Here is a 72,089-nt window from a genome sequence, read left to right on the forward strand (position 1 = left end):
TGTAGTGAGAAGGCGATTGTCTGTAAGCCAGGAAGAGAACTCTTACCAGAAACCGACCCTGCCAGACCTTGATCTTGGACTTCTACACTACAGCACTGTAAGATAATAAATTTCTGTTGTCTAAGCTACCCAGTCTGTGGTATTTTGTTATGGCAGCCCAAGCAGACTACTACAGTGTCTCTCTTTCTCTTAATACCTGTTTTTAATATGATGCTTTCGTGACTCATATGTTGCCTTGGCTATATCTGATGCTCTTGAATTTACTGTCTTATCTCTGCAAGACTACACCTTGAGTTTTCTACTAAGGAAAGGAAGGGGTACCATGCCTGGCTGTGCTGGGTGTGGGAATGGATGCGGAGGGTTAAGTGCCACATCTAAATACTTTCAACAAATTTTCCTGTTTTCATCCCCACCCTGCACCCTTCCCATCAGAGTGACAACTCCAGTTTATGCTTGTCTGAGGTTTTGCAGCTTGAATTATCTCATTTCTAGAGAAAATTTTTTGCTGTCTCTTTCTACTGGTGTTTCCTGTCTTGCTCCCTTTTTCTTGGAAATATATGTCTTTTTAAATTTTCTAATCGTTGTTTTCTAATTGTCATTTTCTAACAGTCATGTTAATGGAGTCCCTTGTAGGGACTGGACACCAAAAGATCATGGGCTTGATCAATTTTACCAGTTCCCCAATCCTACAGAGCCATTTACTGGGACTGAACAGCATGAGGTTGCATGATGAACAGTTTGCAGGAACTGGAGAAAGAGGTCAAATCCAGATCAGAACTTCTACTCCAGGGAAGGGAAGCAGGAAGCCTGTGTCCCATGATAAAGCTTATATTTAGACACTGGCATCTTACGGGAATCAGTTGGCCAGACAGCGCTAAGCAACAGTAATAAAGAACAAAAGAGGGCTGCCGTCTGGCTCTGAGATATCATATATGCCCTCCCCTAACTCTCCTCCTCCTCAACAACAGAGAAAAAAACTCAGAGAAGGTGAAGGGAGAAATGTGGGAAGAGCAGACTATACCTCTTCTTTAAGCTCCAAGAGAAATAGCCTGCAAAGGGGAAAAGGAAAATGGCATTAAATTAGGTAATGAAGCTGAATTTTAAGAATAATTGGTACTGACTCTTTAAATGTGAAAATGAGACTATTTAAACAATAAAAAGGGACTAAAAGATTATGGACTCTGGACAAAATATATTCAAGAGAGCCACTATCCACCCAGAAAGGGATGCCCACATGGCTCCAGTGGAGGCAATTATTTTTTAAATATTATGTTTATATACAAATAAATTGAGACTAATAAACAGTTTATATATATACTCTGGAGTTTACATGTACTCAGATCAAGAAAATGGAATAGATTTTCAAAGTGCTCTAAATTCCAGTTTCAAATACTTGAGACAAAATAGTTGGGTCAGGAATAGACTGGCTTAGGCCAGATATCTACCCATAATGCAATTAGGTGGGGTGGGAGGATGAGGAGAGAGGGCAAGTGCAGGGGCGTGAAATAGAAATATTACTCTGGGACCATTTTTATATATGGTTCTCAGAGTAGGTGAAACAGGGCCTGGGAAGACATCTTCAAAAGTACTGCTACAGCTAAGTGTCCATCAGCTTGTTGGCAATGATGGCATCAGAGTTAAAGAATCAAATCCACCAGAAGCCAACATACTTTCTTTCCCTGTGCAAAGTAACTGTGCGATCAAGCAAAAATAACTTAGCCATTTGCTCCAGGAAATTACTGTTACTGCAAGCTAAGATGGTGAACCAACTAAAAACTTGCTTATGAAGACTAATATTTTACTCATCAATACTTTTACATCCTCACATCACTATGCCTTCCAATCCAAGGCTTTCATGTTGTAAACTTTGCCCAAACCCAATCAGTCCTCCTCCTTGACAATATCCACCTAAACTCTCCCAGCCTAAGTCACAAAACCTTTCAAATATTTTCCACTGGCTTCTCTTTTCTAAGGACACTATTAAGTTTCTATCAAAGTGATATTCTCCCTCATTGCAGTAAATCTGATAGAATAAGCTTTGCTTTAGCAATTGGTTCTTCTGGGGGTCTCCTTGAAAGTCAACAGCTGACATTGAGAGCTCTGATTTCTGATATTTCTCCTGTTTCAAATTAATTTCCACATTTTATTACTATTTTCTTCCCTGAGAAGTTATACGTGGTTGATATTTGCAAAGCAAAAAACATAACTTTTGCAGAAAAACTTATTGAAAAGATTAATTGGTGACAAATTATATCCTGAAGAGAAATACATTTGTCTAAACCTAAACATCAGACAATAGTCAAGTCTACTCAAAATGTTAATCATCTTTTTAGTTGAAATGTAGGTCAAATAGTCATAAAAATAACAATTGGACAGAGTTGATGATTAAAGAATCACCCATGAGAATTTGTATAGCATTAATATCAGTAGTTAAAAAACAATAGTAATCAAGAGCATTGCTACTACTGCCAGTTTTGTCTAATTTCCCTTTTAAATAATTTTTGAGTACATTTTTTCCTGGTGTATTTTTCTGTTCCTCCTAATCATTGACTTCCCACCTGGTAAATATTAGTAAAGGGTAAAGTCTCTGCAATTTAAAAATTTTGATGGTGGCCCTTTTTGTTTTTTCATATTCCAATACTCCTACAGCAACACTGAATACAATGTTTAGTATTGTGTCACTGCCACCATTATAACATCATCTTTATTTTTACTAAACATAAAAGCATATTCATGACCATATATCAAAATCTGATGCCAAACGAGAAGAAATAGGGTTGGCTTCAGTTGGAGTTAAAATGGGGCAAAATTTCATGTGCAAGTTGTTCTTGTGCATATCCATCAGAGAGAGCTAATAGTATTGTTTCCCCTTCACGTAGGCCATTATCAGTAAGAAGAACACAGGAAACTGTGTGGAGGTTGGTTTTTAAAACATCTTTCCAAAGAATTAACTAAACCACAAAAGTTCACTCTTTCTTTCTAACCAGAGCTGTGTTGTAATAGCATCATACGTTATTGCATTAAGTATCACTGACACGCAGGGACCAGGAGATGTTTAGCAAAAACTTTTTTAAACCTCAATTTACACTCTCTGGTTGGGTGACCTTGGGCAAACAAGTGAAGTTATTTTTTCAGCTACAGTTACCTCAGTTGCTATATGTGAAGAATAATATCTGGTTGTTATGAAGATTAGAGAAAATGTCTTACAGCCATGCCTAGCTCTCAATAAATGGTAGTCGTTGATAATCTATTCAATACAAAAATGAAGCAAAATAAAATTCAATATATAAGCACACAAGACTAGAAGGGGTAACACATTTGCCAGTGAAGAATTTGAGAAATGTGTTTTAAACCTGGAAGAGCTGAGTTAACTTATCACAAAGGGAGCATCTGTAATGAAAAGGCAAAAAGCAAGATTTTAGCAGCTTGCTCAAGCCAGAGAAGAGGCTGGCCTGTCTCACATGTCTTGCATCATTCATTAGGAGATTCTGTGCTGGGAACTTTGTCAGATTTTGTATTGTGTAACAGAAAAGAAGATATCAAGTTTGAAACTGTTCTTTCTATTTTGATCTTTAAATATTACCATATAAATATTTGAATGGCTCGTTGGAACAAGATAAAGCAAATTCTAGAAATGTAATTTTTAAATTTTAGTCACATAGGACACATAGCAGAAACTTTGTGCAGAAAAACTTTTTCAAATCAAGAACTTTGTGGAATTAAAGGCCTTGAAGGGAACCAACTTGTCAGATCCTTCATGACTCACAAAATTGAATTTTTTTACTGAGATGGCAAGACCTCGACCACACTTGTCTTAAAACCTCAGGGAGGGCAAACAAGTCTGTTATTGATTTGCTCAAGGAGGTGGTAATTCAGATTCAAACTGATTATGTGTGCAGTTGGGCTGCCAGTTGGATCTGCAGCTGCGTGCACTGCTGGAGCTGAAACATGACTAGGCATGTCTGGAGGGCAAGTGGCACAACTTCACCGGGAGTCTATTTATATTAGGAATGAAGTGCCTCATAGGAGATAAATCATCCTAAGGGGAAGAGGAGTTGGAGGCGTGGGGCTGGTCCAATGGCAAAGACTTATCACCCGACTGACAGTTTTGTGTATAGCCTGGTTTATGTTACTTGGACTCTCAGCCTCCTTCCCAACCTTCCTCCAATTTCCTGGAATTCATATAAGTTTAAAGAACTATAAATCTTTCTTTTTTTTAAATCACAAATGTGTTTGTTTTAGCAGCTCTTTAAGTACAAGCAGTCTTTTCTGTTCACCCATGTGTCAAAGCGTAATAACACCAACAAGTGAGAAGAGGGGGCTCAAACCCCATCCACCACCTCTACTTCTGCATGAAACATGGACTGTCTTCACTCAGTGAGGACTCCAGGGAACCACGATCCCTTTGGCGTTTTCAGGGTTCTAGGCAGTGGTGGCATCCCTGTGAGGGTGAGAGCAGTGACCATCGAGCTGAGTCAGCTGTGAGCCTTGGCTGTTCTCAGATGTGAGTCCCTTTCACCTGACTACACAGATACAACACAGGCCCCAGAAGCGAGAGAGGAAGAAAATGGCTCATATTCATCATTTAACAAGTAATTGTTGACTAACTGACAAAATTCCTGGAATAGTTGGACAGTATAGGGTGGGACAACTTTGCAAGAGCCTGGAGGTCCTTCAGTAGGCAGTGGAAAGCCAGTGCCTACGAACTAGGGAATATATTTCTTAATGTCAACTGTCAGGAGGCAGGAGTCTTGTCTGTTTTAATTACTCCTGTATCCCCAGACCCTGCACTGGGAACAGATACATAATAAGAACTAACAAATATTTGTCAAATTTGTTGAATGACTAATATCTCATTTACTATCCTAGGCACATTGTTTGATAAGACATGGTGTAATTGTTAATTTTATGTGTCAACTTGACTGAGCCACCGGAGTGCCCAGATATCTGATGAAACAGTTTTCTGGGTGTGTCCCTGTATCGCAATAAGAATAACACTTGAATCAGTAGACTGAGTAAAGCAGATTGCCCTCCTCAATATGGGTTGGCCTTGTCCAATTTGGTGGAGGCATGAATATAATAAAAAGGACTGAGCGGGAGAGAATTTACTCTCTCTGCCTGATGGGCTGCAGGCTGGGACATTGGTCTTCCCCCGCCTTTGGACTTGGACTCAAACTGGAACTATGCCATTGGCTCTCCTGGGACTCCAGTTTGCCAACTGCAGGTGATGGAATTCTCACCTCCATAATTACATGAGCCAATTCCTTACAATAAAGCTCTTTGTATATGTAAAAAAATTGGTTCAGTTTCTCTGGAGAAACCACACTAATAGGCTTGGATTATATGTAGATTATGCATATAGCTACTGTAGAGAAACCCCATTTGGGTTCTAGGTATTTACAAGTAAGAATCTCTGCTGCAAGCAGTTTCCTGCAAACAATTTCTCTGCACAACTAATTGGTCATAAGACAATTTTGTCATGAAATATACAATAACAAAAATAAAATAAAAGAGGGACATTAAAAAGGACATAATGAAATATAAAAAATAATAAAATTTTTAAAAGACTTTACTGTGAAAAATGCAAAAATATTTCGATTTATTTAAAAAGTGTGTAGATTCAGAGTTACAGCTGTATTCAGGTACATCTTAGAGAAAACAATGATACTTTCTCATAGTCAATCATTAAGGATTCAGTATCTAAAATCAGAATAATTTTTTTATAATATTAAAAAATCTGCTGTAAGAGTCTTCAGATTTACCTGTAAATCTGAAGTAAAACAAACAGAGGAAGACGCTGCTATTTCTTATCAGTACATGTGATATATATAACTGTCAGTACATATCTGGACTACATTTAAATGTTCTCTCACAAGCCCAGTCCTTATATTTCACCAAATCATCTAAGCCAGAATCTGTGCCAAATACCTAAATTCTGTCTACATCAGAATCTAGATAGAGCTTGAGTCTTCGTTTGCCTCCGACTTATAATATTGCGTGATAAATTTGGTACAGGCAGCATTAGAGAGCAAGCTGTTGTTGAATGTTGTAGCTAAAGAATGGATAATTAACGCGTTTGAAGACTGTTGTGAATTATTAGTGGCATCTTTTATATTTGCCGTAGCTTGGTAAACTTTGGTTTTCAGGGGTAAGAGGGATGACTGTGCTCACCGAAGGATCTGCAAACTGATGTGTTATCATTTTCTGGTATAGTGTGCAGTCTGGGTTTACACTCTTATTTCACACTTCCAGTAAGTTTATTTATCACCGTATTTTTTTCAAGTCCATATACATAGTTGTTATCCACTATTTTAAGGCTGCCACGTCTCCCTTGTCACTGTATAGTCCATTATGAGGCCTAAGAGTTATATAACATAAAAATGGGAGTACTGCATCAATGGAGGAATGAAACTAGACTGTCAACCATTTGAAACCAAACTGTCAAACCAAACTGTCAAACCAAACTGTCAACCATTATTTTATCTTTAACGAGAGAATTGCCTTTCAGCCAGTTTGTTCCGCAGCAAAACTGCCTGTGGCAAAGATCTTTACTGCAAAAATACTGGACACATCTCATTTCCTATTGTAGAATTCTGTGAAGTCAAAGGAAACAGAATCCAAAAACTTACAGTGCAGTTTCACAGAAATAAACATTTTCAGAAGAGATTCACAGATTTTGAGGACTATGAACTAGTCTTTGAGATACGATAGCTGTTCTGGGGTACAAGTTGTATTGAGCATCACTCTGTTTCAAGAAGGAACCATTATGTGGTCAGAAATTATACCCACCCAGATGATACATTAATATCGCTGAAATTTGGGAGCACTTCACTCTGTGGAAGTGTATTTTCTTTCATGACACTGATGAGATCAAAAGGGAGAGGCATTTACCTCTCAAGTAGTGATGTAGTCCCTGGGTCAAAATTGAGATGTGTCCTGACTGAGCAGTCCCCACAGTGAGTAAAGTGTTTTTTCTTCCTCTATTTTCAGAAAGAGTTTGGGATGGATTGGCATTATTTCTCCTTAATATTTGATAGAGTTCACCAGTAAAGCCATCTGGGCCTGGGATTTTCTTTGTGAGAAAAATTTTAAATTACTATTTTAATTTCTTACTTGTTATAGACCTGTTCTGATACTCTATTTCTTCTTGAATATGTTTTGGTAATTTGTGTCTCTTTAAGGAATTTGCCCAGTTCATCTAAATTGTCTAATTTAGTGCATACGGTTGTTCATAATGTTTCCTTATACTATTTTTAATTTTTGTAGGTCTGCAGTGATGTTCTTTCTTTCATTCCTGATTTTGGTAATTTATGTCTTCTCACTTTTATTCTTGGTAAATATAGCTAAAGCTTTATCAATTTTGTTGAACATTTCAAAGAACCAACTTTTTGGTTTCTTTGTTTCTCTTTATGTTTTTCTATTTTCTATATCATTGATTTCTGCTTTGATCTTGATTGTTTCCTTTGTTCTATCTGCCTTGTGTTTAATTTAACCTCATTTTTCTAGCTTCTTGAGATGCTTAGGGTATTGATTTTAGATCTTTCTTCCTCTTTAATAAATGCACTTAATGCAATAAATTTCCCTTTAGCACTCCTTTAGCTGCCTCCAACACACAATTTGAGAAATCGTGTTGAGAAATACAATTAATGAAATTAAATACCTACACTTGTGTTTCTATTTACCAAAAGAGAGAAAAAAGGGGAAGAAAAATGCCAGATTTATTTAAATAACTTGCTCCGTTTGGTTAGTAACTTTACTGTTCAAATAAGAGAGGAGAAATTAGTGAGCAGTACTCTCATACATCAGTGGATACTAATAGCACTGCAACCTAGAGGTATGTTTCCTGCCAGGGCATTGCCGGAGTTGTCATTGTCCCATAGTAGCAGTTCTTTCAGAGCCAAGTCCTTGAAAAACCATTTAAAGAGTGTAAATATAGTTGCTTTTTAGGAAGCCTTCCCTCGTTCACTCCTGTCAACAATACAGATTATGGCTTTTGTGTCTGCTAATAATGACAGTATTGGTGGATCAGACTAGAAGGAGAACGAATTTAATACAACACAAAGGAAGAACAGGAATTAAATAGTGAAACTTCCTTTCATCATGTGATTACTTCACCTTGAATACTAATCCATGCAGCTGGATTCTGCTGGAAAAAAATCCTTTTTGCAGTCACCAGAATGACCCTTTAAAATGTATGTCAAATCACGTCACTCCTCCACGCAAATCCGTCCAATCACTCCCATCACACTCAGAGTGAAAGCCAGAATCTTTCCACTGGCTTACAAGACCCTGCACGATCTGGCCTTCCACTGCCTCTTGGGTTTCATCTTTGGTTTCTCTTGCCTTATTCACTCTGCTCCCGTCCCAGTGGCCTCTTCGCATTTCCTCCACCATGGCAAGCATCCCCCCAAATACGGGATTTCTGTGTGCTGTTCCCTGTGCCTGGATTACTTTCCCTCCACACATCCATATTGCTCGACTTCTTAACCTCCTTCAGGGCTTTGTTCAAATGTCTCCTTCTAAGAGACTCCTTTCCTGATTACCCCTTTAAAATTGAAACCTATACTTAACAATTCAGGTACCCCTTTAGTGCTTTATTTTTCTCCTGAGGACTTATGACTCTCTAAGGTACTACAGATTATGCTTATTTAGTTTATTGTCTAAATGGCTAAAGGGAAGTTCCATGGGGCACGGCAGCTGTTGTCTCTTTTGTTCCCAGCTATATCCATGGCCCCTAAAACAGTTCCTAATACATAAAAGAAATTCAATATACTTTGATGAATGAACAGATAATTGAATGAATACCATGAAGATCTGTCTAGGAGTTGAATGTGTTGAAATTGCTTCTCACAAAGCCAACAACATTAAAAAGCTTTTATAAATCTCCTGAATAAGAAATTTGTTTGCTAGCTGCCATTCTATAGAAATCCAAATGCGTGGTGGGTATTAATTTGCAAATTCTGTAGCTCTTTGTTTCTCGAAGTCACAATTCTGCTCTGAGCCCCTACCTGGCCAAAATAGTAGGAAATATCATTCATCACTGGCCTTCCCTCTCCTCTGCCAGGATGTGTAAAGGTCCTGGGAATCTAATGAGGTCCAGACAATTTGGCAAGGGATCTCTGATTTCTTCTCCTGATACACTTGCATGCTGCCTTGGAGACAATCTGCTGGGCTGGGTCTGTGCCACGCTCTGACAGCAGAGATTGCCAAATTTAGAGCCTTGATGTCTTGGATCTAGGCTCCCTGGGTTCGCTGTTGTATCCTGCAGTTTTGCTACCTTCCATGGTTATTGTGAGTGAGTGAGGTGTATGCTAATTTTCACAAAACCTCCAAATACCTTCCCCTTTGAAATCCAGGGCTGCCAGCACCTTTTCCTCTCCCCTCTGTAGGAGTCCTGTGTGATCTTTCTTCAAAAGCCTTTAAGAAGGTGATGTTGGTTTCTCTCATGTAGGATGAGAAAAGGAGATGCTGAAACAGTCAGATTTTCTATTTAAAAAACCATTTTGTAATAAATGATTTCCTTAGTTTTACTAAAAAAAGTTCTGAGGTGAGGTTAGGGGCTTTGCTAAGGGTTAGCTGAAAATCACACAAGGACACACTTCCTGAAATAAAAGAGAACATTAAGATTGAATGGCTAAAAAAAATCTGATTCATACAAAGATTTTTAATAAAACATATAATGAAAGGTGATAATACAAATTAGAGATTTAAAATAAGTCTTTCAATCTCTCTTTCTCCATAGATAGATAGATAATTAAGTGTCAAAGCGGGTTCTGCATTCAGTGCCAGTGTGCAAACTGTTAATTACTGGTTTGTAACAATATAATACAAAGAAAGTATAGAAAATGAGAGTAAGTATGTAGAAAACATTATAGCAGTTGGCATGCCATGGTATCCAAGTTCATGATCAGCAAACTCTTCTTGTTTAATAGGATGTAGATCAATATAGATGCTGTTGAAGTTGGGTGGTGATTTGCTTGTGGTTCAGCTGCATACTAGTCATGTGTAACATTTTAAAGATATTTTGTCAGCTATAACCCAAAAGTGTATAGAAATCTGAGAACAGCTATTAGATATTTACAACTTGTTATTTTTAGTTTTTATACATTTTAATTCAGAATTTTAAAATTTACAGTTTAACATTGTTAGCAAAATTTGATAATTAAAATTTATATTATTTACACTTAACCCTAATTTACAGATGACCTTTTTCTGAGCCTATTTCACTGAATTTTCTTTTTTCTGTCAAGAAAAAAGACATTTTTTTCTGAATGTGGCAATAAAATATGTGATTACTAACAAAAGAAGACCAAAAAACTTACACTTGTTTTAATTGGAAAAATGATGTTTTATGTATGGTGTTTAATTTTGTGGCCACTGTTGATGAAGAAGTACTAAAACCTCGAAGTGTTACTCATGAAGATGTACTGGCTAAGAAGTAATGAAATCATAAACATTTAAGCAAGATTTGCATTCGTGGCATAAAGAAATATGCTTAACTGTTTGAAAGAAAAAATATTGAAATGAAAAGCTGACAGAAGTATATGTTCACTATTTCACACATAAACATTGTATTTCGCATATGAATATTAGTGGTGTATGGGTTACCTATAATGTAGCACTACATACAATTGCTGAGGCTTAGGCAAAAGACTGTGGTCAAGATTTTTGCTTGGAAATTTCGGGTGTCTCTGCCACAAAGAAGGTAGCTGAAGTACTTTCTAATGACCCCACAGCCTATCCAGGAATGGGTGAAAGATATAGAAAACCAAGTCAGAACAAATAGAGCTAGCAAAGTATTTTTGACTACAAGTTGATAAATGAACAGATATTGCCACGTGGCAATTCTTTATATATATATACACACACACACATGTGTGTGTGTGTGATTTGAACATAATGGTGACTATTCTGTCAGCAAATGTGGTTCAGAATTTAATTTTAGTTTGGGAATAAATTCTGATGACATAGCTACAATGACAGGAAAATAATCGGAGTACTTGCCCAGATTAAGGAGTTTGTGCCAGAATGTAAATCAACTCACTGTTTCCAACATTAATGAAATCTTACCTGAAGGGAAAAAAAAAGTCAGCTGAACTAAACAGCCAGCTAATTAGTAAAAAATGTGAATAAACTAAAGGTATGTTAAATTCTGGACTATTTCCTTTATTATATGACAATTAGGAAGCTTATTGTAAACAACAACTATACATGCTCCGTGGTTATCTAGGGGGAAAGTTCTACCAAGAATGCTTGAGTTACGGAACAAACTCTTAACATTTCTACAGTGTAGGAAACCAGTTTGGTCTCAGCTTTTTACAGATCTTCAGCAAGATGCCAGGCTTGTTTCTTTGTCTGAGATCTGAGATATTTTAAATGATATTTAATTTTTCCATGCAAGGAATCAAATGCAACATGTTTTCCAATGGAAGATGAGAACAAAGCCCAAAATGGAAACTAGGAGCTTAGAAAAACAGTCTCAATAAATTGTTACAGCAGGTCATGTAATTGAGCAATTTTCCATGAAGTAGGCGATGAACTTGATGAAGCACATCAGCTAAATGAAATTTCCATAGGTTATTTTTAGAGGTGGAAAATGAGGAATGGGGCATGTTTGTTTTAGAATATGGATATACATCTATCACATAAGAAATTACTCTTGTTCTATTCACCTTTGCCTTTTGTTCTATCTTGCTTGGCTCCCCTCTGTTTAATTTCTAGAAAGATTAAAATAGCATAAGTAAAGAATGTGTCATTTAGTACTGATTACTTTTCTTTGCTAAGAGCATTCCCCTTTTGTCATTCTTTTTTTTGGTAAATCCAGTTTTTTTTCCTCTCTGCTGTATGTGCCTAGATAGTCCTTGTTGATGATGATGATGATTGTGATGGTGATGATGATGGTGGTGGTGGTGATGATACTGCTGTGGATGACTATAATTTAAAAATCTTAAATATGTGTCTCTTTTGTTCTCTTCCTGGAATAGCAAATTTTACATTCCAGGGCACCATTTGACTCTGTCACCGAAAGTGACGCATTTAGTCTTTTGAGATATCTTGGTATAGTGGCACAACAACTTTAAAAATGGCATTTTAGTGGAGAAAAATATTCTATCAAGAACTATAGCTATGTACAAATTACTGCCCCTTTTTACTTTTTTGTTCTCCAACAGTAAGTTTCTCTGTAGTTAAAAAAAAAGTCTGATTCATTTACTCATTTAACAAACTCTTGAATCCTGTGAAGGTTTATTCTGCCAACAGATGTGGTTCTCTCTAACCCTTACGCTCTTGAAAAAAGGAATACTCATGATATCCTGATGATTAGTGCAGGTATAGGGTGCCGGATCCTAGCTTAATGATCCATTAAGCAGAAATACTGGTATTTAGAGATTCTGAAACAAATGCTAGTTCTAATTTTTTGTTCTGTTCTGTAGATTAGAGAATAACAAGCCCTATTCCCCCACGTTTCATCTTGAGTCAATGCCAACCACACACTCATGCACCTTTCTCTCCTGCCTCCCTCTGGTCACCCTAATGTGAAATGCATCTCTCCAGATACTGCGCTTTTGTAGGTTTGAAAGACGTCTGCTACTGAGATGATATGCCCGTAGGGAATGGCAGTGTCCAGGCTTTACATATATTGGGATAAGGAGGATGAAATTTAGGTGTAGAACACAGGTGAAAGTAATCTTGCCTTCTAGGCAGCATGTGATCAGTTTTTTACTAGGCCTATTGTGAAGTCCATTGTGATTGATGAAAACACACACTGGGCTCCTGGAAAATGTCTATAAAATGGGGTAGATTTATAGTGAAAGCTATGAAGACTGGAGGTGATGTAGCAAGAGCATTGGTTTGTGGGTCCTAAGACCTGGGATTGAGGCAGCACCCACACTTACCAGCTGGGTGATCGCAAGAAAGTCACTCGAAGTGACCCTGAGTATCGGCTTCCTGAGCCATGTATTGGGAATAATATCACCTCATGGACCAGTTATGAAGATTGCATACAATGAGTTATGAAGAAATGTTTTACACAGTATACACAGATACATTGCTTCATAGTAATGGGTACTCAGTTTCTCTCATGAGTTCATTTTGCAGTTTACGCCTAAGGCTATGTCAATCAGTAGCTTTCAGTGAGAAATGGCCTTCCTTAAACATTGTATACTTTTCTAGACTTTTCTTGGCATTTCTAGTCCTTTTGAATCTTTCTTTGGGTTCCCCAAAAAGACTCTTTTCACTTTTCACTTTTCACCAATTTGAATGCCTTCTGGTGCGTCTGCCTTTCCTCTGCTCAGGCCTCTGCTCTTGCTGTGAGCTCCCGGCTGGCTGGCTCAGGCTTTGCTCAGGCCTCTCATCACAACCCTGCTCCCTGCTTGACCTCTGGTGCCTCTGGATAACCTGTCCTCTCCTCCATTTTCCCACCCAGTCTCAGAGTCTAACTTACCTTTCTTTCCAGTTGGTTAGATAATACGACACTGTTCACTCTCCTCTTTCAGAGAAGAGGGATAACATTGCCTAGTGGAGACGTTTAGGTCTCTACTGAGAGCCTTCTTACAGACTTTCCACACAGACCCACCTCCTGGCTACTCCACCCTTACTTTCGGTCTGCTGCAGTTTTCCCTGGTACAGACTGCACTGCCAAATCTGATCTACCAGGCCGGGGGATTATTCTTTCAGGGATTCCACTGGGGTTCTCTCCAGTCTAGGGTCTCTTGTCCCTCAGTAGAAACTAGGTTCAGGTTGTCTTCTATAAGCCTTCTGGGTTCTATGTAAATCAGATTATGTGGCTAGGTACTGGTGGGTATGCCAATAAGCTCCTTAGGCCAAAGTACCAGAACCTTACCTAAGACCCTCATTCTCTAAAAATAATTTGAATGAAAATAATGGACTTGTTTGGAGAGTAAACATTACATATATAACTAGATAGACAGTATCAGAATATGTAACTCCTCAAAAAAAAAAAAAAAAAACAAAACTCCTTTAGTATTAATACAGGTCCTGATGGATTGACTTTGTTGTTATTATAAAAAGTCATTCTATTCTTTGTCTCTGGGAGCAATTTTTGTCTTAAAGTCTATTTTTTCTGGTATTAGTGTAGCTATTCCAGTTCTCTTTGGGTTACTGCTTGCATATTACATCTATTACTGTACTTCTACTTTCCATCTACTTGTATCTTTGAATCTAAAGTGTATCTCATATAGACACATACAGTTGGACCCTTTAAAAAGATTATCTGCCTTTTGATTGGGTATTTAAGTCATTCATAATTAATGTAATTACTGATAAGGTAGAATAGTAAGACATGGCCAATCAACATCTGTTATTCAACCAATTGAAAAAAAGATGCTATCATCTCCACCTTTACGTGAAGACCCAGCCAATGAAAAAATAAAATATTTCAGTTCCCAAATAGCATAACCTTGGTAATTTTCTTTGTAATTTTTATTTGATCAGACAGTCCAATTGAGATCTGACTTTCATGCATCTTTTTCCAAATAAATTTTTCTCAATAATTTCATCTGAATCTTTGCATGACAGTGAAGTAAATTCTTCTTTACTTGTGTAAAAGAACTGTAAAAGGGAGCTTGATATCTATTTAAATAGAAATCCCCTGCATATATATAACATATTTTAGAGTGAAGCTACATTTATTACATATTAGCTAAATACTGTTACCTGCATGAAACTTTGAATCTGAAATTTACCACCTCTCTCTTAAAATATATTAGCAAATATTAGCTATGTAATAAAGATATCCTAACAGGGACAGCTGTTGGGAGATGGAAAGGGGAGGAAAGGTAAAGTGAAAGACAAAAGAGAAATTATATTCCTCTTTCAAACTGAGAAAGTAAAAGACACCGATTGAATATTAATTATAAGTTTGAATACAAAAAATGATATCCCAGCATAAACTAAGATTTTTTTCTTGACTAACCAAGAGAAATAAAACGGAATTAAAAAGAGAAAGAATCTACCATGCAGTTCAGTGTTATTTAATGCACCACTTGAAATTCCTTGTACACAGTCCACGTTTTCAAAATACGTGAGAGTGGGACAAGTTCTCCACTTTTTTTGAGGCACATACTTTCAACATAGAAAATATTTGAGGCTTATGCCGTTGAACTTAGCTGAGCAACAGAGGGTATGGAGCTGCATAAGGCAGTGCTTCTGAATTGATGTTGGTCCCTAAACAATCTGACAGTCTACAAGAGGGAAAGACCATTGTATTGAAAGGAGCATTGAGTTCTTTTAGTAGTAACATGTTACTTCAAAGCAAAGTAGAAACCTTATTTATGTGACTACACTAACCCTTTTTGCGATACTCTAATCACTCACTGAACAAGGTCACCCTTTTAGTTCTCACAATGATGGATTTATAGAATGTTAGTGTTGGACAGTTCATTGAAGACCTTGAAACTCAACTCCACATTTTGCATATGAGTAAACTGGACCCAGATAGATGAAGTGCATCCCTCCAGGTCTCAGAGCTAGTCCATGGCAAAACAGGCATTGGAGCCCAGTCCCATAGCCTTTCCTTGACACCAGCAGTTCCCACCCCTGGTTGCACATTAGAATCACCCAAGGAGCTTAGCAAAAATAGTGACACCTGAACTTCACATAGACCTGTTTGAAATCTCTGGGGGGATGGAGCTAGGGCATTAATAGTTTTGAAGGTCCCCAGATCATTCCAAAGTAAAGCCAAGACTGAGAATCACATTTATGCCACTCTCTTACAGAGTAAAAATATTTACAAATATTAGCTCATGGATCAAAAAATTTTTTCATGAATTATTTTGCTTTTGCTCTCTTAGCATAAATGATGAAGCATCCATTGCTTTAGGGTAGGCAGATAAAAACCAAGGACAAAAGAAATCAGTGTTCAGCCTTGATTTTCAAGATAAACTTTAAAAAGTATATAGAAAAGTAATAGTTTTAAGAACTAGACTTTCAATGGCAAGAACTAGGCAAAAGAGTTTTCTGAATTCCAAAATCTTTAAGTATCAAAAGTCAGATGTCGATGGACTCAGGCATGGCATATAAGGGAACCACAGGAGAGAAAGGATTAAGGATATGTTGAAGGAGTCATTTCCAACCACACAGAAATTAGAGTAAAAACAAAAATGATGACCACTTTCCTGGGCTGGTGGGTAGAAGGCTCAGAGAGAATTGGAAGCAAACAAGAGATACACATCATAGGCTGGTTACCTGGTATATTAGGGTTCTTCAGAGAAACAGAACCAATAGGGTGTGTGTGTGGGTGTGTGTGTGTGTGTGTGTGTATTTATTTATTTACTTATTTATTGATAATGTATTTATGTATTTATTATTAAGGAATTGGCTCATGCAATTATGGAGACTGGCAAGTCCAAAATCTGCAGGGTGAGCTGGCAGGCTGTAGACCCAGGGAACAGCCAATGTTGCAGCTCCAGTCTGAAGCCCACCTGCTGGCAGAATTTTGGGAGGTGAGTAGGTGGGGAGGGCGTGGGAGGGGGAGAGTAGAGGAGGTGGTCTTTTGTTCCATTCAAGCCTTCAACTGATTGGATGAGGCCCACCCACATTGTAGCCAGTAATCTGGTTTACTCAGAGTCCATTGATTTTAATATTAATTTCATCCAGAAAAAAAAAAAAAAAACCCTTCACAGAAACATCTAAAATAATGATTGGCCAAATATCTGGGCACCATGACCCAGTCAAGTTGACATAAAATTAACCATCACACCCAGTATATGTCCAATTGTGCTTATACCACACCTACTTTCTTCTCTCTCCTTTCCACTCTGCCCCAGTCAAGATTCAGGGGAGAAGAATATCTGCTCCCAGGTGGATCTGAAGGCCCAAATGCAAAAAAAAAAAAAAATCCTAAGAGACTTGGATTTGTAGGATTACAAATTTGTAGGATTACAAATCCTAATTTGTAGACTGAAGCGCCAATATGAGGATCCTCTAATCCCAAAATCTTATCTACTGCTAGAATTACATTTTTAAAATATGATGGGGTAAAAGTTATACATGTGGTAGCATGGGATCTAAAAATCCTGGCATAGAGTCTTGCATATTGTGGCTGCTAAATAAATGTTAGCTGCCCTAAGAATATTATAAAATATCGGATTATTATCTAGTGAACCGCTCACTGTTACAGCTTTTAAATCAGAGGTAGATTACATGTGCTCTTTTGTGTAGGTTAAAGGGCTGTGGAGAGTTAAGTGTGGGATATGCATAAACCTTCACCCAAAACTTAGAACAATAATGCATGATAAAATTCATTTGCTTTTTATAACTTTATTTCCTCTCACCAGTGGGCCATTTTCTATGTTTATCCATGATAATTTACTGAGAGAAAAAACACACAGCTTTTTAAAAATGTGTTTTAGACAGTTAATGGTTTTTAAAGCAAGGGAAATATATCTAGTCACTGAACAGGTGTGTGCTTGCAAAAGCAAAATAAATGACCCTTTTAAAACACAGTTTTTCATCAAAATGAGTTTTACTTCTAAAAAATGATGGTGATATACCCTGTGGATACTTAGTATAAATTCACTTGAAAGGCATCCTAGATCTTTTTACCCAGTGATCAATTGCTTTGTCTTTATTTTTATTTTAAAAAGCTAAAGAGAGAAGCCATAATTCTTCTGAATAATACAGACCAATATTCAGCTATTTGCTTGAATTTCACAGCTCTGAGATAAATGTACATTCATATTGGTTCCTTATTTTAATCCTTAATTTGCACAACAAAGCTTTGCTGTGTTATTAGCTTTCTGTGTTATACAATAGGTAGAGAGAATATCATTAACTGTCTCTGACCAGATTGGCAATAGATTGAGAATCTGTAAGAGTGGGATCTATAGAACTTAAGATATTGTTTTGATTGTTTATAGATTTTTACTTAGGTAAAATTCAATTTAATGTTTAATACGAAATCTATCAGCATATTTGTATGTATATATGCAAACACATACTCTAATATTGAGAGTAGAGTAAGATTGGCATGCTATTAAAATGGTGTTTTGGGGACTCCCCTGGTGGCACAGTGGATAAGAATCTGCCTGCCAATGCAGGGGACACAGATTCCATCCCTGGTCTGGGAAGATCCCATATGCCAAAGAGCAACTAAGCCTGTGAGCCACAACTACTGAACCTGCACTCTAGAGCCAGCATGCCACAACTACTGAGCCCATGCACCACAACTACTGAAGCCCGTGCGCCTAGACCCCGTGCTCTGCAACAAGAGAAGCCAATGCAAGGAGAAGCTCGCACACCACAATGAAGAGTAGTCCCCGCTCACCACAACCAGAGAAAGCCCATGCACAGCAACGAAGACCCAACGCAGTCAAAAATAAATAAGATTAAATCTTTTTAAAAGAAATGGTATTTTGGCCGTGGGACTCAGGAATGCCAGAATCCTTCCCCAGAAAAATACCTCCGACAATTTTCTGGAAGGTGATAAATGAAGAGAGCAATGACTAGTTAAACAAAATAACACTTTATTATAAATTAAGTCTCTGCCCCAAAAGCCATTGGCAAAGTCTAGTAAATTACACTGGGATTTAGTAGAACTTTCACCGCAGTTAGATATGTGAGTGGGAGTGGGTGCCATTCTACTGAGCCCAGATTTAATATTAGGAAATGACCATCTTTACAAAACAATAAGCTACACCTGCCAGCCCAGGAAAGCGTGGAGACAAGAAGCAGAAAAGAGCATTTGGTGTATTTGCCCAGCACTGAGTAGGCCTAGACCACCAGACAGGCACCCCTCCCAGACCAGGGCAGAGTCTCCTGCTGAGCAGGAGAGTGACAGAGGCAAAGTGTGTGTGTGTGTGTGTGTGTGTGTATGTGTGTGAGAGACAGAGAGAGACAGAGAGAAAGAGAAGGGGGAGGGGAGGGAAGGGAGGAGAGAAAGCTGGAGCCCTTACCACTTTCCAAGTGTAGAAGGAGGAAAATTAGGAAAAGGAAAATCAAAGCCCCCCTTGAAAGCTCCACCAATAAAAAAATGCAGTGGAGTCAGTAATCAGTGTCCAAGCAGTTCAGCCCTCTTTCCTTGGCCTGGAGAAAGAGGGAGAACAGAACTTCTAGCTTGAGGTCTGATTTGGTCAGGGAAAGGAGTGAGGAAATGGGCAGAAAAGAAGCTGGAGCAATCTCAAGGCTAACCTCTCTCCCACTGAAGAATTCTTGTCTCAGTGAGATTTTTGGTATTCATAAAATATTTTTTCAGCCCTATAATGTTGTTTCTTTAGATACAAGTTTTTTCCAGCCCTAGAGATTTAACATCAAGGAGGATATACTTGAATTTCACACTCGTCCACGTAATATTCATTGAGAACAAAGTTTTGTTTTTGAGGGGTATAAAGAAGAATGAAGATGAATCTTCATTGCTCCTGGAGAAACTTGCATTTTAGACATTGTCAAAAATAACTAGACTATAAGCTGTAGAATGAAAAGTACCTTAAAATATTTATAGCTCAAGGACACTGAGAGTTTGGAGAAAATATTTTAAAAATTTAGCAGTAGTAGATTTCACTATGATATTTGTAGAGTATTGTAATAAGTTTTGGAGTAACCTTTTAGAAATTCTGAACAGATCTCATAGAATACTTCTTTTGAAGAGAAAAGAAGCAGATAAGCAAATATACACCTGCACAATTCAAATACTGATGCATCTCTCCAGAGCACTAAAACTAATCAGAAATTTTGTTTCATGACTGCATTTAGCCTTTAAAAAGATAGGCATCTATTAACACAGTTTGGGAATATAGTGACAAGCAATTAGTTATAATTGTTCTGGAAAGAAATAATAACTGGAAGCAGATGACTTCTAAAGCAGATGACTTTCAATTCTAAAGGAATTGAAAAATAAGCTTGCTAACTTAATTCTTAAAATTTGATACAGGGAATTCATTTTAGGAATCTTCCTCTTTAGATGTATATAGAACTTGAAGAAAATAAAATTCTTTTCTTACTTTGGGCTTTCTCGTTAGCTTTTCTACCCTTCTTTCACCATCCTCACCCCACAGAATCTTCATTTAACTATTTACATTTCCCTTGTAATGTAAGAGAAAATATCAGGATACTTTTAAGAACCTGGAAGCTGAGAAAAATTCCCTACAAGATGGAATTAATTATACTTATTTGAAAGATTTGAACAATTAGTTGGAAACTGCAGAAGGCAGATAGCAGTTCAATACAGGGAAGAACTGCCTGAAGATTAGAATGGGTCAAAAATAGTTTTCTCAAATATTTCTAATCCCTCAATTTGTTCAAATGTGAACTGGAAAATCTTTTACTGGTTAACATAGAATTGATCCAAGCATTCATTGGATATTGGTGCGGAGCTGGACTAGTTGATATGTAAGGTTTCTTCATACACTGAATGAGCTTCTCTCCCTGAAATTATTTTCTAACAAAGGAGTTATTTGCACTGTGCCCTCTCTCAGAAAGTTGTAGGTGTAGGATCTACACAATTAACTCCTGCCACTGTTTTGAACTAAGCCATTCAGATAATCATGAACCTACACACATGCGCCATTCAGGGTAAGAATGAAATTGGGACACAAACTTAGATGTGAAATATTAAGTGGCATTAGGAAATCTTTTTATGCCAATCGCCCCATGTATTGAAGAAGAACTGAATATTTCAGAAGGATGGATGTACCTAAAATTTTTTAGACTGGGAGCTTGGTATGGTTCTATTGAGTTAAATAGAATATGGCCAGAAGTTACCCATCTTTGGCACCTATGCACAAAATTCCCACAAACATAGCTCTACTGCTGCTTAAATAAAAAAAAAAAATCCCTGCATATTTCCTAACAAAGTATGTCTGCTAGTATGTTTAGGCTGTGGGAGTGAGTGGCTCATATCTCTGGGGATTATAGAAGATGCAAGGAAGTATTTTACACAGGTCAAGTGAACAGATTTATTTGAAATAATAGCAATACCACTATTGGACCTGTCATTGTTGATAGCTATTAGAGCTGCTGGCACCACAATGAATAGGTAGACTCAATTTTGGGTTTCACTTTTATTCAGTCCGTTGGCCTCGGTCCAATCGGTTCCCTCTGGCGTAGGTAAGCATCACCAACTTAAGTCAACCCCCTCTGGCCACACTTCCCATAGAATCTGTACCTCTTAAGATCAGAAAATCAGATTGTAACTCAACACAAGCTATCTCTTAGAAATAGTGTGATATATATCTTGAGACCCTTGCTTGCAGTGCATTTAGCCATTATTCTTCATAGCTATCCACCCAGCGCCTCTTATGAAACCCATGATTTTCCTTGCAGTTAGAATGTTTTTGCCTGCAGGTAATAACTCAATTCAAACTAGTTTAAACAATAAAACACTTTATTGGCTGTCATAACTCCCCAGTTTTTCATGCTCTCATAACTTGTGTCTATTTTCTAATACTATTGCTCTAATTAAAAAATTTTAATACATTTCACCTAAAGTATTATAATTGTGTCCTACCTGGTAATTCTACTACCCCATTCATGGTTTCCTATAATAGGCATTTATCCATTTATTCAACATTTTGCATGCCTACTCTGCTATTTGGGGGGGAAAACACACCACTGAATAAGTTAAATTGCAGTCCCTAAATTTAAGGAGCTATATTAGCTGGGAAAGGCTAGGCTACGGTACAGCATCGAATGGAATCCTCTAGGTTGATGACATCAGTGTACTCTCTCTTGCTATACGTCCTTTGTAAGATGACTGTAGCTCTGCCCCACATCATATTCACCCCAGGACCTAGACTGATGGAGCAGCCTTTAAATGGAAATTTTCCTGCTGGTGTGGCCCAAGGAAAGAAAGTGTGACAAAGCACAAACTGGTTCTCAAAGTTTCTGCCTATAAGTGACATATGTCAGACTCACTTATATTTCACTAGCCAAATCAAGTTGCTTGACATATCTGACTTCAAGGAGTAGAGGAAGTATACACTTCTTCCAGGGAGGGCAGTGAATACTGATAACGAGTAAAGCAATCAACCACATGACCTTAAAATTTAGAGCAGGGGTCAGCAAACTAGAGCCTGCCACATACTTTCGTAAACAAAAGTTTTATTGGGACACAGTCACACCATTCATTTACATGTGGTTTATGGCTGCTTTTGCACTAAAAATGGCAGAGTTGAGTGGTTAGGACAGAGACCATATGGCCAAGAAAACCTACAATGTTTATTCTCTGGGCCTTTACTGAAAACATTTTCCCAGCCTGAGTTAGAGAGGCAGCAGGTTACATGTGTAAACATCTAAAATGAAATGTGTCCCACTTTCTTATTTGCTTCATGATTAAAGCCCCTGTTTTTCTGGAAGCAGGCAACGTCTAAAAATTGTTTTTTAATCAAGTTGAGGCATTAATGAGAAAACATACCATAAGACCAATATTTTTTAAAAAGTACTTTGGAACTGCAGAGGAAACAGGTCTGATTGAAAAGATGAGGGAAGATTTTTGGAGGAAATACAATCCAAAGCGAGCACTGAAAGGAGAAAATATGTTCTCAGGCGTGGCTTCAAGGGAAAAGTATTGCAGCAAGAAGCAAAAACTTGAAGAAGGAAAGTTTAAGGTATGTTCAAGGAATAGTGAATCCTTGATTATGATTAAATGCTAGGATTTGTGATGGATTATGGAAGATGAAGCTGTCCCTAGAAACACAAAAATACCATCTTGAATTTTAAAATTAGAACCAAATTATTAGAAGAGGCAGCAAGAGTGTTGAAAGGTGTTCAGGGTTTGAACCTTGGCTTTGTCATGTGATAGTTGTGTGACATACCTTTTGTGTCACCGACCTTGAGCAAATTACTTAACCTCTCTGAGCCTCAGATATTCCTGCCTAGGAAATAAGAATAACTAGAACCTCATAGTTTTTTGAGGATTTAAATAATGGATACATAGTATCTGTCCTATGCTTGATACATAGTAGATGTTCAAAAATTATAGCTATTTTTATTAATATTACTCTTTAAGCCATTGTCAATATGCTTCTCTGACTTTTGCAGCCAGCCCATTCCTAACTCACATACAATTTCTGGTCTTTGTGCCCCTTTTCCTGTTGTGTCACCTGTCTGGAAGAGTCTGCTATTACCTGCTACCTGTGAAAAGTCTACTCCTCTTCAATATCCATCTCAGATAGCTTTCCATAATTTAAAATTAAATCTCTTCCACTTATTCATAGAATAGATATTCATAACACATTTCATTGAATTTAAGGTCTTATGTGTGTGCTGTCTTCAATCATTCATAAGATTCTTGAGGAAAGGAACTGTGTCTTGGTCTTGTTAGAATCTTTGCTATATAATTTTACAAGCAGCATTCACTCTTGGCAGAATGATCCAGAAAATATTTTATTTATTTCATGCTAGGATCCCTAGTTAATCGATAAACCATCTTGGGAAAACCTTAGTTCTGCAACTAAGTTGATCTTTATAAATAAGGACAAATATAAGGTCATAAGTTGATCTGGGTGTTGACCTTTCTCTAAATTTTGAAAGCAATTAAATTGAATTGTGTTCTTTCTTATTAGCATGTAGGGAAGGCAATTTTAAAATCACACTCGTGAAATTCTCTGATCAAAAAGAAGCTTTATCATTATTGTTTACTTTCTAAGTATTTAATGAATAACATAAGGCTTAGGACCTCCCTAAATTTCTGTTGTGTGAAAATCACTAATAAATGACAGAATGTTTAAAATGAAGAATTCAGTGAATGTGGCTTAAAATTGTACAAGGTACTTCCAATTGTCCCTTTTCCTTTTGATAGGTTCAGATATTTAAAGCAGCACGCTCCAAGCACACTCAGGCTTATAGTCTTGAGAGTGGACCAGATGAGTCCCTGGAGCGTGGGAAAACCTTAGAGCCTTATTCATGTTAAATTTTTATCCCATCATTTAAAAATCTCTAATTTTATATTTTAAAATATATATTATATATTTATTTAGTATTTTATGTATATAATTTCTACATAAAAATTATTAATTAAATACTAAATTAACTAATAAAATAAAATAAATTAAATCATTTAAAATGTGTGTGCTCAAAATTTATTTATTGATAGAGTATAGAATTAAAAAAACTGGAGATAATTGGTTTAAAGGAAATCAGTATACATAAATACATAATGTGTATATATATGTTGCAATATTTAGTCATGCATTTCTTGTTTATTAATTTTTAAAGACAATAGTGATTGCTTTCTTTCTATACAGATTGCATTAGGACACAATACATATTTTTGAAAAAATATTGGTTTCTGGTGGTGAAGTGTCTTGTGGTAGCTTCAGGATCCCATCCAGCATTTTTAAGTTTGGCAAACAGGAAAACACTCTAAAGCAAAAGTTAAAGAAAAAATAAAAGTAACTATACTGAACAAAAGCACTGTATTTCACTTACTCTCTTTATAAATGAGTAGACTTTGCCTATTGTTATAAGAAAGATGAGTGGCTATCACTTTATTCTGTTTTCCTTGTCTCTGCAATGAGGTTACAGTAAAATCCTATTCACGTTCACTGAGCTGATGACCCTCCCATAGCTTGCCCTCTCAGTGAGCTACTAGATAGTTCAGCAAATTCTAAGTATTGAGCAGAGGAGTGGAACTGCATAGTCTGCTTTTATAAAAGAATGTCATTCTAGTTTTTACAAAGTCCTATAAAGAAAAAAAAAATCAATGAGTGGATTTAGCCAACTAACCATAAGAGAAAGAATGAGGTCACAATATATGTACACATTATAGTTAAAAGTTTTTTTTTTTTTTTAAAGTAAAGCAAGTCCAAGTTGTTTAGTGATAGTTAAGGAAGAATTCTGGCTGAGAGTTACAAGAAGGAGTGGGAAATAATTTTGTGCTGAGTGATTTTGCCTTGACAGAGAGCGTTTTTGAAGCTCACATTTCCAATTTAGACAGTCACTTCCAGGTTCAGGAAGCAGTCTTTCACATCAACCCAGTTAAACAGTAGTTGTATGCCTAGCAGTGTTACAAAGTAGCATTTTCTTTCAAGTGGACAGTTTTCCTGGTTGGGGAGTTCTGGGGGCTCAGGCCAGAGGAAATGCATGGCTCTGGCATTGGCCCCGGATGAAAGATGCTGAAACCTCTCAGGTGGTGTGCCGAGTCAACTAATGATGGTGCCAACCTCCTCGAATGCTCCCATTGGCTGCATGACTTTCTTAGCTCTAAATGCTTTCTGCACATTATCTTATCCTCACAACAATTCTGTCAAGTTAGTTTTTATCCCCCATTTTAAGTAACTTATCCAAGATCATAAAGCCTGTAGGTGACTGAGCAAATATTAAAAGCTAAGTCTTCCGGCTCCAATGTTCAGACTTAGCTGGCAGGAACTCCTAGTCACTTTCTTTTTAAAAAGTCAAACTATGGTGAACTAAGATAACACTGACTTCTGAAGAATGGTAGAAGAGTTTGCCTGTGGGTGTCCCAGAAAGTGGGCTGCCCTCTGCCTACTGGGACTTATACTATTAGCTCTATCATTAAGTCCTTTCTCTTTTGAACTGTGCTGTCTTCTTATTGGAGGATCTGAAACAAAGGAGGAAGGGAAAGACAGTCACAATTCTAGATGTCAGTGATCAAGAAAAGCTTATACTTAAATAATTCTGATCGTGATGTAAAGGGCCATTGAAAGTTTGGCCTAAATCCTCGACAGAGACAAAATGACAAAATGAATGACAGTGACAAAATGAATGCTGTTATAATCCTCGTGTTGAATTTTGGCTAGATAACTAAACCCAAATTTGGATGAACTTGGGACTTCAGCTTAGTTCCTTAGCAGGAGTGGATACTTAAATCCTTCCCTCATACTTTAAAATGACCACATCTTTCTGTTTAAAGCAACCCTGCACTACCTCAGTCAATACAACCTGGCTTTTTACAGCGTGAGTGTCAGTATATATCCACCTTGGACTCAATCCAATAGAGTGAATACTAGGAAAATGGAAAACCTCATTATATCCCTCATTCCCACAGAATTCTATACCACATCATGAATTCTGAAGACAGATTTATAGTGAGACCTCAGGGCATATCAGATTTCAGATAATTAATCTAACACTACTGTTATAAGGAATTCTTTGAAGGGAGGCAAGTGACTGAGTTGGGACCAAGGCGTTTTCTAAAATCCCACATATAAATTAACCAAACTGAAATATAATACTAATAAATTATCTCTATTACTAGAAGTGTGCTTTTTTATGAATAATGTTGAAAAGTCCAGCTAAATCTCCTCTGACTGTAGGAAATAGAATTTTAAACTTCAAAACATTATTATGGTTAAATATTAGTTCAATATTAAAGCAACTATGCTGCTAGTTTTCACTTATGTAAAAGCAATTTGAGAATTTATTGTCACAGAATATGAAATTTTGCTTTCAGACTACATCAAAGGGAAGGGAACGGCAGTCATGAGATTTATGTAGTACCAACAGAGATTAGAATTTTTACTTTGACAATTTGCATTGTTCATCACGGGTTGAAGAGTCTAATATTATACAGGCCTCTGGAATACAGTTGCTGTCTTGGGAAAATGGCAGTGTGAGAAAGCAAGGTAATGAGAACTGTCTTTTGTTGAAATTGGATGTGGAGGTAGGACTATAATCATAGACTAGAAATGGAGTCTAGAGATGATCTAAGCCTCTGTATGACAGATTCACACTGAGAGATGAGATGACTTGTGGTCATCTGGGGGCAAATATAGGTTCTAGAACTCAGTGGCTTGTTTTTACCCTTTTAATTCCTGTAAGTACACTAAGAGTGGTGCTGGGAATTAGCTGGAGATAAATAGGTGGGCATATTACTTGGTGCACACTCCAAGGTTGTTTAGATTCCATTATTATCATTAAGAATGTTCCCAGTAGTGACAAAGAAGTAAAAATGGTTTATTCTTGGCAGGTTTTCCAGCTCTTTCCACCACTAGAGTAGATCAAATCAATTACTTTTTTGTATTCACTTAATTAGTGGTGCCCTTGTGGCCCAAAGGAATGAAAACAAAGCCAGAGAATAAACAATTTATAAGATGGTCACATGGACCTTGAGAAGAACCTATATTTAGAAATTTTTAAAAAGACATAGTATCTATGAAACATTATGAGAGAAAATGCATAGGATTTGAAAGTCTAAAATGAAACATCTTAGTGTATGTAAAGTCACATTACAGGAGGAGCCTAAAGTTTGTACAGCAGTCATAAATTAACTGAGAGAAGAGTGTATTCAAGATTAAACTCACACACACACACACACTAATCAGTTCAAAGTTCTTTAGGTGAGATTAGAAGCATGAAAAGTTCAACACATGGTAAATAAGATAAATACTTGCTGAGCAAATTTAATCAAGAGGGGAACACCTGTTAAAAGTATAATATTCAATGAAGTACAAAAAGTGACAAGGCGTTTGGGGCCTCACCGTTTCCGGTAGTTTTGGTGAAACTCACAAGGGTTCCTCTTGAGCGTAAGGGATTCCAATGGCGTGCACCGTAAACTGGAGAGCCCAGCCAGAGTCTCAATATGGTTTTCAGCCAAGGATAAATGCTGTATCTGAGGTATCTTTGGCAATTGTTTGAAAGATGTGAGGTGGTTTTTGTTCATATTTAAAACTCTGCAGCTGGATATAAAATATAAACATCTTGTCATTTGTCTCCTAAAGAGGATGGTAAACTACTAAATCTTGCAAAACACTAGCATGCCTCACCTAGACCATAGCCCCTCAAAGGTGCGACAGTGATATTTTCTACAAATGTGGTTGGGAAGAAAAGAGAAATATGTATATTAAAATATTAAGAGAAAATAAGCAGGATATATAAGACTGTAAGCTTGTGTAGGGCAGGAATCTGTTTTCTTTTCCAATGTATACACTCAGTACCTGGCATTGTATTTGGTCCATGGTGGATTCTCAATAAGTCCTGAATGAAAGAGTGAAGAGCTGCATGTAATCTCAGCAATATGAAAGTTCACCCAAAGAAACATAATAACTTCTGAAGAGTATTGCCCCTAAGTAGTGAGATTATAATTATTTTCCTTTCTTTCTACTTTTCTGTAGTTAAATTCTATATTGAGAAATAGCATTTTAAATCAGGAAAAAAAAGGCCTTTTTATACCAAAAAATACTAAAAGCTATCCTTAGGAAAAGAAATGTGCGTTAGGCATTTAGGTTGAATACATTTTCCTGACAGATAATGCTTCTTAATATTTTTGCCTTAAAACTGTAATTATATAAAACCATGCAAGTAGAGACAATAATTCCAAATCTATCACTGACACCTTACCTAAAGGAAAAATTCCTTTATAAGCTGGGGTTTAATACCCTGAGACATGGTACTTATTTATGAACCTCATACCCCACAAAGACATTTGGTAAATAATTATTGCTAATGGTAAATATGGTGCTAAACAGAGAAAGGACAGCCACAAAGCAGCATGAAAAACACAAATTCAGTTTGAACCCACCCAGATTTCATTGTAATTTTTCACATCCATTATTGTCATTTTTCTTGTTTTCTTCCATTCCCTCTCCATATGGATATTTTACAGTCTTTTAATCATATCTTTGATAACTTTAGGTTTCCACTCTTTCCTAGGTTATACATAATCTTTATTTATTTTTTAAAATAAATTTATTTATTTATTTTTATTTTTGGCTGCGTTGGGTCTTCATTGCTGCGTGCGGGCTTTCTCTAGTTGCGGCGAGTGGGGGCTACTCTTCGTTGCGGTGCACGGGCTTCTCATTGTGGTGGCTTCTCTTGTTGCGGAGCACGGGCTCTAGGCATGCAGGCTTCAGTAGTTGTGGCATGCAGGCTCAGTAGTTGTTGCTCACGGGCACTAGAGCACAGGCTCAGTATTTGTGGCACACGAGCTTAGTTGCTCCATGGTGTGTAGGATCTTCCCAGACCAGGGCTCAAACCCATGTCCCCTGCATTGGCAGGCAGATTCTTAACCACTGTGCCACCAGGGGAGTCCCTATACATAACCTTTAGATGCACGTTAGTACTGTTGCAATTTCTAATTGAAAACCCAGCCCAAGCAGATCCTGTCTCTCTGTCCTCCTTGCAATCTGTTGTTTTCTCATCTGCTTGTCATTCTCTCATTTTCAGTGTATACCCTGCCACTTTCTCAGCCTCTCAGATTCACCCTACCACAGATCCTTAGTCAGTCGGATAATGTTAGGGGAGACGAGTGGCAAACCAAGTGTGGTTTTTCCCCTGGGGCAGAAGGGAAGGAGGCTATGAATATACATGCATCAATTTTCTTCTCTCTTGATACATTGATTTGACAGTTGTAAAGTTTGAATTGCAATTATATAATTTTATATGATACATCCTATTTCTAAAGAAAGAAAGGACAAAAGAATACATCTAGAGAATACTAAAGCTCGGTCAAGTCTTTTCTTCAGTCATTGGAGTTTCTCTCTCTCTCTTCTTTTTTTACATGATAGCAAAGATTTGGAAGTTTACTGATCTGGATCAAGTCAAGTTCACATACTCCAAATTAATGGTCTTTGAGTTCAGTGTTTCCAAAGTAGGCTATGTTACTGTTAAAATTCGTCGTTGTTGTCTGTTTATTTAAATGTGTATTAGAAAAATATAACTAATGCATCACTATTTTATCCCTAGAAGAGAGTCTGGGGAAAAAAAAACTGAACAAATTAATATCAAGTAACTGAATAAGTTAAGGTGACAGTGATATTAAGATTCCTCTGAAATTTTTTATTTAGGTAATTTTAAATTTGTCATATGAAAAGAACATGAGTAAAATCAAATGCTATCCAACTTTGTCTAAAGTTGGGAAGGGGCTTTGAAAATGATCAAAGATACCCAGGGACCATTGCATATTCTGACACTTCCTCTGTCTGCCTGTTTCCCTCTCCTGTGCAACTATGATGATCTCTTTTTTTTTTTTAACGTCTTTATTGGAGTATAATTGCTTTACTTTGCTGTGTTAGTTTCTGCTGTATAACAAAGTGAATCAGCTATATGTATACATATATCCCCATATGCCCTCCCTCTTGCGTCTCCCTCCCACCCTCCCTATCCCACCCCTGATGATCTCTTTTTGTTGCCCTACCTCAGCCCAGCTCAGAGATGTATCTTAACCTGCTCTGGGATTTACCCTTCCTTCTTGTGGCTGCTTGATTTCCTTCATCTCCTAATTCTCTTCTGAGAACCTCTGTCTGCCCCTCTGATGGCTACCAAAGCTCACTCCAGCTACCCGTCTGCCTGGTGAAGCAAAGGGCAGCTCTCCACAGAGTTCTCAAGCAATCCTGAGCAAAGAGACAGATTATCTTTAACTTCAGGAGCTTAGGGTCCTTGGAATATCAAGGAGGCCATATAAATTTTAAAATTTTTAGTTTGTTTTTGTCACTGTTCTGATTGGCAACCCCTACCCCTCCATTAGAATGTGACCCTGAAGCCAAGACTCTTGTCAACTACCTGTAGAGTCTTTCCCCACAAGTGTTCAAAGAATATGACAAAAAATCACTAACTTAGAATGATAATGTATATATAATGTAATTGTATTTCCAGTTGACAATGCAAGGAACATAGCAGGCTTTTCTGCCAATATGTTCTATGATTACAAATTACTCCCTTAAAAATTGATAATAACAGTATTAATTTGAAAAAGAATAGATTTTTCCCTCTAAAGTATGACATTTTGATGTATAAATTTCCCTTTTTGCCTTGCCCAGGCATCGCTTAGCACTCTCACTAAGACCTGACCACATGAGAGGAGCCACAATATGAACAGACAATGGTCACGTACCCATATAGCAAAGACTTCACTTTAACTTAGTAACTGGACATGCTAGGGAGCAGATACCTTGGCAATCTTGCGGCACTTAAATCCACCAGTGAATTATCCACTAACCAGAGGGTTTCAACTCGAATTAGTCTTCTAAGAATCCTGTTAAAATTTTCAACTTGATAAGGGTCCCCCAAATCCTGAAATGAAAGGTTCAAATTCTGAAGGAAAAACAAATAAAAAGGAAGTGCTTTATCAACTTTTAAAAATAGTTATTAATTTAAGATGTGTTGCATATTTAAACCAGCAGTTTTTACTATTTTGTTTTTTGGTCTTCTAAAATATTCACAACATCCAAACACACAATTATTGCAGAGCTTCTCAAGGTAGGGAGGGAAGGTGAAGATCCTGACTGGATCCTGATTAGAATTACACACAAGGTTGGTGGGGGGGGGGGGTGTCAGGGAGAGAGGGAAAGACCCTCAAACAGATTCTGAAACTTCTCTAGGGGTAAAAAGTAGAGGAGGTAAAGCTCTGTTTGGCTTTAAATGATTAGTTATCTTTAGCCTCCTTGGAAATACTCAGAAATCACATTTATGCACATTTCAGAGTAAGATACCATCATTCAAAAGATGGAAAATAAGATTTTATTTAAAAATAACCTGGGATACATACATAAAGATGACTTGGCATATTTCAGAGATAGTGGGTATTTTATTTTTACTTTTAACATCAGTCAACTTTGATCTCAAGGAAATTAAAACCACTCTCAGTGGTATCATTGCTCTTGTAAACTCTATTGCTAAAAGTCAACTTAACTTTTTGTTTCCAAAATTTTACCATCAATTTCTGTGAATAGAAATTATTGCATAAAATGACTTTTTTAAAAAATTTGAAGCAAAATAATTTACTATTTTAGGGAAATATGGATATCTCTATCTAAAAAGATAAGGTCTTGATATTTTTAGACATTAAACATTATAAAATTTATTACTTTAAATTTTATTTTCCCAAAGTATAAAAGGTCTTAATTTAAAATAAAACCAAAGAAATATTAAGATATTATATTTATCATTTCTACATTAAATATCACCTTCTCAAATAGGATTTTTTGACCACTATTTCCCAATAAGGTTTTCTGTGATAGTTTAAAGTTTATTTAGTCATTCTCTGACAGTATAGTTATCTAAAGGCCAATTAAACTTTCTATGATAGTTTATTAGCAGGGCTCCATTGGCCTTTACAATATATCCATGGTTTAAATGACAGCTATAAAGAACGAATGTATGTATACACTGGAATGATTACCTCTAAAAAGAATCCTGGGAGTGGAGGTCAAAGTTTTAAGTGTATTGTTTAAATTTTTCAAATAAATAAACAGGAGCATTGTTTAAGTTTTTAAAGAGTAGAATGTATCCATCCATTATATAAGAATAATTAAAATTAATTTTAGAAAGAAAACACTGTACTGGGAAACAATATTCTATTTTCCTGTCTTCTGCTAATAAGCTGTGTGACCTTGGGCAAATCATTTCTCTTTCTAAACTTTCCTTTCCTTTTTGAAAGGAAGGAGTTTGGACCAGACCCTCCCTGAAGCTCCTTCCCACGCCCTAATTCTATAATTCTACGACATACAAGATCAATCTGTGAAACAAAAGAGGCAACAGGAGATCCCAATAAGTCTCATTTTGGGAAGATTTCCTAAAATCCTCACATACAATTTGATCACTTCAAAAAAAAAAAAATATTGACATCTTACTCTGCTATAAAGAAGTTGATTTATTCTTTTATTGCTACCAATGGCTTAGTCTTCCCAGTTAAATCTTCAGTCCTCTGCTTAAACATGACTTGCTCCAATTGGAACTAGAAGCTTGAGTGATGGCAGCCCCATAGATTGGTAGTGGTCGGGCTAACTACAGGGACTGTTTCAATGCCAGTGGCTCAGCCAGCTGAGTCATTTACAGCACCAAGAGACCACAGCTCATATCCTTCACTGGTGAAAGTTTGATTTGTTCCAGGATAGCTCTGTTCAGACCCAACTGGCTGCCCTAGATCTTCAAAACTTTTGGCTTACTGCATTGTTCAAAGGATTCCAGATTGCATCATAAATTCATTGATAAGGATTATTGTTCAACATTTGACTTTTTTATTATTTAAAAAAACCAATTTCATTCTCAATTCTTTTAAACTTTTTCCAAAGTTCAGCAATATCAAGATAAAATAAAGAGTAGAGAATAAGTAGCAAGTCTTGATGAAGAGAAGGGAAGGAAAAAGAGATGGAGAGCCCAAACACCACTATTTTCAGAGAAAGTTCTAAAGATGTGCTTAAAGTTTTGATGTTTATGCTGGCAAATACCCTTAAAAAAAAAAAAAAGTGTCGTAATTTAATCAATGAGGGAAATAGGCTTTTTTTTCTTCTTCTGTTTTTAAGTTCTCACCGTGCAGTCCTCCCAGTTTTCTTGCAGCCATGTTTCCCATTTGTTTTTTTCAAGGACTCTTTTCCGTGGAGGCAAGGTACACTCCTGTCTGAAGAACAACTCTTCCGCAGAGGGTCCTGAGCAGAAATCACAAGGTGAGATCTTGGAAGTAGGTTTAGGAAGACAGGATTGACAGCCTCACTGGATGCTTGGCCGGTTGTTTTAAACTTCCACTAGGTATTTGGATTGAGGGAGACAGGATTGGACTCTTATGCCCACATAGTGTGAGCAGTAACAAAATGTATTTATGCAACTTAACACACTCCTGCTTGCCTGCCTAACTGGGTTGGGGAAGAGATGGGGACAGAAAAGATGCCAGGACTTGACCACTTTGTACACTTTCTAATTGTTGAAAATCATTTTTCCTGAAATTTGCTGAATAACTTTCCTCTCATGTCTTCCAAACAAAATAAAGTGAAACCTCTGATTTGAGAACACTAAATCAGATGTGCAGGTATGACAAGAGTAAATTAATCACGAGATGATTGTTAAATATTTAAGCCACCAGTTCCTTTGTTTCTCTTCCTGCTTCAGGAAGCCTTGTGGCATTTCTGATGGGCTGACTTCCTAGGCCCTCCCATCACACGATGAGTTATACAAGAGAGAGGAAATAGCAAACAAATCAGCAAGTTTATTCTTTTCCATCTGTTTCACTTTTTTAAAGTTTACAGTAGAGTGAATACAGTTATCAGAAAAAAATAGGGTTGCAGATTATTTTAATTTAAATTGTTCACAAGTTTGCTATCTATGGTCTAGGTTTCTACAGAGGATCAAATGTCAGCTTTAGCTTAAATTCTCACCTATAGATTTCTTTTTAAATGCAATTTAGCACATTGCTAGGAAAAATGTCCTAGCTAAAATATATAATATCTGTATTCTTTATTAGACTCTTTAATTCTGGGCAAATATTTTGAGGTTCAGAGATAATTTGATGATTTTCTAGAGTGATTAAAGGGGAGGAATGACCTCTATTAACTGTTCGGAAAAGTCAACATGTAGAGTTAACTTTTAATCTTACATAAATTACTTCTAGCCCGGGCAAGTGAGAAAAATCATCAGTGTAATGGTTTTAATTTTCATATAATTTTCTCTTTAGGGATCATGACGTCACTCCTGACTTTCTCTCTCTTTTGTCTCTCAATTCAATTAGCCGCCTAGTCCTACCAGTTTTCCCCTTGAGAACCTATCCCTTCCCTTTCAATGTCCAGACCCTCACATCTTCCTACCTGAACCGAAACTACTTTCTCTTGGATCTCCTGGTTTGCAGTCTTCTCTCCTTCAACATAAATGACACAAATTGCCATCCAGCTCTCGTAAAACACAGCTTTTACCATAGGACTGACATATTCAAAACATTTCAGATTTCTTACTGCTTACCAAATAAAGATGAAAAAGTCTCGTTCATCAAGCAAGGTTTTCCACAATCTTATCCCAATCTCCATTTCCAAACTCATTTCCTACTATTTTCCAACCTTATTGTCTTCCAAATCGGGTTTGCACATAACTTCCAGGGTTAGGGAAAGGATATCTTGTTTCCAGTCTGGAGTTAAGTAGCAGGTAATTGTGTGACTCCAGATGATTAATTTTAATTTTCTGAGCCTCAGTTTTCCAAGTTTGCAAAAATATGGGGAAGACTAGCATCAAGGGCCCATCAAGGGCTGAATTTGGTGAGAAATTTATGTTTGAAGTTGATAATGTTTTATAAAAAATACTGATTTCTAATACTTTTACACCAACATAGGCTTCTTATTGCCATAGACCCCTACGCTCTTATCATGCTACCCCAGGCAAACTTCATTCAGCTCTGATGCCAACCAAGCCCCTGACAACAATCCTAAACTAAATGATTTCAATTCCCTTCCAACTCTAATATATTGCATTTCTTGAGTCAGACCTGGCACCATTTGTACCCCTTTCCCCCCGACTCCGTTTTTCTGGAATGCATGATTCCCCTCATTTCAAAGGTGAAAAGAGCACAGAAAAGATATTGAAGGTTTCAGGAACAAACCTGAAACCTTTTGTGGCAAGTTCATCTGGACTGTGGTGGGAGATAATGAGTCCGTTTGTGAAGGATTTATGGAAGGCGATAAGAGCAACAGTCCAATATTCCATTATTGACAAAAACATCCGTTTTTTCATCAGGCACAGGTGGAAGCCAAGAATCTAACCTGTCCTTTTAGACATTTCTCTCATAACAAACTGTAATGTTGCCACCCAGGGAATCAGTTACCCCTGAAGGTGGTAGTATCCCAACCCCTTTACAAATAAAATATCCTTGTGCTAGGAAATGATCTTGTTCATTGATTAGGATGATTGGAGTTAAAAGTTATAGAACTGGAAAAACTGGAACCATCACCTAATTGACTGGGGAGACCTCAGGATTTATTGTCTTCAATACCCTCCCCAAATTTGGTAGCTTTCTTTGTGCAGTAGATGCCCCAGCGTTATTAAACTCTGCCCTGTGTTGTTTGTTTGAGTTCTATCGATCTTCTGTTCTTTCAATTATTTCTTTTTAAAGCAGCTTTCAAAGATTTCTTTGAAGTCGGAAGCCAAAGGTCTCTTCCACTGTGAGGAGTTCTATTAAATTGGATTCTTTTTTTTAAACTCAGACCTGGGTGATAATTGAAGATATATCTTAGCAGCTGAGAACTAAATTCTGGAATACCTGACAGCCCAGGGATGTTGGCTTTCACCTGCCATCTCTGAGCTTGTTCTTTGTCCCCTCACTGGATTTGTAACTCCTAACAGCAGTGACTGAATTAACTTGCTGGGGGATTTTCAAACAGAAAGAATCTATTCTCTAAAAGAATTCTGCCAACAGTTTGCTCTTTTGCTTCGTTTAATTGGGCGGAGTTAAGTCCGTCTCTATCTGGCAATCAAAGCCTTGGGAAATTGCTGTTTATCACACACCAGCTAACCTTTCTTTTCTTAGGGACTCTTCCTGGATGTACAATTTGAGCAACTGAGATCAACTGAAGTAGTCTTATGGGTGTTTCAGGATCTAATCTAGAAAGAGGGTCATTCTTACCAGAATGCTTCTGAAATGCACTTGTTCTCCATCTCACAAAAAAAACCCCAAAAAACAAAGCAAAAAAACCAAACACTTCAACAAAATTTAGGGCAACAAACAAAGGACATCTGTTTTCTTCACGGTTTGAGGTGATGGGATTTTCCACTGTTTCCCGTCCCCTAGATCATGCTCCATTCTTTTTACCACTTGCGAGAGAATGGGTGTTGTTAATGATTTGTAGAAGCAAAATGTGCCTTATCTCTGCAGAGCAATGATAGCCTCTGCATAAATGGCCACCATGGTCATCATGAAGGCTCGGTTTGCTGAGTGACGACCTCAGGGCATGACTTGGCTGCTTAAATCAGGGAAGGAGGGAGACCACAGCACTCTTTACACATGCTCATTTTCAGTTTACTCCTAGATTTTATTCTTCTGTCATCTCTTCCAGTTTCTTCAGTTCTTCAGTTGTACAGTTCTCTCTAAACCTCAACTCTCCACCTGTGCTCCAAAGACAATTTCTTTTTGCCTCGTTGTGCTTGCCACAATTATCAACCACTCCCCTCACACACACTTACACACACACACACACACAGACACACATGCGTGCGCGCGCGCATAAATGCCAACACCCTTACTTTCTCAAATTTTCACTTCCTATTCAAATTTCTTCCTTTCCTGCCTCTCCCCAAGCCCCCTAAACCAGTGTTTCCCATAGCATGGCCCTCAGATCATCTGCAACAGAATTGCCTGTGATAATTTTAACAAATGCAGATTCCAGGGCCCCACTCCAGACTAACTATACCAGATTATTTGGGCATGCTGCCTGGGAATCTGTGTTTTCCACACACTTTCAGGTAATTTGTCCATACACTGAAGTTTAAGAGCCAATTAAACCCTGCCTTCCTTAGCCCCTGATGTAACCCTTTCTCTTTCTTTTGCTGATGAACTCTATACCTGTGACACACATGGCCTCCACGGCCTCTGGTCTCCTTCCTTCCTAATTCCCCATAATTTCTTTTTTATTACTTATTTATTTATTCATTTAAAAAATTTTTTTTACAGTAGGTCCCTGTTATCTATTTTAAAAATAGAAGTGTGTACATGTCACTAATTCCCCATAATTTCTTGCTCTTTGAAAAATATTCTAAGTTCTCCAAAGGGAAGTTCTAATTTACCTCTAATAGTACTATCTAATAATATTTTATTATTATAAAATAAATTAATATAATATATAATATAAATCATTATAATATAAAATAATGTTTTCTTATATAAGCCAGTGCTTAGCTGCAAATAGATATGGCAGAGTTAAAATATAAGAAAGAAAATGCTGTTATTTTAATCACCCTTTGTCAATTGAGTTTGAGTGAAAGAAGAAAGACATTGGTGGGTAAAGTAATGCAATGGAACAGGGAAATGGGCAGATGAGTATATCTAAAGCAACTTTTCTTAAATCAGTATTACAATTGTACGATAGACAATGTATCTGCAAGTCTGAAAATACAGATATAAGGTAGCCAAGATACTTGATGTTTTGTAAAGAATAAATACTCACTGCAGCAGGAATTATGTCTAATATTATTTCATCAGCTTATGGGGGATGCAAAAGAGACAAGAGAAACGCACACTTTCTGTCCTTACACAACTTATCTATTGAAGCTACTTATAGAAATCAAACATTATGTATATTGGGGCTGCAGATAAAAAATTCTTCATACTGTCACACCAGTACACTTGTAAAATCTGATAGGATGAAAAAGGAATAGTAAAACATTGGTTATTTTACCAAATTTAAAATGCTTAGTGAACATACTAATGAGAGTACCTGGTTTATTTAGATTTTTTTTAAGCTTTTTAAAAAACCGATGTAGGATTAATCAGCTTAAAGTCATCCACTGAAGTGACAGTGTTATTCATGACCATAAAATTCCAACAAAGATCATTGGTTAAGTAAAATTAATAATATCCTTATGATGGAAAGATCTGCAACTTTTAAAAAACTTGTTTGGGGTAATGTTTAATAACATGGCGGAAAGAAAGGCTCACAATATAAAGTGAAAAAACTCAAGAAACACAATTGTTCACATAATTTTGTAAAGAAATATATACATGCTTTTCAAAAAAAGACTAACTGGAAATAAAAGTCACAGTGACTATTTCTGGATAATTGAATTACAGGTGCTTCTTTCTCTATTTTCCAATATTTAATATTGAACATTTATTATTTATATAATCAGCTATAAGAATATACTTTTAAAGGTGGTTTCACTTTATTAACAACTCTATGGTCTTGAAACGGGAAATTTTTCTACCTCCAAGTAATACAGATTTTTAATCCCCAAGTAACGTCTTGTGATCCTCAAAAAACATCCACTAGGAGCATGTATGCAAAGACCACACACTTCTGTTCCTTTACCTTCTCTTACTCTTGGGCAACGCAGTTGACTTCCTTGGATGTCATTTTGTTCTACCTTGTGCCAAGTAAGGTACTTAAAAGAATCTGATGGAAGCTTTAAAATAAGAGAGAAGAGAAATATCATCTGGCAATATATAGTTCACTTACTTTTATGGGTGCAAGTAATGCAAACCCATCCCAAACATTCAGCCAAACTGAACTCCAATTACCTAATGGTGTGCTCATAAACGTTATCTTAGTCCAATCTAAATTATGTATTATTCAACTTTGCATCTCCAACACCTGCAACTGATTTATGTTTGATGACAAATGACAGCAGAAATAAATATATTACCCATTCATGAATCCACTTTACACCACCTCTGATAAACTGTCCTTTAATATTTATTGAATAGCTCATAAAGAATCTCATTCCATTTTAGAAGAGTTGTAATTGTTAATGGCTCTTCATTATATGGACCCCAAGTAATCCCTCTAAGTTAGTCCAGTTGTACAAGTTCTGCCTTTTGAGGCTACACAGAAGAATCCCTCCACATGTGACTACTATTTTAAGTGTTTGGTAATAGTTGTCATCTTCTCTGTCATTTAGTTATTACTAACAGATCATGGTTTACAAATTATTAAATATCCAGGGGAAATGTGGTTCTCCTTGGGAAGAGTTCCATTTTATTGACATTGCTCTTAAAATGTGTAGCCAGTATTGAATGAAATATTTCAGGTCTGGTCATCTTCCTTTTCTGGACAGTATATTATTGACCAGAATATGTGCCAAGATCACATCTAGGGCAATTTTATGTTGTTTACTATTACTGAGGTTGTAATCAATCAAAATTCCTGTGTTTTACATAGCTTATGACAGTTTCAAGGTTAACACAAACAAAAAGGCATATTACTCAGAAAGGAATATTATGTTAAATACATACACCATAGATTCATTCTTCTGTTAGCCAGTGTTATGCACATATATAAATGAACCCGGAATATTTGATTTGAAGAAATGTCATTACAATATTTGGAACAACTGCATTCGTTTCACAGAGCAGCATTTTGCATAGTTTATGCTTTGCTTGAGCTGTACATTTGTGTGACTAATACTAACATGAAAAACATTTCCACCATTAAATAAGCTTATGAGGCTCTAGATTAAACCGAACTAAGCATTTCTCTTACTACAGGACTTCTCTGAGCCTTTAGTATCTTAGCATATATTGTGAGTCTGTACTACAAAGTGTTCCCCTGGACTTTTAAACCATAGAACCTTTTATTCTTAGAGCAGCACATGGGACTCGTGCATCCTGTAAAGCAGAATTTGGGAAAAGCTGCCTCAAAATAAATTGGGAAGAGGTGGCTTTTTAATAATCAATTAGCTTTGATCTTTTACTTCATTACTTCATCACTGAATGACCTTAGTTGTTCCATAAATATTTCAATATCTTCATTTTAAAAATAACAAAAGCTCTCTCCATTTTTCAATTGACATCTAATTTTGTCCAAAAACGTGTCTTTTTTTTAACTCTTCATCTTATTTTATTTTTAAAATTGCATCCATCCTTTAATATTCATTACAAATGCTGCCTCCTCCATTTTTAAAATTTATTTATTTTATTTATTTATTTTTGGCTGCGTTGGGTCTTCATTGCTGTGCTCGGGCTTTTCTCTAGTTGCGGCGAGCCGGGGCTACTCTTCGTTGCGGTGCGTGGGCTTCTCATTGCGGTGGCTTCTCTTGTTTCGGAGCACGGGCTCGAGGAGTGCGGGCTCAGTAGTTGTGGCACGTGGGCTCAGTAGTTGTGGCTCATGGGCTCTAGAGCGCAGGCTCAGTAGTTGTGGTGCAGGGGCTTAGTTGCTCCGAGGCATGTGGGATCTTCCCGGACCAGAGCTCGAACCCGTGTTCCCTGCATTGGCAGGCGGATTCTTAACCACTGCACCACCAGTCCCTGTCTGTTTTTGAAAGGAGTTATGAGGTTGATTTTGGGATTTCTGACATTGTAGGAAAATGAGCCTTTGCATTTCTTTGTTCATGTCTATGTAAGGCTGTCAATGTGTTGCAGTTCTGTGACCGTTGTTTCTTCTTAAAGGAATAGTGAATATTTGCGTCTTACCCTGTTCTTTTTTTCTTTTTTAATTCTGATGGACCAATTGATTAATCCATTCGTTCAATAAATATTTTTGAATATTTTGAATTTCAATCCATTCATTTATTCAAAAATATATATTGTACCCTTGCTATGTGTCAGGCACTCTGTCAGACACTGAGGATACGAAGTTAAATAAAATATGGCATTTGTGCTTGAAAAACTCATTTTCTGTAATTTGGCAGGCAGACATATAAATAACTCATTTTGATCCAGTGGGATAAGTGGAACAATTTTGAATGAAGGAAAGGAGAAAAAGCCTGGATGATTCCACTTAGATGTGTTAGAGAAAAGTCTTGGAAGTGGTGAGTTTAGGAGGAGAAAATTTTATCTTGTGGCCAAAGGACATTCCAGAAAGAAAGGAGATAAATCTTAGACTAGGGACAGAATTTGAGCTCAGTGGGGGAAAGGAAGGGACGCCACTTTTGTTTCTCTGGTCATTATCTTTTATACTCATCTTGGTCTCTTTTATCTTCCTTCCTCCACCTCAGATTCTTTCCCTTGCCTCTTTGAGTTGGGACTGAGAGTACCAACCTTTTATTTTCCCCCCAATTACAAGGATAGGTTTAATACACTTATTAAAAGTTTATACACTTATTAAAATACACTTATTTAATAAGTGTATAAAGTTTATACACTTATTAAAAGTGTATTATAATTATACACTTATTAAAAAGTGTTAAATCCAAGGTAAAACACATTTTTAAACTTATCATTAGGTAAAGGGCTAATCAAAAATATTTACCAGGGATGATATTCCAGAATCCGAACGTGAATAAAAAGTTCTGTTCCTCAAGAGAGCCGACCCAGTGTGTGACTCACTCAGATCGGAGGCGCAGGATGAATTAGATGGATGAATCTCCTGACTGCTTGTGTTTTGACCTGAAGAGCTGAATGAAAGAAAATGCTTAAAGTCTTTAAATGTAAATACCTTTGTATAAAACAACAATAACAACAAATTATAAACACCAACTTTTCCAATTAGAGGAGAGATAAATGATACCCTAGGAATTCTGTCATAGTCCTACGCACATTTTTTTATGGCTAACAGTCACTTAAGACAAATTCTCTCCCAAGGTAAGGGTGTCTACATAGATTGCAGAACTTAGAAAAGTAAATCTAATGGTACACACGAATACATGCTCATAGGATATGAACGAGAAAGTCAGCCCTAATTTTGGAATATCATTCCTAGTAGAGCTATCATTGCAGATTTGGCACAAACAAGCATTAAACTCCATACTAGTTTTTCCATTGATCTGGACCTTCCATTTTCCCTGAAATTTCCCCCAAACCTCTTATATTTCCTCAAATTGGTGGCAAACATATTAAAAATTCAGGTTCTTTAATCAATTTTACTCACTTTGAAATAATACTCAAACATTTCACTTAACAACAGTCCAGTTCTCTCTGTATTCCCATTGTTATGCCACTGGGATATAAAATGTCTTTTTCACTCTCCTATATTTATTATTCACTGTTATTCTTGCACTTTTCCCTTTCTCCTTAGCAATGGTTATATGTTTCTCTTTCTGTAATTGGTGCTATATATTATTTTAAGCCAATTAAAAAATATCTAAATATGCTTTTTCATGTTAAGTAAAACTAGAAATTGTATCTATTTCTGACCTCTTTTTACTCTTCGGGGATCATTTTTCAGGCTCCAAGAATCTTAAGAGACAGAATTCTATATTTACGACACAGTTATTATGTAGCCCTATAGCAATTTTACTTACAAGAAACTGACACCTCTTGTATATTGAAGTTGCCTTCATGAAGTACAATGTAGAAATGTTTTTCATTTGTCATTCATTAACTGATGTGCTATAGTAGAAGAGCATAGCCATTACATCATATTCAAAAACTAGCACGACTGTGCCATTAAGAAAATAAAACTGTGTTCTGTTATCAAGGAGAAAATTATCCCTCCATCTGCTACTAAATAACAAATCAAAGACTTGGTCTCAATTATGTGAAAAAGTCAGAAAATATATGCCTTTCAGTTCTTTTCCACTTGAGCAATTCTTTAATAATTTGGATATTGTTTCTTGACATTACCAAAGAATACCTTACCATAGCAACAAATTAACAAACATTAGAGGAATAACATTACATTGTGCAAATTTTACTATTCCTGAGGCAGGTAAATCCTACTATCTATGACCAGAGTTTTGGCCAACAATCAGGGAGAAAAAAATGGGGCAAAATGGAACAGTATTTCAGGGGATGAACAGAGGATAAAAGTTGAACTGACTTTTCTGGTTCACTTGTCTTTATGAAAATATGCTAGCCATTTTCTGCCAAAATGAAATCAGGAAAATAAGGGTAATGAACATGACTGAATCTTTCTTCAGTGACTGGTGTTCTGTGATTCTAAACTTCAGTGGTGGTTACACAGCGATGAGAGGCTGACTCGTAAGTGTGAGAAATGGTCTTATGTTGCTTAAAGCAGAGAACAGGGGAAAAATAAGTTCACATAACCAAAATATCTGATGAGAGAGATCCGGCTGATTGGGTTTTCAGTACACTTTTCTTGTGTAGTGCTGCAAGACCAAGCCCAACAGCTTCAAGGTAAAATCACGTTTACAAGTAACTGAAAATTATCTCATCATCTTAGTTTACATTAGATGATTTGAGAGTTTAACTTAAAGAAGTACTTGCGCCATTACCCTGACTACTACTAGACATTTATGAATAATAGAAGGTAATTAAAACTTCGGTAACACAAGTACATACGCAAATAACATCCCCACTATTTCTTTTTCTCTCCTTTTTTTTTTTTTTCTCCCAGAATGGAATGAATTGAATTTGGTGTAGAGTTTCAGCTAAGGACAGATGATCTGAGAAGATTCTAACCAGTAGATGACTAGTCTGACTCTCTTTCAGTGTGATATCTTTTTGTGGGTCCCAAAGGCTGGATTCCTTCTCTCACATTCATATACGCTTCCTGGGCGCCACACCAGAGGGCAGTGGTGAAGGGCAGTATGCTGAAATCTTGCAGTAAAACCTTTGGGACATTCTGAAAATCTTCTTCGTTCCGTTACTTCTATCTTAAATTCCATACGGAAGTTTTCTTTGGTCTGCTTTTTGGGAAGAAATATCAGCAAAGAAATATAATTTCTGATCCTTTAGTTTAAAAAAAAGAAAAGGTAGATCACCCTCAAACTTCTACTCCATCTGCTTTAATGCACACATCACTGATGTCAGAACTGCAAGACCTGTGAGTCTTAGGAGTCTCCAAACAGCTACTGCTGTGACCTCGGGTCACTTAGCACCTCTGGTGGTTCCTTACCTTTAATATTCAGAAGATGATGTGGACTCTGTCTGAGTGAAAAGGTTTTCTGTTTTGTTTTGCAACATTATTGCCATGATGACAACTATTACTAATATAATAATTTTACAGTTAACATTTCTTGAGCTCTTGCTATGTGCTAGGCATTGTACTAAGAACTTTACGTAGATTAACTCATTTAATCATTACAATCACCAAACAAAGTGGGTAACATTATTATTTTGATTTTAGAGATGAGGAAACTGAGGCCCAGAGAGGTGGCATAACTTGCCCAAGTCACACAAGTAAATGACCAAGTGTTCTTAATTACTAGGGTTCAATTAAGATTCAGATAAGCTACTGTGATTCTTTAAATAACTGTAAATCTGTATCATTTATTAGGGTGCAGTTGTTAGTAAGGAAAATCATTAATATTGATTTTTCTTATTCTGATTGCTCCACTTAACTACGGATAAATAATTTACTAGTTAATAGAACATGTAAATCTTAACAGTGACTATTTACTGAAAACAAAAGGTAAGCCTTTAGTAGTAGAACCTATGAGAACACCATTCCAGATAACATCAAGCTATTTTTAAAACCCACTCCTATTGCCCCTCCCCAAAAGAAAATAAAGCTAGACTTGCAGTTTAGTTGGTATATTGGTTTACTCATTTTTAATCTTTCTGCCTGCAGTGAACAAACAGTTATCATAAATTACAACTCTAAATCCTTATGAAAGAGAAATTAATTTTATTAATGCTGTAGTATAAAGCTGCCACAGAGGAGGTGCCATGGCTAAAACTGTACATTTGTCAGGAGTAACTTATAGTGTCTTTAAATTAGGTGGTATTATCTGAATTGGCCATCTATTCTTGGTTTTAAAAAGTGTAGAATGGCCAACAAGAAGGAATCAGGTGAGCTGAGACTGCAGGATGAAAAACAATAATAATATAATCTATTAATTCATGAGTCCCTTTCATTGGAAGATTGCAATGTCCTTTACAATCAGGAATTTATAAGCCTCATAAATTGTCGGCTGCAACAGGGTGCTATCTGTTTAATTAAAATGTCAAGTTGGTGATTATGTAGCTTGGTAAGGAGAGTGAAGGAGAAAGTGGCAGATGGCTTGGTTTCTGAGGTGAAGCCGAGCTCTTGAGGTGAGAGAGGCTGTATTGGACACACACCAACCAGAAGGCCAGAGGGCACCTTACAGACACCCAGCATTGTCTAAATTGCATTGCCTGTGACTCCATTTCTAAATGTTCCATTTACATTCAGTGCTGCATCCTGAGAGCTTTGTATTTCGAAAGGAAGAAAAAGCTCGATCGTATTTTTCAGTTAGCAAAGGACACTCTCCAAATCCTCAAATGCTCTCTTTCTCCTCCCAAAATATTGAGCTAGGTTCTCAAATCTAGTGGAATCTTGCTAAACCCAGGCACTTCTTAGGTTACTGGCTAGAGGAAAATTACCACGGGCTCTAGAGCATTAAATTTGGGTGAAAGGAGTTATCAATCCAGCCTCTTTGATTTCTTTGACCATTCTTCTTATCTTTTAAAATCCAGAATCCCTGTCCTCTCTATGCCTATATTTAAATGTATTCATTTGTAAAACGGGTGATGATTTTACTATCTACATGCTAGCGATGGTGATGAGATAATATAAAGTACTGGGAAAGGAAGTTTCATGAAATCAAGAAGTAATTTTGTATCATAATGTGTTCGTTTCTGGAATGGCAAATTTGGTATACCAAGTTATTACGTTCAAATTTGGGATGGCTCTAAATTAATTTCCCAGAACTAAACCCATAAATTGTGTAAATAATCATATAGCAATGAACTGTTCTAAAAAACTGTGTGTTTTACAGATATCCCTCAAATTTTACTACCCAAGGCCCAGTATTGTAACAGATATATCTGAAATTATTTAGATTGTTGATTCTAAAAACATAGCAGAACTAAATGTAATTTTGAAAAATATACAACTAAAATGATCATTTCTCTATTTCTATCTGAATGGGTCAGATTTTAATCTTATGCGACCTTGTATTCTTATGAATTTTGCTTTTCCCTGTTGTTCCAACCCCATGTGCATTCTTATAAACACAAATAGGTCCCCACATTAAGGTACAACAAAAGTAAAAGAACAAACATGTATCAAACTTCTCTAGAGGGAAAGCTTGTAAACTTCAATACCTATTAGTGGGTTCATTGATATTTATAGAAATAAGAAGTTATATTAATATACCAAAAACAATGACGATAGACTGAGATACCTCTATGTTCCATTAACAAAATTATATTTAGAAATTTTTAGAACTTTATTGTAACCGCATATATAGCTGTTATTTAGAAGATTCCCAATACTTAAGAATGTTTTACTACAGAAACATAGATCAATGGAACAAGATAGAAAGCCCAGAGATAAACCCACGCACCTGTGGTCAACTAATCTATGACAAAGGAGGCAAGGATATGCAATGGAGAAAAGACAGTCTCTTCAATAAGTGGTGCTGGGAAAACTGGACAGCTACATGTAAAAGAATGAAATTAGAACATTCCCTAACACCATACACAAAAATAAACTCAAAATGGATTAGAGACCTAAATGTAAGACCGGACACTATAAAACTCTTAGAGGAAAACATAGGAAGAACACTCTTTGACATAAATCACAGCAAGATCTTTTTTGATCCACCTCCTAGAGTAATGGAAATAAAAACAAAAATAAACAAATGGGACCTAATGAAACTTCAAAGCTTTTGCACAGCAAAAGGAACCATAAACAAGATGAAAAGACAACCCTCAGAATAGGAGAAAATATTTGCAAACGAATCAATGGACAAAGGATTAATCTCCAAAATATATAAACAGCTCATGCAGCTCAATATTAAAAAAACAAACAGCCCAATCCAAAAATGGGCAGAAGACCTAAATAGACATTTCTCCAAAGAAGACATACAGATGGCCAAGAAGCACATGAAAAGCTGCTCAACATCACTAATTATTAGAGAAATGCAAATCAAAACTACAATGAGGTATCACCTCACACTAGTTAGAAGGGGCATCATCAGAAAATCTACAAACAACAAATGCTGGAGAGGGTGTGGAGAAAAGGGAACCCTCTTGCACTGTTGGTGGGAATGTAAATTGATACAGCCACTATGGAGAACAGTATGGAGGTTACTTAAAGAACTAAAAATAGAATTACCATACGACCCAGCAATCCCACTACTGGGCATATACCCTGAGAAAACCATAATTCAAAAAGACACATGCACCCCAATGTTCATTGCAGCACTATTTATAATAGCCAGGTCATGGAAGCAACCTAACTGCCCATCTACAGATGAATGGATAAAGAAGATGTGGTACATATATACAATGGAATATTACTCAGCCATAAAAAGGAACGAAATTGGGTCATTTGTAGAGACGTGGATGGATCTAGAGACTGACATACAGAGTGAAGCAAGTCAGAAAGAGAAAAACAAATATCGTATGTTAGTGCATATATGTGGAACCTAGAAAAATGGTACAGATGAACCAGATTGCAGGGCAGAAATTGAGACACAGATGTAGAGAACAAACGTATGGACACCAAGGGGGGAAAGCCGCGGGGGTGGTGGTGGTGGTGTGATGAGTTGGGCGATTGGGATTGACATGTATACACTGATATGTACAAAATTGATGACTAATAAGGACCTGCTGTATAAAAAAATAAATAAAATAAAATTCAAAACTTAAAAAAAAGAATGCTTTACTACTCCCTATGTTGTTATAATTTTGAAAATTCAACCACATACAACACTGCAAAGGAGAAGAATATAGACACTAAAGGACAACATGTGATTAGGTAGGTCTTGTGAACAGAGACAAAACTATAATAAAATTCCAAATGAAAGTGACAGTATGTTAGGAAAGTAGTATGACTAAGACTCATTTCATGATGTGCAGAAACGTGATTGAACAAATACTGGCACTAAGAAAACTTCTTTTTTTTTTTTTCTTTTTCTTTCCTCTCTCCCTCCTTCCTTCCTTCCCTCCCTCCCTCCCCCTTTCCTTTCCTTTCCTTCTTTCCTTCCTTCCTTCTTCCTTCCTTCCTTCCTTCCTTCCTCCTTCGAAAGTTGAAGGTTAAAGTTTAAGTTGTAGCCTGGGCATTACTTTTTACACTGTCTCTAAAATAATTTTATAAAACTTACTAGTTTAATTTAAAGATCACTTTTTTACAGAGCTCACAAGTAAACTTCCTCTTGGTATAGTGTATTCAAGGGTGTTAGCAAGTAGGAAAAATAAAGTTTATAATTGTTCACAGAACTTCTACCCATTTAAAAGCTATTGTTTCACATGCCCAATTCTAATTATGACACAGTTTTTAACATTAAAATCAACATAACATCTAGACACTGCTTGAGATGTACACAGTTTGCTAACAAAAACAAAACTTCTGTAATAGAACTGCTTCAGCCTCTGAACCTCTTCCTAAGCATCATTCCTATCTTAACTCTAAGCAGTAAATTTAGGGAGCTATAAATACGTTTCATACACTCATGAAACCACAGTGTATTTCATCCTGAAAATTGAAGGTGCAAATCTCACTTTTTTTAAAGATGAGAGCCAACTTCAACACTAATAGAAGGACAAAAAAATTCAAGAAACTTGCAACCCCCCTAATTGTATATTGTCTAATTATCAGCATGCTTTGAGAAACATTTATGTAACAGCTATAACGTTTAGGAGTGAGGAGACAAGGATTGGGTTTTGGCCCTCTTATTTAATCTCATTTGTGGCTTTATTGATCTAGTAAAAGTCCTGTTTTGTGCTAGTAATTTCATTTAAATATAATTAATAGGTACAAACTAATATTAACTAATAATTCATGGATATTAACTAATAGATATTTCCTTTTGTCTGTCTTATCTGTTTTTTCCCCTGAAATTCACACTCGTTCTCTTAAAGAGCCCTGTGTAGCTATAAATGTACCACTGCTAGACAGAGGTCCAGCTCTCTCTGTTACAGTATTGATCACCTGAATTGCATTTGTAGCCTGTTGCCTGCTATAGGGGAGACGGTGGCTTCTTTCTCCAAGCAGCCATCATCAGTAACACAGGTTGCATGATTTTACATTTTTAAATGAAATTTAATCCAGGAATACTACCTATGTTTGTTTGTTTGTTTTCTCTTAAGGAATGACTGAGGCTACTTTTTAGCATTTCATTTGCTTACCTTTCAGACATGTCTTGCTGGTGCATAAAGTTCCTCCGGCCTTCATAAGGCTATTTTTCTGAAGACAGTTTTCATCCTCCTCCCAGGAGGGGCTATGAGAGCTGTCCACGAAGAATCTGCAGCCTCCTTTGGGGGTCTTCCATGTATTCACTGTGACCAAGGAAACAACCTGTTACCTAGCAACCTGGCCCTTTAGGAGGTATTGTTACCAATCTCTCAGTGCTCATCTAAGGAATTCCTGTGCTCCTGGAGCAGCTAACGGTGATCATTGTTTCAGTGAGTTGCCTAAACTGTGGTAGAACTGAACCTTGACTATAGAAATATAAATTATAGCAGAGGGAACAAATGGCCCTAGCATCCCTGAAAAGTGTGCTGTCTTCAGCTCTATTATTTCTTGAATTGTTTGCATCTGGCTTGAGTTTAGTTGCAGTGGCACTCGTGCAATGTATCCCTCAGTATTTGGTTTCGTACTTCTCTCCTGTAGTTTCAGAACAAGCAGAAGAGGCAAAAGGGAAGCTATCTAATTCCAGCTTGAACCTTGCTCAAATAAAACACCTTTGAATCGAAGGTACGGAATTCTGCCTTGTTCGGCACAAGGAAAGAAATAGCAGATTTTCGTTTCAAAGCAAATTTTTACAACCTGTCACAGAAAAGGGAGAGAATATTATATTATATTGTACACTCGTTTACTGGTCCAAGAAGTCTGCTCAGAGTGCCTGCTATGTGTATAGATAGCGCTGTGAATTTTTAACTTCAGGAGCTGATAAAACAAAAGTTCTCTAAACCTGTTACTTGCATGCCTCCTTTCCCTCAAATAGAAAAATGTTAGCTCTGCTTTTGGAAACTGAGAATTTGTTGTTTGCCAAAAGCACAGTAAACACTTTCATAGTCTTTACTGCTTCAGAGAACAAGACATTTAGGAAACCATTTTATTCAAAACGTCATTTGAAAACAAGATATTTGGCATGTCTTGGAAAAAACATTATGTTTCCTTTTCATTCCTTTTTCCATGCAGTGGTAATCCATCCATAGACTAACATTTTTCAGTAACCTTAGAGATGTGCTTCATATCAAAAGAGTGAAAACACATTCTTCTCCACATTATGTTTCTGTTAGAACTTTAATTTTACATACAAAATGCTTTAGGCTGAAACTTAGCATAAAAACTTTCTATGCTAAAAAATATAATTTAACATATTTGATAATGATCTACAAATTTATTTGTTTCTATTCAAGTTAGTATAATTTTTTAAAAAAACTATCAAATATCTAAAACATTACATCGCAAATTTTCTGGATATTTTTCCCATGATAGGGGTAGAGATGCCAAATGTCAGACATTTCTTTATCCTTGTCTTTTCTAAGCATCCTCAGAATTTCCCCAAGTCCAAAAATTGTAGACCAATGTTATCCCAAAATGAATTAGGTAAGATAAATAAATCAAAAACTGGTCTTAGTTTATCTTTTTAGGTTTCTAGCTCCAAACAACAACCCCATACCTCCACTGCCTTGGGCAAAACCTATTCATACTCCAATGTTTCGATTCTGACTTTTCCAGAATCCTCAGATCCAGTGTCTCCCCCGGTCTCCCAGTTGATCCTCACCTTCTTCTCTCTCTCCTAACTTCCAAGATCTCTGCTCCCATCCTTACTTTCACTTAGCAATCAGAAAAGAATTTCCAGAGGGCCCCATCATCCATTTATCCACCTACTCTCATCTACCTGCCCATTTACTCTGCTTTCTTCTCATTAACAGGTATGACATCAATGCTTCTATCTTCATTTGTGGACTAGATCCTATCACTTCATCTCTACTCAAGACAATTGATCCAGAAATTCTTCTGCATCATCAATTTCTCCTCTCTGCTGCATCATTCCCACAAAGATATAAACATGCTGTAATTTTTCCCATTTAAAGCAGAAACAAAACAAAAATGCCCTTTGGTCCACTTCTCCATCCAGCTTTATCCCATTGCTTTACATCCATTACAACATGGGGGAAAAGCTTTGCAAATATTGTCTATGCTTGCTGCATCCAATTCTCTCTCCATTTCTCTTGAACTCACTCAAGTATTGTTTTCACTCCACTACTCCACTGAAACTACATTTACCAAGGCCACTAATGACCTTCAAGCCACTAAATTCAATGGTCAGTTCCTAGTTTTCATTTCTTTGATCTATCCACTGCATTTGAAATGTCGAGTTCGAGTTACTCTGTCTTCCCTGAAGCACTCTCTTCATTTGGCCTCTGGGACCCCACACTCCACTGGTTTTCTTTCTACTTTGTAATCTCTTTTGCTATTCCCTACTCATCCTACCAGTCTCTTAATACTGGTGTGCCCAGAGCTCAGTCTTTAGACTTCTTTCTCTCTTAACTCACTCTACTAGTGACTTATCCAGTCTCATGGCTTTAAAAACAATTTATATGCTAATGATTCCAATATTTATAACTCCATCCTAGACCCTTCTCTGTCTCTTGAATCCCAGACCTATATATTTACTTGCCTACTTGAAATTCCTCTGGATGTTTTATAGTCACCTCAGTCTTAATATTCCCAAAATAAACTTCTAAATCTCCTATCCAGATCAGCCCCTTTCATACCCTCCATCTATTCAAACCCCAAATCATGGAATCATCCTTAACTACTCTCTTTCTTTCAAATACCACACCCAATCCCGGATGAAATGCTATAAGCTCTACCTTCAAAATATAGTTAGAATCTGACCACCTCTCACGCCCTCCATGGCTACTATGAGACCCCATATTTCTTATTTATTTATTTATTGAACTATAGTTGATTTATAATATTGTGTTAGTTTCAGGTGTACAGCAAAGTGATTCAGTTATATTTACACATATATATATATTCAGATTCTTTTCCATTATAGGTTATTACAAGATATTGAATATAGTTCCCTGTGGTATACAGTGAATCCTTGTTGTTTATCTATTTTATATATAGTGGTGTGTATCTGTTAATCGCATACTCCTAACTTATCCCTCCCCCACTTTCCCCCTTGATAACCATAAGTTTGTTTTCAATGTCTGTGAGTCTGTTTCTGTTTTGTAAATAAGTTCGTTTGTATCATGTTTTTAGTTTTCACGTATAAATGATACCATATAATATTTGTCTTTCTCTTACTTCACTTAGTATGTTAATCTCTAGGTCCATCCATAGAGAAGGTTGCTGCAAATGGCAATGTTCCAATTTTTATGGCTGAGTAATATTCCATTGTGTGTGTGTGTGTGTGTGTGTGTGTGTGTATATATATATATATATATATACACACCACATATTCTTTATCCATTCATTGGCACTTAGGTTACTTTCATGTCTTGGCTATTGTAAATAGTGCTGTTATGAACACTGGTGTGAGATCCCATATTTCTTAACAGTATTATTACAACAGACACTTCACTGGTCTCCTGCTTCAGACCATACTACCCACATTCTCTCCTCAAACACAGCACCCAGCGTGATTCTGTTAGTATGCAGTCATTCTTCTGATCAAATGCTTCAGTGGTTTAGCTGTCTTACAAAGAAAGGACCAGCATCCTTACAAGGAACTACAAGGCACTGATGTATCTGATGCTTTTTAAAAAGTAATATCTCAAAATTAAAAGTACTTTTGAAATGTCCTCAAAACAATCAAGAGTCAAACTGAGTAAAGTCCTTTGATAACTTCCAAGTTGACTAGTATCAGTTAAGGACAGTTAAACAGTTGGTACATGATGTTAGACAACTAACTTTTAAAAAATCCTACTTTTCTCTTAAGCTTCAGGACCAGTTAAAAGAAGTATTCCAAATTTGGAATGTGAGCTATTTAAAAAAGGCTACTGTTTACAAGTACTTCTCTGTCTGATGGAGTATTTGCTCAGTATTGTGAAATCAAAAGATAAAATTTGTGGGTAGCTTAAGACAGTGGCAGCAGACTAGTTACCAGATCCCTAATACGTCCTCCAAAAATGATACAAAACAAAAAGAAGAGAAAATATATCTACACAAAAACTATATATTCTGCAGACCTTGAGCACGGAGAGTACTAAAACTTCAAAATAACTAAGAATAAAAAAAAAGTTGAGTGTATCTCTCATGTGCCAGCTCCAGCCTCATTGCACAGCAGCACTTTAGGGCAAGCAAAGGCAGACCAAGAAAAATTGTGGGAAGGACAGAAAAGGATGGAGTCCAAAGTAGATTTAAAATAATCACAAAAAAGATTAAGTCCAGTCTAACTAGAATATACTATAAAAATGTCCAGGCAAATCAGAGCAAGGACTACAGGGAAGAGACTTCAAAGTATGCAAGATGTAAAAGCACAGGCATGATATAAAGGGGACATCTTTGAAATACATAACTTCTGGGAGAGAAAAAAGGTAAAAAGGAAGTGAGAACTTCCCTTTGACAGGAGATAGAGAGGAAAAGAAGAGAAAAGGGAAATCTTAAGGTCTTATAAAACAAAGTGAAGTCACTAAATGGAAGGACTCACAATCCCTCCTGTGTTTGGTAGAATAATACCCACCCCCCCAAAAGATGTCCACATCCTAATACCTAGAACCTGGGAATATGTTACCTTACATGGCAAAAAGGAATAAGGTAGCAGATGGAATTAAGATTGCTAATCAGCTGACCTCAAGACAGGGGGGATTTTGTGGATTATCCATGTGGACCCAATGTAATCACAAGTGTCCTTAAAGGTATAAGAGGGAGGAAAGAGAATCAGTGTCAGAAAAAGACAGCCAGCCATTGCTGGCTTTGCAAATGGAAAGAGGCCATGTGCCAAGGAATGTAGGCAAAAGCATTATCCATAAAAGAGAAAACAGTTGATAAACTAGCCTTCATCAAAGTTAAGGCCTTATGCTCTTCAAAAGACACTCATGAGAGAATGAAATGACAAGGCACTTGGAGAAAATATTTGCAAATAACACATATAATATATCCAGAATTTATAAAGAACTCTCAAACTCAATAACAAGGTGGGGGGAAAAGAACTAAAAAATTGGCAAAATATTTGAAAGGAAATTTGACCAGAGTACATATGTGGATGGTGAATGAGCACGTGAAAAGATGTTTAACTTCATCAGTCATTAAGGGAATGCAAACTAAAACCACAACAAGATACCATTACATACCTACTAGAATGGTTAAAATTAAAAATACCAACTGTGGAGAAATTGGAACTCTCTTATACTTCACGTGGGAATGTAAAATGATACAACAACTTTGGAAAACAATTTGGCAGTTTCTTTACAAGTTAAATGTACATCTACCCTTAGACCCATTCATTCCACTCCTAGTTATTTACCTAAGAGCAATAAAAGCATATGCAATACAAATATCTATACATTAATGTCCGATTAGCTTTATTTGTAAAAAATTAAAAAACTGGAAACAAACCAAACGTCTAAACAAAAGAAGTAAATGGATTAAAAATTATGATATATCTATACCATGGAATATTACTCAGCAATAAAAAGGAATTAACTAATGATGAAAATGAAATCTAATCTATAGTGACAGAAAGCAGATCAACGTTTATTTGGGAATGGGGCAGGGAATATGGGAAGGGGCAAGAATGGGATTACGAAGGTGTACAAAAAAACATTTTTGGGTGATGGATATGCATATTATCTTGATTGTGACAGTGGTTTTACAGGCATATACATATGTCAAAACGCATCTAATTGTATACTTCAAATCCATGCAGTTTATTATATGTCACACACACACACACACACACACACACAGAGTGTGTGTGTGTGTGTGAGAGAGAGAGACAGAGCCACAGAGAGAGAGGAAGAAGAAAAAAAGGAGGAGAAGCAGGAGGAGAAGGAGAAAGGAAAGAGAATGAGAAGAGAAGTAAAATGATGCGGAGGTGTAATAAAACTACAACAGTCACACGTAAGCTCATGTCACAAATTTCTGTGTTCATGGAAATAGCCCTGTTTTTCTCACTGATTGTCTTTATAAGTAATATATATTTGAACTTTAAAATGAGATTAAATGAATGGACTACTGCTTTGATCTCATCTATACATGAGAGTTCCACATAAGTTGTTATTTCTTTACAGGGATGCATTGCTTACAAATATTGGAAAAAACATTGTTTTGTTTTTTGATACTCAGAAAACCCTTCTAAAATGAACCTGTGTATTTACTAGAGGTACTGATGATGCATTTTGACTTATCAGACTTTATCATGGAGTGGAGATTTGCATTCCTAGACAGGCAAGGTGATCCATCTGAACTCCCTCATCCCTGTCAACACTTCAGGCAGAGTTGTGCTTTTATCTATTTTATAAATGGGTCTCTACATAAGATTTAGATTGATAAAATTAAAATTAGTCATTGGCAATTCCCATGAAAATGGAAACAAGGGAATGGTGGGAAAAATGAACTCAGAACATGGTACCAGGAAAGGGTGAACCAATTTGCACAACTGCAGTGGGGGAAGCCGAGGGGCTCTGGGGAAGTGAAGCGTGAGATGAAGAGGGTAGATTTGGAGATGATGCCCAATAATGAGTACCTACCAAACAAAATTACTTGGGGATAGCCTTCAACACGTCTACCAAAATCTTACAAACATATGCAAACTACTAGCTAACTAGCCCCCCTCTGCTCTTTCTGCGTAATGGTCTTCGCCTTATAGTAGGTAACTGACACCCACAAGTAAGTTGCCTGTCTACATCATTCACTACTTGATATCTCTCATGCCAAACACAGTAACTAGAATATAATAGGCATGAAATAAGTATTGGTTAAATGAATGAGCAACAGCACAAGGTCTAGAGTCATCCTACTGATACGGAAGATGGAAACAGTCCACAGCTGAGAGGTGGTCATTAAGCTGGAGAATACTTCGCAGTGTTACTACTGGGAAATGTTTGTGTGTTTACATGGGCATTGCTTATGGAAAACATTTCAAGAGACTTCTTTCAGTAGAAATGCACTTTAGTTCCCAACAGATTGATCTGGAATCTTCAGAAAAGGAAGTGCATATTTTCCTATAGGAATGTGAAGAATAACTGATCGGAAAACAAGAGAAAAACTGAGAAAAATTCCACGGCATTTCTAACACAGATGTATGGATCCTGTCGCACATTTTATTCTTTGGGGAGAAAATAATCATGGAAAAAGCGTTCATTCCTTCCTGTAAGGTTAAATTGGAGACAAATTAAGGTTTTGCCCTTTCTTTTTCCTGTGTTGTGAACAGTTATGTGCTTAGTGTAACAAAATTTTGAGGACCTGGCCAGGGTCTGGCACATAATAGGTACTCACTGGTGAGGTGAAATCACGGAATTGGGAGTCCTTCGAGAGAGTACTTTTCTAATTAGCTGAGAACAAGATCTTACCTCCAAAGACAAATAGGCAGAACAAGGACTTCAGCAGCACCCATTAAAAAGCAGACTAAGAGGGGCTTCCCTGGTGGCGCAGTGGTTGAGAGTCCGCCTGCCAATGCAGGGGACACGGGTTCGAGCCCTGGTCTGGGAAGATCCCACATGCCGCGGAATAACTAGGCCCGTGAGCCACAACTACTGAGCCTGCGCGTCTGGAGCCTGTGCTCCGCAATAAGAGAGGCCGCGAGAGTGAGAGGCCCGCGCACCGCAATAAAGAGTGGCCCCCGCTTGCCACAACTAGAGGAAGCCCTCGCACAGAAACGAAGACCCAACACAGCCAAACAAACAAACAAACAAATAAATAAATAAATAAATAAATACTTAATTAATTTAAAAAAAAAAAGCAGACTAAGAGAGTTCTAAACTTAAACTGAGAGAAATCGTTATTAGGCAATAATGATTAAGAGAAAGCATGAGATAGGTCAGGTCTCTGTCATTTTAGGTCTTTTTAAATATCCTTGCTTCATGAGGAAACTTCTATCATAGTTATATAAGCATATATATATTTGCATATGTATGTTTATATACAATATAAATTTTTAATCAAAAATTTAGTTTACTTAAAAGTAGCTAATACTACAGAGTCATATTGTAAAATATTAGTTTCCATTTTGAGTCTTTTATAAATATGCAAAAATTTTTAAATTAATTAATTGGCATTGAATTGACAATTTTTTTTCTAAATGTGGTAACTGAAAACAACAAAAATACTATGTTTGTAAGTTTATTTTTTACATCTGTAACTCTATTTCTCTTTTTTTATATAAATTTATTCATTTATTTATGGCTGCGTTGGGTCTTTGTTGCTGCGTACGGGCTTTCTCTAGTTGCAGCGAGCGGGGGCTACTCTTCATTGCGGTGCGTGGGATTCTCATTGCAGTGACTTCTCTTGTTGCGGAGTACGGGCTCTAGGCATGTGGGCTTCAGTAGTTGTGGCTCGCGGGCTCAGAGTTGTGGCTCGTGGTCTCAGTAGTTGTGGCACACGGGCTTAGTTGCTCTGTGGCATATGGGATCTTCCTGGACCGGGGCTTGAACCCGTGTCCACTGCATTGACAGGCGGATTCTTAACCACTGCGCCACCAGGGAAGTCCTCAGCATCATTTCTAAAATGAAAAATCTATTAAATAATCCAAATAGGAAAAAATTATCTTAAAATCAAAAATACTCCATTAAATTAACAAAAGGTCTCTGTTAAAAAAAAAAGCCCTATTATGTTTTCTTTATTTTCCCTGTTTGCTCTTGGCTTTGCTGATACTAACTTGTGGACTCATTTTTGGGTCTTTGGCAGTCACTGCTCTGGAGTTGATTCTAAGAAGGAAACAGGCTGCTGGAGTGTGCATAATGGAGTAGGAACATTTTATTTATTTAGCGGATTTATCATCCTGAAACTCACAGAGGGCCATAGGGCATGTCATGCTAATATAACTCATGTGTTATAGTACGATAACATCATGTATACACAAGGGGTTTATGTGAAATATGAAGAAAGACTTTTTTGCTTTCGGATAAATAATGGGATGAGTTAACAGCTCAACTCTGAGAGACCTAAAATATGAGTACAGGATGGTTCTGATAAAAGGTGCAAGAGAATAAACTAAATAGTATTTGAGGTTGCCTCAAATCTGATGTTATTGCACTGCTGATTCTTGGAATATTAAAATTTTTCTCATGCATATATCGTCTTTTTTAGCCTAACACATGCTAACTGGTAAATTCTAAAGACTATACTCTCTACACTAGAAATGGCAACTAGCCAAATGCCAATGAAACTCATTTTTTAAAATTTACATTTGCAAAAAAATATGATATAATATGTGCCAAGAGTTCTACTTTGTTTTGCCAATGCCTGTTAAAATTACTGATGTTTTCCAGTCATAATGAGTTGCTTCTTTGGGGGAAAGGAGATTAATAGATGTTCAACATTTAATGAAACCACTGTATATGCTATACTTTTATTGTACTCTAGTTTTTATCTCCACATTTTGGCTAATATACTGATGTTGGCATATATCACATCAACTTTTAAAAAACAACTTATTCCTAAAAACTCATAATATGTTTTGTTACTTTTCTTTTTGAATTCAATTAACCTGTCATTACAAGTAAAATTACTAAGTGCTTAGTGACAATCTCTAACAATAAGATTCCATTTCTGGCTTTACTGTGCTGAATGCTTTGCTTTATGTTTTAATGTGAGATATCTAGTCTGGTAGAAATAAGTCTAAAGGCATCAAGTAATTTCATTGAATTTAAAATCATTTCAGTTAACTGAAACCACTATTTAGCCTGGCAGCTCTGAGAGAAATGATTTAAAAGAATTATTATGATAAATACCAAAGAAAAATTCAATTATATTTAAAACATTTATTCTTATTTTCTTCAACAAATAGGATTCGTTGTTCACTATAGTTTCCAATGGCAAAATTTGACAGCATAAATATGGTAAATAAGGCCAAAATGCTGAATGGTCATTGCTCCTTAAATCATAGGATAAATCAATTTTTGTAAAGAGCTGTCATTTAAACAAACTATTTTTCAGATTAATTGAAAATTCTCTCATGGTTTATAATAAAAGACATTTAGCTTCTACTGTGTGTGCTAGGCATCATGCTAGGTGGCAGAAGTACAATAGTAAACAAGTCAGACTCCCTTAAAAAAAGAAACTTGTATTGTAAAGGTGACAGAAGTAATAGGAAATTATTAATTTGCATGAAAAGTGCTACAATAATAGAAACCATAGAACAGTTAGGAATCACTTAGGAGGAACACAATGCACGGGGATGGCAGAGTGTTAAAGATGACTTTCTGGCATCTAGGCTGACACTGGGAGTTGAGCAGGAGTCAGGTAGGCAAAGAAAATGATAGGAGTGTTTCCAGAGAAGGAACAACACAGGCAAGAGGCTGGAGGTGAGAGAGCATTGTGATTTGGGCGTCTTTGGTAATTTAGTGTGATTAAAACCAAAAGCTGTATATGGGGGGGGGGGGGTGGGAGGAAATGGGATGAATTGGGAGATTGGGATTGACATATATACACTACTATGTATAAAATAGATAACTAATGAGAACCTACTGTATAGCACAGGGAACTCTACTCAGTGCTCTGTGGTGACCTAAATGGGAAAGAAATCTAAAAAAGAGGGGATATATGTATATGTAAAATTGATTCACTTTGCTGTACAGCAGAAACTAACACAACAATGTAAAGCAACTATACTCCAATAAAAATTAATTAAAAAAAAGAAAAAAAGAAATAAAACCAAAAGCTGGTTCTTTGAAAAGATTAATAAAATCAATAAACCTTTATCCAGGCTAAGAAAAAAAAGAAAGGAGACAAATTACTAACATCTGAAATTAAAGAAGGGACATCACTTCAGATCCCATGGATGTTAAAAGGATAATACAAGGATATGAACAATTCTCTGCCCACAAATTTGATAACCTAGATAAAATGGGCCAATTCCTTGAAAGACACAATCTGCCAAAAGTCACAGAAGAAGAAATAGACCATGTGAATAGACCTAAATCTATTAAAGAAATTTAATCAATAATTAATAACCTTTCAAAACAGAAAGCACCAGGCCTGGATAGTTCACTGGTGAATTCTACCAAACATTTAAAGAAAAAATTGTACTAATTCTGTGCAATCTCTTTCAGGAGATAGAAGCACAGGGAATACTTCCTAATCCATTCTATGAAGCCAGCATTAACCCTAATGCCAAAGCCAGACAAAGACATTATGAGAAAAAAGAAAAAAAAAAAACTACAGACCAATATTTCTCATGAACAAAGATGCAAGATTTCTCAAAATGTTAGCAAATTGATTCCAACAATGAAAAATATACAAAGAATTATATACCACAACCAAGTGAAATTTATCCCAGATAGGCAAAGTTAGTTCAGCACTGAAAAATCAATTAATGTTATCCATCACATCAACAGGGTGAAAAAGAAAAACCACATGGTCAAATTAATAGATTCAGAAAAAGCATTTGACAAAATCCAATAGCGTTCATGATAAAAACTCTCTGTAAACTAGGAAAAGTGAAGTATTTCTATAATTTAAATTTTTAAATCAGTTTAAGTAGTACTTTTGTGGTAAGTTGTATATTTAGAGATTGTTTTCCAGCTTAAAAAATTAAATCTTCAGATTTTTCAGGAAAGTAAATATATGATGAAGAAGAAGAAGAAGAAGATAGGTAGGTACGTGGATAGATAGATTTTTTAGTCAAGTTTATTGAGGTATAATTTGTATATAATAACTTCATTTTTTTGGCTGTTCTGTTGTATAAATTTTAAAAAACACATACAGTCATGTAACCACTACCACAATCAAGAGGAAACAGTTCTACGATAACTCAAGTTTCCTTTTTGTATCATTCTAGTCAATCTCTTCCCCCCACCTCCATTTGTTGGCAACTACTGATCTGTTTTCTGTCCCTATAGTTTCTCATTTTCCAGAATGTAATGAAAATGTAGCCATACTGTATGTGACTTTTGAATCTGGATTCCTTCTCTTATTATAATGCATTTGAGGTTTACTGATATTGTTGCATATAGTGGCAGTTGTTCCTTCTCATTTCTGAATAATTGTCCATAAGTATATGGACATTTAAGTCATTACATAGACCCAGGAGTGGGATTATTCACTTTCCAAGTCAAAGTGGGCCTTAAATTCAATTTTATTTCATTGCCAAGATTTTTGAAAATTGTTTCAATAATCTTTGCCTTTCCAAAGTTGAAATTTATGAGTGAGATTATGCCTATATACAAAAGAAAAGACCATATTAAGTCAAAGTTTAGAAGGAGATGGTTTTTCAAACAAACAATTTGGTTTGAGGAGGAGTGTGTGGAAGAGTGACCAGGTACTAGGAAGGAAGGTGTCAGGGAATGGATGGAGTCATAAAAGGTCAGATTCAAGGTAGCAGGCAAAATTCACTCTACTATTGAGGTCTCTAGTGAAAGCCTGGGAGGTGTTGTGGGAAATAAGGGTTATGCCAGTGTTCAAAGGGTAATTTACAAAAAAGTGAAATCATGATTCTCATACAGATTTAAAAATGAACGTGTGTTAAAATTTTTTTTAACTCATTAATGATAAACTGGTAAGATGTTACCATCAGTTTAAAGGGAACTCTAAACAGTTATATTCATAAATCTGGAATATTAAAATGAATGTGCAAATAGAAGCAAAACTAGCTTCTTCCACAGTGAGTGATGGAAGTCAGTTGGACCTCTATGGAACAGAATTTGCATGTCGTGTCTATAGACAAAAATTATTCTGCATTGTATCAGTTATTTACAAAGCACGGAGTTGTAAAATACCTCCCATCAAACTGGAATCAGGTAAGACAGAAAGTTGTGCTCTAGACAAGTGCCAGGCAACCACCTGCCCACTGGTCAAAGCTGGCCCACAGTTACTTTTTGTAGGTCCTGTAGTTAAGAATGCTTTGTACATTTTTAAAGGGTTGTAAAAGCAAACAAACAAACATTGGTAAAAAGGAAGAATAAGCTAGAGGCATATGTGGCCCTTATAGAAGAAGTTTGCTGACCCCATTTTTTGGCCTTTGCTCTAATGCAGAGGTCAGCAAAAAATATGCCAGCCACCCAATCCAGATGGCTCCCTGAGTTTTATAAGTAAGGTTTTATCGAAACATAGACACACACACACATGCTTTTTAAAAATTTACTGTCTATGGCTGCTTTAGTGCTACAATGGCAGAATTTAATAGTTATAACAGAGCAAAGCCAAAATATTGACTCTCTGATCCTTGATAAGAAAAGTTTGGCTATGCCTCCTTGGACAATACATGGTTCTCCAATGAAACACAAATGTATTCCTCCTGGGAAGATCTTTTACTTTTCCTGTCTCTATTTTTTCTTCTGTTTCTTTTGCTTGGTTTATCCCATTTTTTCCTTCCTGTCATCTATAATTCTTTCTCATATTTTTCATCCTTTTTAACTCTTTCTTTCTCCATTAAATAGCCGTAACATGGAACTAAAATATAATATTTTAAAAATAATTTATCAAATGAAATTTTAGATTCCTCCCTAAATCTAAAGTAAAACTATACCTCTTTTTTCTCACCACCTCTAATGCTCTAAGAGCCTAAAATTAATTGGAAGTCACTTTTCACTGTGTTGTAAACATGTCTGTGGGTCAGTGACCCTTAACGAAAAGGACCTCTCACCTGAGAAACGAGAATCAGGGGTCCAGTTAGTTGCCTTCCCTTTCCCAAGTGAAACAAGGAATATTTATTGACATTTCAGTAAGTGAGAATTGAGAAAGTGACTTAATATAATCTGCTTTGAATGTCTCTTTACTTCCACTGGTATGTACATAAAGCGGTGCGAAGTTGAGATTGACTACTAAAAGTATAATGTCAGCATTTTAAAATATAAGTGTATAAATATAATATGATATAGATTCTATCATAAATATAAAGCGTGATGTCGGCATTTTTAAAACCACAATATTCCCAAGCAGTGAGGAGATTTACAAGGAAATGTTTTCTGTCCCTCTCCCCTCTGCTGGTTCTCTTTTGTCTCCCTAATCCCATCCTAGTCTCCTTTATTTTATCATTTACCCCTGTACATGTCTTAAATGTCATTTTTCTCAAAATACCATCCTTGATCCTCTTCTCTTCTATTTCTACATTCTATGAGCGTTCTCATCTACTCCTCTCATTTTAACTACCAGCTAATGATTCCCAGTCCATATCTTTAACTGAGAAATATAACTAGAGCTGTAGATGTTACACGTATATATGCATAACATATATATTAAATTGTCATCTCTAGTTCAGTGATATTGGGTTGAACTCAACACAGCATCTCTCAGTCCACCCCGTAAACTTCTTTTTTTTAAACATCTTTATTGAAGTATAATTGCTTTACAATGGTGTGTTAGTTTCTGCTTTATAACAAAGTGAATCAGTTATACATATACATATGTTCCCATATCTCTTCCCTCTTGCATCTCCCTCCCTCCCACCCTCCCCATCCCACCCCTCTAGGTGGTCACAAAGCACCGAGCTGATCTCCCTGTGCTATGCGGCTGCTTCCCACTAGCTATCTATTGTACATTTGGTAGTGTATATATGTCCATGACACTCTCTCACCCTGTCACATCTCACCCCTCCCCCTCCCCATATCCTCAAGTCCATTCTCTAGTAGGTCTGTGTCTTTATTCCCATCTTGCCACTAGGTTCTTCATGGCCTTTTTTTTTTTTTTTCCTTAGATTCCATATATATGTGTTAGCATACTGTATTTGTTTTTCTCTTTCTGACTGACTTCACTCTGTATGACAGACTCTAACTCCATCCACCTCATTACAAATACCTCCATTTCATTTCTTTTTATGGCTGAGTAATATTCCATTGTATATATGTGCCACATCTTCTTTATCCATTCATCCGATGATGGACACTTAGGTTGCTTCCATGTCCTGGCTATTGTAAATAGAGCTGCAATGAACATTTTGGTACATGACTCTTTTTGAACTATGGTTTTCTCAGGGTATATCACCCCGTAAACTTTTATTTCTACATTCTTCCTCATCAAGCATAAACTTAGGAAACAACCCACACTCCTTTACCCCCATTTTCAATCAATCTTAATTTTTTTTTTTTTTATTGCAGGGGGGAGGAGGTATACTGGTATCTGCAACTTACATTGAAATACATAAAAAAGATAGATAGATGAAAGGATTGAGAAATGGATAGATGACTAGGTATGTGATAAAGCAAGTATAATAAGATTTTAATTGTAGAATTAGGTGGTGGTTATATGCGTACTGACTGTAAAAGACTTTAAACATTATTGAATGTTTCAAATTTTTTCATTAAATGTGTTAGAAAAAAAATTCTTTCAATTTGCCCCCAAAATATCTTTAGTGACTGCTACTGCTTTAGCCTAAACCCTCATCATCTCTTACCTAAACTATCATGTTTGTCCCTATTGGGTACTCCTAAAGGCAAGTTCCCTAAAATGTTGCTACTCACAGTGTGGCACACAGACTGGTGAGCAGCCAGCACATCACCTGCGAGTTTATAGGAAACGCAGGCCCCACCAGACATATTGAATCAGAATTCACAGTTAAGAAGATCCCCAAGTAATTTGTATAAACTTTGAAGTGTTGAGAAGCTCAGCACTATATGATAACTCTATCCTACATCATTCCCTTGCCTCAAACCCTTCAGTGGTTTCCCATTGCTTACAGGGTGATATCTAAGACCCTCAGCGTGGTTGCCTGTTGTGAACATTTTGAATATTTCCAGAGCACATGTGTTGTGTCTCATTCTGACTCCCCTTTCTCTGACACTCTCCACATACCTTAACTCAGCCTAACTCTGTCCTGTTTGTCCTTCAAGATAATTTAGTCCACATTGCTTTCTTATTACTTTGGCAATATATTTATTGTAGCCCTGTATTTTACATTTTTTTGAAATAAGAAGGTATCTGTTAGTTTTCCCACTAGGCTGTGAACCTCAAAAAACAGAAAATGTATCTTATTCATGATTCTGTTCCCAAGTATTTGCACAGTTCTTGTTGCGAATGTGAGCTATTTAACAAATGCTTTTTGAACTTAACCCAAAAGCAGCTGACTATCCCTGCAGGTATATAGTTCAATGTGGAGTGGTGGTTCAGAAAGAGATTGCTAAAAGGTAAGCAAACAAGTGAAACCAATTTTTATTTTATTATAGCTACACTCATTTAGCTATATCTACCTATCTGCTTTAAGATAGGTAGATACAGTGTCTACCTATCTATATCTACGTTCCAGATTCTGAATTTATTCATAAAAGACAGCTATTTCATTAAACGTGTGTATTCTGAGTTCAAATGAAAAAGCCATACAAATTCACTCACTATGTATTTACTGAATGTCTATTAGAACAGGGCTAGTCTTACTGAGATGTAATATTGTTTTTGTTGCACTTAAAGAGATCTTCTAAGTGCTTCTTTTCCAAAAGTTATAGAAATGATATTTTATCAGTTTTCATGCATAATAGATGAAAATACAATGTCATATTTATCAACAAAGGCAATGAAATGTCTTTTAGATATTCATTAGGCAATCAGTCACCCGTCAACAAAGCATAATTCAAATCTCATTTTGACTTTTGCCCGTGAGATTATTACAACTAAATAGAAAATCAAATGTTTTGGGTATATACGTTTTAGTAGGGTAAATCAGAGCTGAAAGTAAAAGAACAAAAACACTAACAATTCCTATCCTGGACCATGAAAAAAAATTCTTCCAGTTTAAGCCCTAATCCCATTCACCCTCCAATAAAGAGCAATTTTTAGCCATATTAGTAGTATAATAAGATACATTTAAAGTTTTTAAAATTTAAGTATGTTGGCAGAATTCATCTAACTTTGAAATAATATTTTAGATGCCAATCACATAGAAGTAAGTAAGCTAATTATCATTTTATATAGAACTAATAAACTGAGAAATGGAGATTCTTCCTTCCAACCTCCTTCCTTCCACAATATTTATTGAGTGGTTATACTGAGCAAAACATTGTGCTATGCTAGGCTCCAGGGATTCAAAGATAAAGCATTCCTTTATTCATTCCACAAATATTCAGCACCTTCTACATGCCAGACACTGTTCGAAGCTTTAGAAACACAGCAGTTAGTGAACAAAGTGTCTGTGCTCTTGGAGTTTATATTCTAGTGCGTGAGACAGACAAGTAAACAAGTGGGTAAGGAGTACAGTTACAGACAGGTGCTCTGAAAAGTGAAAGACAGGGTAATGGTATAGAGTATATAATGTTGGAGAGCGGGGCAAGGATGACAGGGTAATAGTATAGAGTATATAAGGTCGGGGAGCAGGGCAAGGATGCTATTTTAGGTGGAATAGCCAGGAAAGTCCACTCTGAGAAGACAGTATTTGAACAGAGCACTGAAAAAACTGAAAAAGTGAGCAATTTGAAGATTGGGAGAGGGGAGAGGTATTCCAGCCAGAGGGAACAGCAAATATAGAGACTCTAAGATGAGACTGAGCTTGGGGTGTTTTCAGCAAAGAAAAAGGTAAGTTGGAACACAGGGCACGAGGTAGAGTGTGGTAGGACAAAAGGTCTGGAGGGGAGGCATGAACTGAGGATCCTTTGATGAGTTTGGATTTTATTTAAAATTGGCTGGGAAGCCACTCAAGAGATTAAAGCAGGGAAAGTGTGTGAAATGATTCTCTTCTTAGAAAGATCACTCCAACTACCATGTGGAGAAGGAACCATAGAGAAACAAATGGAAGCAAAGAGTTTGGTTAAGAGGCCATTACAACAGTTCAGGAAATAAATAACAGTGTCTTAGATTTCTCTCCACGTAGGTAGAGAGAACTGGTTAAATTGGAGATATATTATAAAGGTAAAGCTGATAGGATTTGTGTTTGATTTAGATTTAAGGGAATTGAAGGAGAATAATCAAAGAAGACTCCTGTGTTTAAGTGATGAAGTGACTAGTAAATAGTGAGGTAAGATAGTAAGTGTAGGCAGAAGTTTGTGGGAAATTGAGATGACATAAGATGCCCCTTAGACATCAAAGTGGAAAAGCCAGGCAGGCAGTTTGATATGTACCACTGGAGCTCAGAAGACAGGTCAGGGCTGGAAGAACAAATTTGGGAGTAATTCACACATAGATGACATTTGAAGCCTAGAGGCTGGATGACATCACCTAAAGAAGAAATAAATAAAATAAGGCTTAGCGCTGACCCAAGTCATAATATCTAGAGCCAATGAGAGGGCTTCCCTGGTGGCGCAGTGGTTGAGAATCTGCCTGCCAATGCAGGGCACACGGGTTCGAGCCCTGGTCTGGGAAGATCCCACATGCCGCGGAGCAACTAGACCCGTGAGCCACAATTACTGAGCCTGCGCGTCTGGAGCCTGTGCTCCGCAACAGGAGAGGCCGCGATAGTGAGAGGCCCGCGCACCGCGATGAAGAGTGGCCCCCACTTGCCACAACTAGAGAAAGCCCTCGCACAGAAACGAAGACCCAACACAGCCATAAATAAATAAATTAATTAATTTAAAAAAAAAAAAAAAAAAAAAAAAGATTTAGAGCCAATGAGAAAGTTTGAGAAGGTGCAGCCAGTGATATAGGAAGAAACCCAGGAAGCAGATCAGGTTTCATGGGCATGTTACCAGTGCAGCACACAGTGCTTTGCACTCAGAAGGGCCCCAGACTTGGTTGCTAAGCTGCCACCAATTCTTACTTATTTTATCTTTGAACTTGTGTTTTGTAGGTGAAGTCTGATGGGACAATGGAGCATGCAAGCGAGGAGAGAAGATACACACACTATGTGTTATGAGCCATTCCTTGACACCCCATTCATATTGCTGATGCCCCATGAGCACAGAGTTCTAGAGGACCCATGAGGTATGGGTGTTCAATGAGGCTCCAATCAAGTACATGTAAGCATATTACACCAACAGCAGAGCAAGTGGTGGTGTTGGTGCTGACAGCCTTGAGAGGTGGTGCTTTCTGTTCAAACCAGAATTTGCTTTTCAAACAGACAGAATGCAATGGTGATCTAAGAAGCATGAACAACCAAAGAACCCTATCCTATCCTTTCTTACTTATGTTACTGCTATGATTGAATTGGGTCCTGCTGCTTGCTGCTTACAAAATCAGTTACATACTGACAGATGGTAGAAAGGAAAGGTGCTTTTAATCAGAATGCCGGCAATCTGCGGAGACGGTGGACTCAGTGTTCCCCAAAAACCACCTCTGAAGGTTCTGCTTGGCCATGAAAGTTTTAAAGGAAAGGAAGGAAGCAATCTCAGTTAATCATTGAGATGGGGGTCAGAGTCATCGCCATCCCCCACTGTGTGCAGGCTTGTCACTCCTCGTGATCTTCCTCTAGATGTCATCTTGTTCATAGAACTTGTTCACACAGTTTGTTTGGAAGATTACTGAAGGGGAAGCTAGGGAAGACATCTTGTCATCTGTTAATTACTTATTCTTCATTTCTACTTCTTTGATCTACGGAAAGAACTGACCAGTTAGGGAAGGTATTTTTTTATATATATAAATTTATTTATTTGTTTTTATTTTTGGCTGTGTTGGGTCTTCGTTGCTGCGTGCAGGCTTTCTCTAGTTGCGGAGAGCAGGGGCTACTCTTTGTTGTGGTGCGCGAGCTTCTCATTGCGGTGGCTTCTCTTGTTGTGGAGCACGGGCTCTAGGCACGCGGGCTACAGTAGTTGTGGCACATGGGCTCAGTAGTTGTGGCTCGTGGGCTCTAGAGCGCAGGCTCAATAGTTGTGGCACACGGGCTTAATTGCTCCGTGGCATCTTACCGTGCCAGGGAAGATGCTAGGACCAGAGATGAGTAGAGCATGGAGGTGCTTGGTTTAAAAGTTAGTTACAATATAGCTTTGTTAAAGTGACAAGAAAAGGGACTTCCTGCTGAGGGTCGTTTCCTGCAAAGAGCTGCTTACATTACTTCCCTGTATTAGCCAACCACTCACCCTGAAAAGGGAAATGTAGAAGGAGAGGGAAAGATAGAGGAGCCCATAGAGACTTTTCCTTTCTCATCCATAAGCCAAGGATAGAGAGTATTGATAGAATGCATGCATCTCAAGAAGTGAAATAAAAATAATTAGATTAGTCTTGTGCAGCACTTCCACTGTTCTGTAAAAAATAAAAAATATATATGCGTGCATGGGCTACAAAATATGAATTGTGTGATTCATACGAGTTAAGTGCTCTTATATTTTCATTAAATCTGGCATTGCATAATATAAATTTGAATGGTAAAATTCATGTCGATAATTTAAATTCTAAATTTTTCTTTATTTATGAACAACATAGAAAGCAAATTTTAAAAAAAAAATGACAAGTTGATGGAGAGACAGTGGAAGAAAGGAAAAAGCTTTATGATTTACTACCTTAGGGCCTTTTTTTCCTTGCTTTTTGAACAAGGGAGCCCACATTCTCATCTTGCTCTGGGCTCACAAATTATGTAGCTGGTGCCACCAGAAGAATATGGTGTCCTGGAGTCCAAGTGAAGAAAGTGCTTCCAGGAGGAGGGAGGGATCTGTCAACTATGTCAAATGCTGCTGAGAATTGAGTGAGATAAGGACAGAAAATCAATCATTACCTTTGGCATGGAGACTATCCAGTTAAAGTCAATTCTGTCAGAGATGGTGATGTATACGCGTATAATAATTTAACAATAGTAAAAATAAAGGGGGAGATTTATACACTCATTTTTATCTGTGATGTTTTCTTTTAAATATATTAGCTTTATTTATTCTAATTATGTTTCAAGAATAAATTAGCATTTGTTCAATGATAAAGTGGAATCGCCCTAAAATTGAAACAATTTAAGAAATATAATTAAATTATTACTGTTTATATCTTCTGTTGTAGCAGATTTAAAAATGCTATTTTATTTTTCTTTCTCTTTATTTTCTTTCTGTTTTTATTTTTCGCCTTTACTTTCAAGATGCCTACACAAAATGGAGTAAATTATAATTAGATCAAATTGGCACTAAAAAAACAGTTTGTTAAATAAAAAACATGTATGTTTCCTACTTTGCTAGCAACATAAAAAAATGTAGTTGAAATACAACGACCCAAACCCTGCCCTCCTCCTTATTATTATTACCGTAAAAATAAAATTTTTGAGTTCATTCTGTAGTACCTGAAGTCAGCCACTAGATGGCAGATGTTACCATCGTCAACATATCGTTACTTGAAACTGGATATAAGATCACTTAAAATTATGATTTTGCAGAAACGTAAAACCCTATTGATTCATTCTCCCCACCCTTCCTGCTCTTGAAGAACTCATTTTGGGGGCTTGAAAAAGCTTTCCCGTATACATATACAAGATGGATAATTCAGAAAGCAATTCTGGAATCCTATCAGCTCCATGAAACATAATATTAAATCACAAAGCTGAGTAACAAATTGCATTTAAATGACTTTGAAGATGAATGGCAGTGTTGTACTGGAATGTTTTCAACCAAGGCCAAATGGATAACCACATTGATCTTGCATTTTATATCTTACAAAGAAGGACATGATGTAAATAAAGATCACAAAGCAAAGCTAATATATTTACTGCTATGTTAAACTAGTTACAGAGGACTTAAAAAAAACTTTGATAAATTGTTTCTTCATTTGATTACTGTGTTGGTTATTTGTTCCTTATATGGCAGTTGCAATTGAAGAGTACAGTGAGGAGGAAGAAACCTGAGCTGTTAGAATAATGTTATCTGCAGTTTAATGCTGTTCCCCACATATAAAGATTGAATTTTAGAATCTGCTAGAGATTATAATTCTAATTAATCAAATTCCTTTTGTGGGGTTGCACATTATAATACTTATATTTTGACTGATAACTTGATATATTATATAACTATAATATATATATGATATATTTATATAACTATAAATATAACTGATATATTTAAGCAAAAGGTGAACCTTTGTAAGTTTGTAATTTTCCTAAGGTAATGCAAGTACTGTTCTTCCCTTATGATAAAGGGTTTTTTTTTTTTCTGTTTGACTATTTTGTGAACATTTTATTAAGATAGCTGTGGATATCCTGCAATATTTCATACCAGGTATCTTTTTTTTTTTTGGAAAATAGTGAAAAAACAGGAATTGATTAACGTGATGGGAAATTTTGGAACTTGAAAATAAAGAATCAGGGTCAGAAAATAAACCATATTCCCTACTGGAATTCTGCATCACTCCTGACACTCTTTCCTTTCTCATTCCATGATATGTACTCTCTCCTTTATTTTTCTCCCATCTCTCTGCCTGCCCCTTCTCAGTCTCTTCCCTGGGTTCCTCTTCTGTCTCTTCTTTAATTCTTTGGCTCTCAGCATTTTTCTTATCACTCTTCACTCTTGCTCTATAAAATCTTGAGCATTTAATTCATTACCAATGTTTCAACTGCAGTGAATAACTATTTTCTCTTCAAATCCTATGAGTCAGCATCACGTAGGCGTTATATTTAAGCTCTGGCATTAGACTGCTTAGGCTCAAATACTAGTTTGACCACTTAATGGTTAGGTGATATTGATAAATTACATAACCTCATTGTCTTAGTTTCCTGTCCTGGAATTTTAGAATGATAATAACTCTGAATCTTGTTGTTAGGTTAGAATGAAGCAATTCATGTAACACACTTAGCACATATCTGGCAAAAAGTAAAGACCTAATAAATATTCCATCTAGGGCTTTTTCTCAGAAAATAGAGCCAATAGAGATCCTCACTCTGATGTCTTACAAAAAGCTTAAGATGATAGATCCAAATCTTACAAATCAATATATTACCATCCCTAAATCAGTTTCCCCAAAGATGGGAAAACTTTACTGTTTAATATTTAATATTGTAGAGTTCTTCCTCTAAAGTCAAGAGCAAAGGTACCTACCATATCCATAACATTTATCATTATGTTGCAGATACTAACCAGTGCAATT

The 72,089-nt window shown here is 36.6% G+C and overlaps 1 protein-coding gene across 1 annotated transcript; it reads right to left on the reverse strand.

Annotated features, from left to right (window-relative positions):
- Positions 1–25,467: 25,467 nt before the first annotated feature.
- LOC133093548 (uncharacterized) lies at positions 25,468–49,278 on the reverse strand. Its single transcript, XM_061193457.1, has 7 exons — positions 49,253–49,278; positions 41,502–41,646; positions 38,625–38,718; positions 33,160–33,275; positions 30,800–30,942; positions 27,393–27,590; positions 25,468–25,513 (listed from the first exon to the last, which is right to left on the reverse strand). Exons 1-7 carry the CDS (start codon positions 49,276–49,278, stop codon positions 25,468–25,470), a joined length of 768 nt encoding a protein of 255 aa, XP_061049440.1.
- Between the last annotated feature and the right edge of the window lie 22,811 nt (positions 49,279–72,089).

This window comes from Eubalaena glacialis, chromosome 6 (genome assembly GCF_028564815.1).
Source record: "Eubalaena glacialis isolate mEubGla1 chromosome 6, mEubGla1.1.hap2.+ XY, whole genome shotgun sequence".
NCBI lineage: Eukaryota > Metazoa > Chordata > Mammalia > Artiodactyla > Balaenidae > Eubalaena > Eubalaena glacialis.

Excerpts from the sequence above, each read along its gene's own strand:
- LOC133093548 (XM_061193457.1), bottom strand. The coding sequence starts at position 49,278 with ATGCACCAGCAAGACATGTCTGAAAG. Across the intron at positions 33,276-38,624 it reads TTGCCCAAGAGTAAGAGAAG|GACCCTCTGCGGAAGAGTTG; the intron begins GTAAAGGAACAG and ends ATTTCTGCTCAG. Across the intron at positions 25,514-27,392 it reads CACCAAAACTACCGGAAACG|ATCCTCCAATAAGAAGACAG; the intron begins GTGAGGCCCCAA and ends CCTTTGTTTCAG.